Source organism: Macaca fascicularis, chromosome 3 (assembly GCF_037993035.2).
Source record: "Macaca fascicularis isolate 582-1 chromosome 3, T2T-MFA8v1.1".
Classification (NCBI taxonomy): Eukaryota; Metazoa; Chordata; class Mammalia; order Primates; family Cercopithecidae; genus Macaca; species Macaca fascicularis.
Genome location: NC_088377.1, coordinates 173,436,874 through 173,508,962, shown reverse-complemented (window position 1 = coordinate 173,508,962; position 72,089 = coordinate 173,436,874). Strand labels below are relative to the sequence as shown.

General features: G+C 44.4%; 1 long non-coding RNA gene across 1 annotated transcript; it reads right to left on the bottom strand.

Annotated features, from left to right (window-relative positions):
* Positions 1 to 21,730: 21,730 nt before the first annotated feature.
* On the bottom strand, positions 21,731 to 45,258 carry LOC123572292 (uncharacterized). Its single transcript, XR_006696720.2, has 5 exons — positions 45,102 to 45,258; positions 42,816 to 43,017; positions 41,142 to 41,249; positions 38,343 to 38,529; positions 21,731 to 21,953 (listed from the first exon to the last, which is right to left on the bottom strand). It is a non-coding gene; the product is annotated as an uncharacterized lncRNA (long non-coding RNA).
* Between the last annotated feature and the right edge of the window lie 26,831 nt (positions 45,259 to 72,089).

The window sequence follows — 72,089 nt, the reverse complement described above, 5'->3', positions numbered from 1 at the left end:
GCAAGGGGCAGCTGGTTCTAGTTTCCATTTCTTCCCATGCTCCTAGAACTCATCTCATCATGACCCTTGCAATGGTAGATTAGAGCAAGGGTGTACCAGCTCAACAGAATTTCAGGAATTTTATGAGCTAATTTTAAGCACAGTTATAATTTACAATTACATATACTTATTTTATTGTTCTGTTAGGGTTGCTGCAACAAAGTACCACAGATTGGGTGATTTAAATAGAAATGTGTTGTCTCACAGTTCTAAAGGCTAGAAGTCTAAGATCAACTCGTCGGCAGGGTTGGTTACTCCTGAGGCTGTGAGACAATCTGTTCAATGACTCTCCCCTTGCTTCCGGTTGCTTCCTGGAAATCTTTGGCATTCCTTGGCTGTAGAAGCATCACTCTGAACTATGCCTTGGGTTTCAATGACATTTTCCCTGTATGCGTTAGTGTGTCTGTCTCCAAATTTCTCCTTTTCATAAAGACACCAGTTGTATTGCAGTAGGCGCCTAATGACCACATTGTAACTTGATCACCTTTATAGTGAAGACGCTATCTCCAAATCAGCTCATATTCTGAGGTACTGGGGGTGAGGACTCTAACATACCTTTTGGGGGAACAATTTAACCCATAACACTTACAATTAAATTCTATTTTTAAAAAATTATAGAGGGGAGAACAGACAACGTTTGCTAGTGACTAGAGAAGCAGCAGGAGGGTGTGGCTGTAAAGAAGCACGAGGAAGTTCCTTTGGTGATGGGACAGGTTTCCATCTATATTGTTGTGGTTCTACAAATGTGATGTCATACAATTATACACAAAGACAAAGAAATGAGTACATGCAAAAAATGGTCAATTACAAGTCTGTAATCAAAGTACTTGGATTGTGCCAACCTATTTTCTAGTTTTGGTCATGTACAGATGCCACTACTGGGGGAAGGTGGATAATGGGTATGGGGGTACTGTTCTTGTGACTCCTAAGCCTATGATTATTTCAAAATACAAAATATTTTTTAAAACCAACAAAGATAATAAAAACTCATTACTTCCTAATTATTTTACATTTTACTATCAAATATGCTGTCAGCCCAGCTGTGCAGGTCCCTTCTGAGCTTCCACCTCTTTTCTCTGTTCCTCAGCCCTGGGAATGGCAGCTGTTTTCCTGCAGTTATATCTCCATGCCACCTCAGTGTTTCCTCTTTGCTTCTTCAGTTATCCTATACTAACTTAAATAAATCCTTGTATCTGTGAATTATGTTTGTTTTCCTGACCAGTCCCTAATACAGTCAACACAAATGTTCTCCAAATCATCTATGTGGCTTACAAGATATTTTTAAGTCTTTCTTAAAACTAGAAAAGGCCCAGACCTTCATGCCTCTTGATTATCACAGGCTTTTATTTTGGAAAATTGATATTCCCCCTAAGAAGGGATGTCAGGAAGCAAAGCTTCTGTTGACCCTGAAGTAGTACAGGCAATAGCCAGCTACACAGCCCAGATCTGTGATTGTGATTATAAAGCAATCTCAGCAATTTTTTTTTTTTTTGAGACAGGGTCTCATTATCAACCAGTACAGTAGTTTGATCAGAGCTCACTACAGCCTCGACCTCCTGGGCCCACGTGATCCTCTCACCTCAGCTTCCTTTGCAGCTGGAACTACAGGTGCACACTACCATATCCAGCTATTTTTTTTTTTAATTTTTATTTGTATTTGTAGAGATGAGGTCTCTCTCTGTTGACTAGGCTGGTCTTGAACTCCTGGGATCAAACAATCCACCTCAGCCCCCCAAAGTTCTGGGATTACAGGTATGAGCCACCAATTTTTATTTGTTTATTTTTTGAGACAGTCTCTTGCTCTGTGGCCCAGGCTGGAATGCAGTGGCGCAGTCTCAGTTCACTGTAACCTCTGTTCTCCTAGGTTCAAGCAATTCTCATGCCTCAGTCTCCCAAGAAGCTGAAACTACAGGTGTGTGTCACCACGCCCAACTAAGTTTTGTATTTTTAGTACAGATGAGGTTTTGCCATGTTGGCCAAGCTGGTCTCAAACTCCTGGCCTCAAGCCATCCACCCACTTTCAGCCTCCCAAAGTGCTGGGATTATAGGCACAAGCCATGGTGCTTGGCCCACTTTTTAAAAATGATTTCTCCGCTGATTGTAAAGGTAATCCATGCTCATATAGTATATTACAACGAGTATAAATAAATGAACACATAATCCCAGCATACAGAGAGATTTCTGTTGATACTGATGTATTTTCTCCCATAAGTCTTGTGATATAATATAAATAACTTGTATTTGTCTATACGTGTATTCTTTAAAATATGTCAAATGAAAATGGATAATGCTGCGTTAAGATATTTATCAATCACTGTTCTTCCCCCAGTTTGAATTGTTTGAATTCCCCCTGTTTGAACTATTTCAATCCACTGATAAATATAGACTTCAGATACTGATGGAAATATCAACCTTAATGCTTGCAGGAAAAGCTTTGTGAACGTGGCTGGGATTTGTGGCCAAATAAGCTTTCTCATTGTCATCCCATTCCTACTTCAGTCCTGAGAATGGGGTTCTGAAGGCAGACATTTTGCCATTCAGCTGCAAGTGAGATGATTGACTGATGTATCCTTTGATTCCCCAGAGGAGGGGCAGAGCAGAAGGCAGGTCTGGATCCACCTGTGAGCTCAGGAATGGAGGCAGGGGCACAGCACTTCCCACCTGTGTCGTAGACCTCTCTCCAACAGACAGGCCTGCTCACTGGGGACCAGCCAGTACACACTTAAACTCCCCCAAAAAGAGGGATGAGGAGCAGTAGGAGTCCAATCCCAATATCTCACCAGCCAAGAACATTATTCCTTCTCTTTTGCAGAGAAGTGGGTGAGACAAAATGAAAAGAAAAGCTGAATGGGTTTGCGTGCCAAAGTTCTCCTCTTAGAAACACAAGACCTAAGGAATAGGAAAGCCCCTCAGAGACGCTGTTTATATCTTGTTCTTTTTAAGTAATGCTGTATTGTAAGCATTTATCAGTCATCAAAATATCCTTAAAACACGATTTTGTACTTTTTTTTAACATAAAATACAGTCTTTGTAGAAATTTGGGAAAGAAGGCAAGCTACAAGAAAATGAGAAGCATAGTAATCCTGCCATCCAAAAATAACCAGTGCTACATTTTGGCATCAATCCTTCTAATGTTTGTTCTATGTATATGTACACATTTGTCCCAACTGAATTACATAGCACATATTGTTTTGTAACATGTTTTTCATTTAATGTTTCTAAAACATCTTTATATATTTTCCCACTTGTCTATTGCTGTGTAACAAACTACATCAAAACTTCATGGTTTAAGACAATAATTTCTTTTGTTTAGGATTCTGTGGATTGGAGCCCAGCCACATTCAATGAGATGGAGAAATGGATTCCAGCCCTTGAAGGCAAGCAGCAGGGTCACACTACAGAAGAGCATGTGGAATGGAAGAGATTTTCACAGCCTTCTTTGGAGAATACATTATGCTACTCATGTTATTAAAGTCTTCATGACTGCAATGGCTGAATATTCTAATTAAAAATGTATCATCATTGATTTAATGAATTTCAATTTGTGGAAATTTTAGAAACTATTACAAACACCTTTATGATCAATATTCTTCTACAAAAGACTATCTGTACCTCTGAAAATTTTTTATTAGGTTAACTATTAAAAGCAGAATTACCAGGTGATATACAGTTAAAACTACCTCATATAAATGGCCAAATTTCCAGAGAAACCCTTATTTAGATCCAGTTCACTTAAAAATGTTTTACTCTTTGAAAGAAAAATATTCCCATCAATACTCTTTAAAAATACTGTTGACAATTGTCATCTATTATTTTTACAGATAGTTTTTGAATGTGAATGAAATTTCCACTGAAATTTGTATGGGAGTTTAATTAAACCTATAAATGAACCTGGGATGAAGTGGCCTGTCTAAAGTATTTGGTCTTGTGGTCCAGATGTCTTCTACCCTAATCTTTTATACTCATTGGGAGAAATTTATAATATTCATGATTGAATGATTTTTAGCATTTTACACTTTGTAATTGCTTAAGGAGGAGCTCTTTCCCTGCTATACACTTGAACTGATTAACAATGTGTAATTGGGCAAGCAATTGTTTTATATATCTATACGTGTTCGGCCAGCTTTCTAAATTCTTATTTATTCTAATAGTTTTTAATTGATTGTTAGGTTTTCTGGGTAGACAATCATATTAACAGCAAATAGTGAGACTTCTGATCTCTTTTCCAGTAGCCCTTCTTATTTCTGTTCCCTATCTTTTTGCATTGGCTAGAATATTCAAGACAATATTAGTAGCATAGTGAGAATAGGTATTTTATCTTATTCCTGATTTTAATGAAAATATATTTAAAGGTGTTTCCCCATTAAATGATATATTGTTTAAAATATTCCTTACCATTTAAAAAAAATCCTCTAGTTTCAGTTTATTTAGAATTGGTACGTAATTTTTTCTGAAATGACTTTTAGCCCTCCACTGAGATCATGTAGATTTTTACCTTAGATTTACCAATATATTTCATAATATTAAATGATTCTTACATTCCTGAAATAATCCAATAAAATCATTAATTGGCCTTCTCATACACTTAAAACTTTTAGCATTTTATTTAGAAATTTTGTGCTTTTATACATAGTGAGAATGGTTTGTAATTTTGAATTTTATGTCCTCTTCCTTCCTCAAAGTGTTACAGAATTTTTGGAGGTTCTTACTCTACCATTTCAGAAGAAGTTTCTCCATCTTTACCCCTAATTTGTTTGATTGAGACCTATATCTTTATCTTAAAAAACTGAAGAGATAATTTGAGGCTTCTCAAAGTGCTGTCTTTTCAGAGAGTAATTTGCATTTGCTTCAGTCAGAAGGGAAAAAAACTGTCAATCCCAGATCACTATAATCCAGTAGTGGTGAGGTGATTAAAGCCAAGCTTCAAACCTTTCAAGCGACAGGCTATTCCTGGTTCACCTTTACGCCAGTGATGTGTCCATTCACAGCCTTTACCTAAATCATGGAGTTTTATCAGGGACCCCATCCCTGAGAGACTTCTGGTCCCCCTAAGTCTGCCGAAAGTCCTGCTCAGCATCTTAGCACCTCTGCTCATCTTCTGGCATTGGAAGACGCTCTTAGGAGAAAACGGGCCAAAAGATCCAAGCTCTCCCCGATGGGTTTCCCTCTTCTCACGGAGCTTGGTCCAATAATTCTTGATTGACTTCTATTACATCTGACACTTTCAAATATGCTTTTAAAATATATTATTTTGTCTCGCTTTTCTAGTCACCCTCAGCTGGAGAATGGGTTTGAACCACCAACCCAGTGACTACCGGAAAGAGCACATCAGCCATCACATCTGCAGGAAGCACGAAGCAAGAGATGGCGGGAGGGGGATGAACCTCCCAGCTGAGTCACACACATTTGCAAAACCTTCTCAGATGGTCCACACAACACTCCTGCTTGTACCTCATTGGCCAGAATGTAGTCCCAGGGCCACTCCTGGCTTCAAGGAAGGCTAAAGACTTTTAGCACAACATATTGCCTAAATAAAATCTGGGTTTTATTGGTAAGAAAAAAAGAGAAGAGCGGCTATTGAGTAAGCAGCAGAGTCTCTGCCACATTCCTCGTCTATAAAATGGAAATATTAATACCTAACTTATGGAATTGATGTGACTATTAAAGGATATAATGTAGGTAAATGTCTTAGCACAGTGCCAGGGTGGACATTTGATCAATATTAGCAACAATATTTATTGCTATATAGTAATTTTACTATAATAGACTATTATATGACTAACAGGAAAAAGAAACAATCTTTTAACTTCCTTTTTTCTAGTTTCACAGTTACCTGAAGCCCCATATAAATTCACTCAGATAAACTTAGGAATGAAATTTCTACTATCATTGTTTTGTTTCAAATGATGGAGTATTTGCTTAGTATAGAATAGCTGTTTATAAATCTAGCAAATAGGTATTAAAACCATGTAATTACACTCTGGATTTTCTTGCACTGTCCACATTTTTACACAGCTTCATTAACTTCAATCTAACAAATGTATAAATAAATGTAATTTACTTTTTATGCCTTTGTAAGATCCACATCCTATTAAACAATGCAACGCACACTTCAGCACAAATCCTTTTGTCAGATAAAGCTTCTGATTTTTAGTTGGAAATATATAGGTATTGGCATTCTTATAATAGCTTCTGTATGATATTTGGAGATGTTCTGAGAGTTCTTTGCCCTTATTTTTACCTTTTACCACAACCACACCCAGTGTTATACAGATGGGTATGCATAAATTACAAGGGGTCACAGAACTTTTCATTCAAGCAGCCACAACAAAATACACTATGGTATCCACCTTCCTCCAGGGATCAGATATGAGTGAGGTAGTAAGTGTACGTGTGTGCATGTGTGTGTGTGCATGCATGGATGTATGTTGGAACCCCAGCATGGCGATAGTGTCACTGCTGGTGATTATCAGAAGAAAAATCACCAGAGAGACACAAATTACTTACTTTATTATGCAGTGAGAATAAGAAGCTGAAAGTTGTTTCAGCAAATTCTATTTTTAAGCAAATAATTATTGGGTTTTCAATGCTCTAAATTAAGTAATTCTCCTTAAGACTTTCCTTAAGTCTCCCTCTTTGAACTCCAGTGACTGGCAAAGAATTGCAGCTGGTTTTGGGATGGGCTTTGGATTTCATTTGTAATTATTTTTTTCAACCATGCTATCCTCAAAATGAAATCTCCTCGGCAGTGTTTTTCTTCCCCCAGTAATTAGGATTGGTTGTATTAAGTCATTCACAATTTTCCCCCTTATTTTACAAAAGGTGGTATTGAGTAATATAAAGATTTAAAAAAAAAAAGGAACTTGGGGCTAGGCACAATGACTCATGCCTGTAATCTCAGAACTTTGGGAGGCTGAGGCAGAAGGACCACTTCAAGTCAGGAGTTCAAGACCAGCCTGAGCAACATAGTGAGACCCTGTCTCTACAAAAGAGAAAATAAAAATAAGCCTGGCATAGAGGTACACACCTATAGGAAGATCACTTGAGCCTCAGGCTGTCAAGGCTGCAGTGAGCTGTGATCATACCACTGCACTCTAGCCTGGGCAACAGAGCAGGCCCCTGTCAAAAATAATAATAATAATAATAACTTGGAACCAAGTCTAAGACCAGGTTATACCACCTCACTGGTTTGTGACCTTGGATATTATATTAATCTGGGTTCTCCAAAGAAATAGGATAATATATCCTATTTCTTTGGAGAACCCAGAATATATATGTAGTATAAGGAATGGACTTGGCAGTTATGGAGACTGAGAAGTCCCAAGATCTACAGTTTGCAAGCTGAGACCCAGAAGAGCTAATGGTATCGTTCCAGTCTGAATTCAAAGGCCCAAGAACCAAAAAAATCAATGGTCTTAAGTTCCAATCCAAGTCCTAGTCCAAAGACAGGGGAGGACCAATGTCCCAGCTCAAAGAAGTCAGGTAGAGAGCGAATTTTCTCTCAGCATTTTGTTCTATTGAAGCCTTCAAATAAGTATATGAGACCCACCCACATTGGGAAGGACAATCAGCTTTACTCAGTCGATAAACTTAAGTGTTACCCTCATCTAGAAACATCATGATAGACACACCCCAAGTAATGTTTAACCAAATATCTGGGCACTGTATAGCCCAGTCAAGTTGACACCTAAAATTAATCATCAAAGGTATCCCATAACCTTCACCTGTGCTGAAGAAGTGAGATAAGTATGTTAGCACCTTTGAAACTAAGAAGTACTGGATACACTTATTATGTATTGTTAAAATGGCCAAAAATGGCAACAAATAGCTAGCTACATAATAAGCATTATAATGGCTCCCTTTTTAGGACATTTTGAGGATTTATAATATGCTTGGCACTGACCTAAGGGCTTTACATACATTAATTTATTCAACCCTCACAATAACCCTTTGAGGTAAAGATTAGAGTTTCTCTAATTTACCCTTCAGCTACAGGAAAGTTAAATAACTTGGCCAAGATCACAGAACTAGCAGGTGGCAGAGCCCAGTTTCAAACCCAGATATTTTGGATCTAGAGTCCATGCTCTAACAGCCACACACCATCACCTGCCTGAGGCTAGTGGGGATGACGACCAGTCCAAACGCCTGAACACATCTGCTCACTTCTCTAGCCCTTTGCTTTTCAGCAATGGTGTCAGGCATCCCTTTAAAGCATCCTAAAGATATCCTAATGCAGAGACGGTTAGAAACATGGCCAATTTTAACGAGAGGATACTCAAGATGGAGAGAAAAGGCAGAGAGGTCTGGGCATGAATAACTCATTGGGGTGTGGGTAGAATGGTTAGAACTAGGCTAGTGAATCATTGCCCATCAATCCACCATCAACCCATGCCCCCCAAGGTGGGGATATCACTCAGGGTGATAACTTCTAATTCTTAGATTATTTTATCTGGTCACCAGCAGAATCTGAGAAGATGGAGAAATAGGGTTGGTGAAATTTCATAAGGGGAAGTAGAGAGAGGGAGGTCTGAGTAGAGGAACAGATGCTCAGTGGACCAGGCAGGAGTCCCCTGAGGGCAGGTTTACTGGTCAGTGGGCAGCATAAGAGCTCTGTGGTCTGAAGAAGGCCTATGTGAGATGAGCTCAGAGGTAGTGGTGGGCAGAGCAAGGGGACTCAGACAGCCATTGTCCACTGCAAGATCTTGTCTCTGCCACATCCAATAAGCATGATGTTCATAATTCCATTAACAAGAGTTATTAGATTTTGCAGAGACTGGCTCCTGTGCATAGTAGGGTTTGTGGGAGGCTGAGGAGGGGACAAGGACAGAGCACAGGCAGGGCCAGGGTCTGTAAATGACCTCGGCAAATCAGGTGCCTCACTGAACTACCATTGACCCATCTATAAACTAGAGAGAACAATCCCAGCCTGGTTCATCTCACATGGTAGTCGTGAGAAACAACCGAGACAATGTACTTTGTAAATAGCATCTGGGAGAGCCAACGAAGACACCCCTCCAGGTGCCTGGACTCTAGGGCATCGCATTTCTGGCTTGCCAAACTTCACCTTTGCTCACAACTTTTCAACTTGAAACCAGAATAGAGGGGCAACCAAGCAAGCAAAGCACGATGTGCATGCAAAATCACCTTGTTTGATCTCAAAGTCGTGGGGATCAAAACCACGTAATGGAGCCTCGGCAACCTCTGGAAATTTGATCTCATTCAAGGACGGTGTTCAATAGAAGAAGTGTTCCTGGGCCCCAGGCAGTTCAAAACCTTGGCTAGATTGGCAAATATTTCAGCAGGAGGTTAGCAAAATTGATGTCAACTTAAATGAGCCTCCTCTGTGGTGCTGCAGAGGTCCATGTTTACACTGCAATATTTTCCGTTACTGTGTAAAGAAGAGAGTGTCCCAGCACATCATCAGTGCAGGCTTTCATAGTAAGTGCCTGACACAGGGGTGGGCCAAACATAGAAAGCAGTGCTCAGAGGCAGTGGTAACACAGCCGAAGCTGGTGACACTGGGAGACTTGGGGAAGCATTTCCAGGCTAGAGACTGCATTTCTGCAGCCTCATGAGGACCCTCAGCCAGCAGAGCAGCAACACTGCAAAGTGCATGAGCTCAGGCAGACCTGGTTCAAATCCCACAGTGCCAGGATTTGTGTAAACTTGAGACAGTGAACTTGAGTCACCATTGCCTCACTTACACGAAATTAGTAAAATAAGCCTACTCCTAACCCTGATTCCCACTTTCCTCTGGACTGGATAACAGACAGATATCTGAATGATGTGATGATCAAGCAGATGATGGTTGTACGCAGCCTAGTCTATAGGACATGCTCAGTCATTCCTGGTGCCTTTGCCTGTCCCCACTCAGACCGCTGAATTATATTAGAAGTGATTTCTGACAAGTAACTGATGGTCTGATTTTTAACAAGGTAAAGACTGGGAGGCTTTAATGCTGGCTACCCTAGAGAGCCTCAACCACAGGGAAGAGCTGCTAAGTGCGTGTGCTGATGGCCAGTGACAGAGCCCAGGCGGTCCTGGGCATCTTACTCTGTGCCTTCGACTCTTTTCCTTGATCTGAGGAACAAAGCCTGAAGGAGAAATAGCAGAGGACCAGGAGGTGAAGGAGTCAGTGGGCTCCAGCTCCCAAGACCTGGAAACACTAGAGGTTGGTGTTAAACATCAGGTGACAGAGGTCTCAAGAGAATCTTCAGCAGAGTCTCTGCCCCCAGGGCCCACAGTGTGCAGAAAGTGCCAAGTGGTGGGAATGGACAAGCCCTGGCAGGCCAGGGACATCAATAGAAGGAATTCCACCTTGTGGCCCATCATAGACCACTCCGTGTCTCATAGGTCCTTTGCCTCCCATGGCACAGTGCTTGATGTTTACAAGTGAGCCCCATGGAAAAAAGGGTAAATCAGTGGGAGTGAGGAGATGGGGGTGCAGGTGGGGGCAGAGGACTAGAGCCTATGCACATAACAAAATAATTCGTTTAAATGGCATAGCATTGATGAAAGTCATTAGGTAGCTGTGTGTATGTGTGTTGTGTCTGTCCTCAGTTGCCGAGGTCTCTGGAGGCAGGAATCTTGCCTCGTTCCTGTCTGCAGTCCCACAGGGACTAGGACATATTAAGTATAAAAATCAATATTTTGAAAGAATATGTGAATGAACAAATTAAAGAAGCTCCTAGAGTCAATGTGTGGGCTGTGTCCAAGTGACTAGCAGAGACCCAGCTAGTCTCTGAGACCCAGCAAATGTGGAGAAAAGCAACAGAGAGACCATTCCTTTGGCCTTCTGGTTACTATACCTGACTCCAGTCTCTCTCCTCCTGGTCTTTTCTGCCCACCACTTTCCAGGACTCGTCCGTCTGCAACACTGCTTGATCCTGAATCTCCCTGCCTGGGTGCCTTCTATGGTTCCCTATTGCTCTCAGCATCAAAATCCTCTCATGACTTTTAAGCCTTTGCATTCTCCACCCACAAGCCTCTCCTTGCCCTTCACTGGCCACTCATTCCAGCCAGCTGCTCCCACTGACCACCATCACTCCTGCTCCTCCCTCCTTGTTTCCTGACCAAACCCAAACAGTGTCCAGGGATCAAGACCCATCTAACAGCTCCAGCTGTTAAGGACCTGTTTTGAAACCTCCAGGCTTCCAGTTTGGGCCATGCCATTTAGCAGGGTCAGATTGCAGGTCCTTATTCCCTGGGTTAATCCTGTCTCACCAATGAGACTATTAATTCCAAGAGGAGAGGGAAGCATGACCCTCTGACCCCACTACCCAACTTGCAACTTGCTGATAAATCAATTATTATAAATTATTGTAATTATAATTATAATGAGTATACTTGTATATTAATTGTATAATTATATATATAATTGTAATAATTATATAATTGTAATAAATTATAATTGTAATAAAGTATTGTAATAATTATAATAATACATTATTGTAAAATAATTTATTAAAGTCAATTTTAAAAGCCCTTCTGGGCTTCAGGCACAGGGATGGTGAAGACTGGGTAACATATATGAATGTGATGATTAAGCGGGATGGGTATTGCCTGTCCTGAGGAGAGAGACAGGGACCCCATCAGCCAATAGTGATGAAGAGTGGTCAGTGCTCAGTTGGAGTTGGACGTCGGGGAGACACCAAGCTCACTCCACAAAACTTGCAAAGCCTGGTCTTCCCAAGGAGGTGATGGCTGAGGGAACCCCTCCCTCCCTGACCCAGATCAAACCAAAACTCACCTTTCTCCATCCCACCGGGTTCATGATTCTCATCTCCCCTGATAGATTTGGCCAGGTTACTTACATCTCTGGGCCTCTATAACTTCATTTGTAAAATAATTTTAACAAACCTAATCCTGATCCTAATCCAGTCTCTAACTCTAACCTTAATGGGATGATGAACTGCTAGCAGGACTATGGGATGTTTAAGCTGGATAAAGCCTATCCTACATGCAGGACATAAGAAGTGTCCGTCATTATTGGTTCCTTTGCCCTTCCCTGCTCTGACCACAGACCTTAAGTTTGGGGATCCAGGCTTGTCTTGGAGCTCAGTGTTGTTAGTTGAACTTGTCCTGAGAGCAGTTAGCAGTTTCTCAGCTAAGCAGATACTTAAATATATGGAGGTCTACCTCTAATTTACCTGATGAGAAACCTCTTCAGCAGACTGTAATGCCTAAGAATCTCCAGAAAGGAGATTTCAGGCACACCTGCAGAAGTGTCTGGGACTTGATGTAAGTATTTCTAATCCTCCTAAAAGTCATGAAAGTGGTTATTGCCCCTATTTAACAGATAAGAAAACTGCAGTTTCTAGAGGTCAAGTGTCTCAAGACCTCACAACAAGTCAGTGGAAGAGCTGGGGTTTCAGTTTCTCTCCGACTGCAGGAAAACTCCAGTGGAGTCACTCTTCCAGCCAGGATCATTTAGAAGTAAGGGGAGGGCAGTGGACTGATGAGGACCTTTTAGTGACTCTTAGGTCATATTCAGGGAGGCATCAATTCTGTCATTTCGCTGTTTTCTTGTAAGACTTTAGGTAAATTACCTTTCTTCTCTGTGGACCTCAGGCTGGTTTGTTTTTTAAAGTCCTAACGTTTTATGGCTAAGATAGACCGAGATGGGAAGGAGTTTGAGGCAAGTAGGGGCAATTTCAGATAAATGATCTCCCTATCAGCACCAACCTTATAGGAGTCTCCATGGATTCCGCTAGTTTGAATACAAATCACATCTCTCACTTCCAGAACCAGTTTCCCTAAAGCCATCATCCAAGTCAAACCCTGAGCCCTACTTCCTGCCTTTGCAGTCCATGCCTTCCTGAATCACCAATGTTCCCCGAGTTCTTCTGCTCATTAGCTGGTCAGACCCCACTGCCTGCCCGCCCCAAGGACCATCATCAGCATTGAAAAGGAATCCAAAAAAGAGCAGTATGGCATGTTAGAACTGGGAGGCACTCAGAGACCACCTACAGTCCCCTCCTTTTACAGGTGAGGAGACAGGCCTGGCAGGAGCTAAGAGACTCCCCACAGCTCCACAAATACCAGCTGCGAAGCCGCCCACACACGTGCTCCTAGGCTCTTACTGTCTGACGGTGGATCACGACTCCATGGAAATTAGATGGATCAGCAGGCAGTGGCAATTGAATGTAGTGGGCTACAGGCGTGGGGGCTGTCAGGAAAAACAGTGCTCAGAGTGATCAAAAAATGTTTCCTGAAATAAATGTGTGGTGAAGCCAGCATTGAAGAATGTAAAGAACATGGAGAACTTTGCTTGAAGACTTTGAAGCAGAAATACGTCTCAGAAATTGTGGCACAGAACATTGCTTGTGGCTAGTTGTCTATGCCAATATCTGATCTCCCTTTCTTCCTCAAAAATAGATTTCCTGATTTTTCGCCACTAGGTACACGAATACCCAGAGTGAGAATGACATTTCCCAGCCTCCTTTGCAGCCAGGTATGGCTAAATGACTAAGTTTTGGCGAATGAGATTTAAGATGAAAGTGCTGTGTGCAACTCCCAGGAAGCTTCTGTAAAGAAATGAGCATGCCCTTCTCCCTTCCTTTCTTTCTTCCCACTGGAGTGCAGATGTGATGACTGGACCCTGAGCAGATATCCTGGGCCATAAGGCAGCATGTTAAGGCTGGCAGAGCTGCAACATAGCATGCTCTTGTCAAAATAACATTAGTTTTGGATGGCCTACTACCAGCTTCTTTACATTAGAGGTATGAACTTCTGACTTGTTTAAGTCACTTATAGCTGTCTTTTTCCCCCAAACTGAACCTAATTCCAGCTAATTCAGAGATAGAAAATAAATAAATTCAGAAACCCCTAGGAAAATCCAGAAACCTGAAAGAGAAGCTGGTCTTGCAGGGAGTTGAAGTGAATGGAGAAGAATCACTGACATTCTGGTGGATTTGGTGGATGTTTTAAGAGATTAGTTGTATTAGTCTGTTTTCACACTGCTGATAAAGACATACCCATGATGGGGCAATTCACAAAATAAAACAGTGTATTCGACTTACAGTTCCGCATGGCTGGGGAGGCCTCACAATTATGGCAGAAGGCAAGGAAGAACAAATCACTTCTTACGCGGATGGCAGCAGGCAAAGAAGGCTTGCGCAGAGACACTCCCGTTCTTAAACCTATCAGATCTTGTGTGATCCATTTACTATCACGAGAACAGCACTGAAAAGACCTGCCCCCATGATTCAATCATCTCCCACCAGGTACCTCCCATAACACGTGGGAGTTATAAGAGCTACAAGATGAGATTTAGGTGGGGAGACAAAACCAAACCATATCACTAGTGGTTCGCATATTTGAGTGTGCATCAGCATCACCTGGAGAGTCTTTTCAAACACAGACTGCTGGGCCCCAACCCCAGAGTCTCTGATGCCATTAGCTTGGGGTGGGCCCTGAAAATGTGCATTTGTAATGAGTTAGTAGGTTGCTGATGCTGCTGGTTCAGGGGACCAAACTTGAAGAACCATTGTTCTAGGCTCTTCAAAGACACTTACCCCAACTCAGTTTTCTTGCGTGAGCCTCAGCTTTGTGGCTCTAACAAGGAGATATGATTTTCAGCTGCTTTCAAAGACCAGGGAATGTGGGGAGGCAGGAAGGGTCTGAACAACAGCTTGGGCAAGCTGAGCATCCAGCAAAGAGAAGATTTGTGATGCAAATGATTTACTGGTGTTCAGCTGGGAGCAGAAGGGATTTCAATATGGTGAGCCAAATCGAATTCATTACCTGACAATTAGCTCTAAATTAATGCAAGACTGTGCTGTCTGAATGTGCTGTAAGGGAGAAGGTCCCTGACAGCTTGAGATGGGCAGGATCTGAGACATCAGTCTTGGCTGGATTCAGAGAGAGCTTTTTGCCAGCTTGCCTGTGTACTCTGAGCTCAGAGAATGGCCAACACCCCACTCAGACGCCCTTTCCAATTGCACTCCCTCTAGGTTTAGTCCTCATTAACCCAGCCATACCCCATCCAGGATGGACTTGGTCTCCTCTGCCCTGGCACCTCCAGGTTTGTTTCTCAAGAGACTGCCTTTTGCTTGCACACGGGCTGGCTGCTAATTCTCTTGCAGTGAGATGCTGTAGAATGAAACTCATTATGTTTTATAGGAGCAAACTGTTAGCATTGTGTGAGTATATTTGACCTCCTCAAGTGGAAGTTGTAAATCCCTGGAGGATAGAAATTATTTTCCTTCTTTCTTTAGTTAATTATCTCCCCTACTTTTTCCCTCCCCTCCCTTTCCCCTACCTTCCTCCATCACTTTCCCACAGGGCTCCTGATGTAGTGCACACAGGAGTATGACTGTAATGAATGATGACCTGCAGTTTGAGCATCCTTGGGACTTCATTTATTTATTCATTAAACATTATGTGCCAGGATACAGGTCATCATGGCCTCTGTCCACATAAAATTCATAGACTAGTCTAAGAGACAGGCAACTGAGGAGTTAAAAGTCAGACCCTAGGGTCCTAGGCCAAGTATGTGGAGTGGGGGCACAGGCACTTTGCAAAGAATCCTCTAAACATTCTAGCTGGCCATGTGGATCCTCTTTCCCCTTCCCAGGACAAGCCTCAGGGCTGCCAATTGCCTACAGCTCCCACCCTCTGCTGAGGATGCAAAGACGTCGCTGTCTGGGGTTGGCTCTGAAACATAAAGGTAAGGAAGGCAAAGAAATGATGGGGAACAGGAGGACCACAGGGGCTAGATCTGCCGCTTCTCCCTTAAACATCCTGCAGCCCAAATACCCCTCAAAGCCCCTTCCAGTGGGAATCTTTCCTTCCCCAATACCACCTTCTAGCAAGTTCAATAACCTCATATTTACATCCTTGATAAAACTCTTTTAAAGTCTGTTGACAGTTTCCCTTGGTTCGGACAAATGGCCCTCAGTTTTTTCTCTTCTTGTTTGACATTGCTGAACTGTCACGCAGACGGAAGACAGCCAAGTCCATTCCCACCCATTGGTCAGATTCTCTCTCAAAACTAATTAGATTATTTGTGGAATGAATCTGCATTTTAAAAAATTAAGAGATACCAAATAACATTTGCATAGTACTTTACCAAATGCTGTAACTTTCATATTTTATTTGGTTTCTCTGATCATTCTTGGAATTCCCCCCAATTTTACAGAAGAGCAGTAAATGTCATGGACCAAGGCCTGAGCTCTGGCCTTTGGCTCCCCAGTCCAGTGCTCTTCCCAGTAGACCCTCCCTCTTTACTAGGTGTAGCAGATAATGTCCACATGACACAGGCTCAAAAAAATGTGTGTGTGCATGTGTGTCTGCATGTCAGCCTCAACCTTCCACCCACCTTCTCCACCACTGCCATCACACCTGCCATTCCTGGGTCAGAGTTGCCAAGGAGAATTAAAACGTTATGTTCAGGGGTTTGTCTGTATCAGCCAGGGTTCCCCAGAGAAACAGAACCAGCAGAAGTGGGGTGTATGTGTGGGGGTGTGTGTGTGTGTATAAAATATTTACTTTTTATTTATTTTGAGGAATTGGTTTATGTGATTTTAGAGTTGGCAAGTATGAAATCTGCAGAGCAGGCTGGAAACTCAGGCAGGAATTCATGCTGCAGTCTTGAGGCAGAATTTCTTCTTTCCTGGAAAAACTTTAGCTTTTGCTCTTTAAAGCCTTCAACCAATTGGATCAGGCCCCACCACGTGATAGAGGGCAATCTCCATCAGTTGAAGTGAGCTGACAGTAGATGTTAACCACATCTACGAAACACCGTGGTTAGTGTCTAATATTGCAACCTTACCAAGCTGACACATACAGATGACCATCCCATCATGTCCAGTTGCTGGTGATACCAGCTAGAAGGCATGAGGCAGAAGAATTTGGGGTAAACAGAAGAATCCCTTCTAATCAGAAACCCAGAGATAGGATGCCAGGAAAGGGAGCATTCCCCACATAAGACTCAGGGAAAGGGTGACTACTTCGGTCCCATCCTGCCAGGAATTTGAGAGGTGCATTCCTGCCAGAGAGGGAGTCTGAATAAAACTCCTCTACCCAGAGCACAGGCCCTGCACCCTCCCACGGCGGCCTCTGTGGCATGGGTTCCGACCAGCTCTGCTCAAAGACTTCTGTGCTAGGAAGAAGGTGGGGTCACATCATGGCATCAGGATTCAAACACCATCAGGAGCCAGGAGTGGGATACGTGAAGGGCTGGGAGCTGTGGCCAGAGGCAAACTGGACAGGGACACTTTGTCCACAAGCACCTGACAGTCATCTTTGAAATCACAGCAGGAACAAGGTGCCTCAGAGAGCTGGGGGTCACCAGTCTGCCGCCTTACTCGGAGGTAATGAAGGCCGCAGCCTGAAAGCCACAAGTGCTGAGTCACAGAGTCCGTGGAGAGATTCTGCAGATACAAAGAAAATGGGAAAAATACCTGATACCAACTAGGCTCAAAGACCCCAACACCTGCTCCCCATCTGCAGCCCCTCTCAAATCCTGGAGCACTGATGAGCTCAGTCCTCACACTAATCCTCACCCTCCTGGAAAACAGTAACCCCAGGATTGATTTTTCCTGATTAAATTATTTCCTAAGTTTGATAAATAACACCTGCCCTATTCTATGGCTTTCCTCTGACTCTGTTTATTAAACAACGCTTGAGATTTTTCTTCTTGCATGATAGGTACTAAAGGCACAAAATTCAAACTCATCATATCGAGGGGAGGGCTCCAGCCATCCGTGGCTTTGCATCAGGCAGTGAGTGACGTTTTATTTGCCAAGGGCTGAGCAAGGCCAGGAGCTGAGGCAGCACAGCTTTAATGGAAAGAGGTTTGGTTCTGGAGTCAGACCTGGGAGTCATCCTGGTGCAACCTCAGCCCCGGTGTGACCTTTGGCAAGGACTTAACCTTCATAAGCCTCAGCATGAAAATCGTCTGAAAATAGGGTTTTCCCATCCATAAAATGAGAATTGTTGAGGCATCCATAGTATGGAAAAGAACCTTTGAAAGTGTAAAGTGCACATGAACACAGGAGTTAACCCACTCTCCAACCTGTTTATAAATCCCTCCTGAGCCTTGTCACCCACACCACCTCAGGCAGTCCCTGCTTTGGGACTAGCGTGGGTTACTGGTGCTGTGTCATACACCACCACAAATGCATCAGCATTTTTTTTCTTTTGGAGGTAGAGCCTTGCTATGTCGCCCAGGCTGGAGTACAGTGGCATAATCTTGGCTCACTGCAACCTCCACCTCCCCTGTTCAAGCAATTCTCCTGCCTTGGCCTCCCAAGTAGCTGTGATTGCAGGTGCCTACCACCTGGTTGATTTTTGTATTTTTAGTAGAGACAGGGTTTCTCCATGTTGGCCAGGTGGTCTCGAAGTCCTGACCTCAGGTGATTCGCCCTCCTCGACCTCCCGAAGTTCTGGGATTACAGGCATGAGCCACCATGCCCAGCCATGCATCAGCATTTGAAACAACCTTTTTTTTATGCTCAAGGATTCTGCTGGTCAAGAATTCGAACAAGGTGTATTAGTCTATTTTCACACTGCTATAAAGAAATATCTGAGAGGATAATCTATGAAGGAAAGAACTCTCAATTCTGCATGGCTGGGAAGGCCTCAGGAAACTTACAATCATGGCAGAAGGTGAAGGAGAAGCAAGTACTTTCTTCACAAAGTGGCAGGAAAAGGAGAGAGTGAAGGAGGAACTGCCAAACACTTAATAAAGCCATCAGATCTCAGAAGAACTCACTCACGATCATAAGAACAGCATGAGGGAAATCACCCCCATGATCCAATCACCTCCCACCAGGTCCCTCCTTTAACACGTGGGGATTACAATCAGAGATGCGATTTGAGTGGGGACACAGAGCCAAACCATATCACAGCACAAGGCAAGAATTGCTTCTCTCTGCTCCACAATGTCTGAGGGCTCAGCTGGAAAGAGTCAAAGGCTGGGGTGACTCAGTGACTACCTACTGGAATCATCCAAAGACCTATTCACTGATACACCTGGCTGTTGGCTGAGGCATCACCTGGGGCTGTTGGCTACAACACCTCCACATGGCCTCTCCATGTGATTGCTTGGGCTTCCTCATAACATGGTGGCTGGATTCCAAGAACAAGTGTCCCAACAGAGCCAAGTGGAAAATGTATTGCCATTTATTTATTTATTTACTGAGACGGAGCTTTGCTCTTGTTGCCCAGGCTGGAGTGCAATGGCATGATCTCAGCTCACAGCAACTTCCGCCTCCCGGGTTCAAGTGATTCTCCTGTCTCAGCCTCCTGAGTGGCTGGGATTACAGGCATGTGCCACCACGCCTGGCTAATTTTGTATTTTGAGTAGAGACAGGGTTTCTCCATGTTGGTCAGTCTGGTCTTGAACTCCCAACCTCAGATGATCCACCCGTCTCAGCCTCCCAAAGTGCTGGGATTACAGGCATGAGCCATCATGCCCAGCCTAATGTATTGCCTTTTATGACCTAGTCTCTGAAGTCTCATAGCATCACTTCAGCTATAACTGCACATCCACTCAGATTCATGGGGAAGAAATACAGGTCCTACCTCTAGATGGAAAGTCCCACTATAAGAATAACGTGTGGGATGGAAGATAGTGTTGCAGTCATTTTTGGAAAATTCAATCTGCCATCAAGTCTGAGTCATTAGATGAATGAACAAGCTGGCAAGTTAGAATTTTGAACCAGGAATGGAACTTGGCGGATGTTGTCTCCCCCTATTCCTGGTCATTTCTGGCTCCAGATGCCCACTGAGGTCAGCACAAGTTGTACCCATATCAGGAAATCTGACCGAGGCAAAGTTCAAACCACGAAGTCTTCTAAGGAAAGAGAAGGACAGACTGCCCTTTCCTCCCACTCCTGACCTCCCTGCCTCCTTGGAGACCTAAGCTTGTCTTGCTCTTTATGTCTCCCCGTTTTCCAGAATGATTGCTGCCTCCCATCCTATGGGCAGCGCTCCCCAGGGTCTGCAGCTCTGGGGTGTTTGTAGCACACCCTGTTACTTGGGAACTTACTGCAAATGCAGAATCTCCACCCCACCCTAGACCTACAGAACCTGCATTTGAACAAGATCCACAAGTACTTCTTATGCTTACTAAAGTCGCTGCAGCACCAGAGTAGGGGAAAGAGAACCTGGTTTGAAAGCTGTCACTGGGCTTCAATTCTAATTCTAGCTTTGCCCACTTATTAGCTGGACAAAACCATGCAAGTTATTTAACCTCTCTGGGCCTCGGTTTCCATAATATGTAAATTTGGTATGATGACAGCTGTCTCAGTGTATGTGTATGTGTGTCTGAGAGAGAGACAGAGACGGAAACAGAGAGAGACAGAGCGAGACGGAGTGGTTTTTCCTCCCAAGGCAGAGAACCAACGTGTTTCAACTCTAAAGGCCAAGCACCACTGTCAGCCCCGCCCTGCAGGGTGGAGACCTCTCCCACAGCCTCTGCCTGCTGTGGGGTCCATCAGGAGGCTGTGGTGGTCCGTGAAAATGGTGAGCAGCTAGCGCGGCAGGGAGACAGCAAGGCAGACCTTTCCTCTGGAGTGGCCAAAGCGGGAGGCTCAGGGAGTCCCCTCCCAGGAGAGAGCTGTCTCTCTGAAAGGCAAGGGAGTCTTAGGAAGCCTGCTCGCCTTTGGAGATGTTATTATTTCTAACAGAGACTGTTTATCACCCACTTACAGGAGTTTTGACTGGGGCTTTTTGTCACCCTTTAGACTCTGGAAATTAGGTCAATCCGCTTCAGAATTTACTTGAGCCGGGAAACCTGACTTGAAGTGGCAGCAAAGGGGCCCCACCAGCGGGCTTAGGGAGGATTCACAGAACCACAGTCCTTGTGCCCAGAGCAGTCACAGAGGTCACCTCAGCTCTCCCCGCCATGACAACAGCCACTGATGCCAAGGCCTGCCAGGCTCCAGGTGTGTCTGTGAGAATGGGGGAGGGCCTTAAGTAAAAATCATACATCGGTATCATCCTGGAAAGCAGGAGGAAGACAGGGAGAAATGTTAACGGGATCGTTAAATATTCAGTCCCTCTAAGCCTTTATTCAAAATGTTCTCGAGAATGATCTCATCCTTCCCTGATGCTGCAAGCTGTGAAGCAAGCTTGGGTCCCACTATATCAATACCAATAGCTGGAAGTCCTTCCTTACGTCTAACTTAAAGACTTACTGCTCTAAGTATCTGCAACTAGCTTCTCCCAGCACCTTGAACATAATGAGTTTTCTGTCAATGCATGGTGCATTGTTGCTCTGGAAGACTGTCCCCCAAGGAAGGCAGAGAAAAATCTCTTCATAGCTTTCCGGCTTTCCTGGCAGGTCTGGTTTCCTTAAGGCTAGACAGCCCGAGTGTGCTAAGGGTCTTACTAGGCCCACTGGCCTCCTCCCCACAAGAGTCCAGACAGGTGATCAATGCTGAAATTGTCCTTCACAACTGGGCACAAAGCTGTGGGGACATTTGATTTTCTTTTCCCAAAGGAAACTCACATTGAGGTGCCTCATTGAAGTAGAAATAAAAACTAGGGAAATACTGCATCACAGATATCAGGGACTCTCTAGCAGGAAATTTGTTTCAGAAAAAGATCCGGCTGCTGATCCTCAGGGTAACCAAGCCTCGGTTTGTCTTCTGTACTGTGGCCTTTCTGCGAACGTATAATATGTCTGTTTGTTTAGTTGCCCTGCAAAGTTCAGGCAAATCTAGGTAATTGTATAGATACTGTTCTCCAGTTATTTATTAACGCATTTCAAAACATTTCTGCAGAATGTGCTGGTGCTATAGCAGGCATCTCCTCAGAGCCTAGCATCTGCAGGCAGGATTGAGTGTCCTGGGACGGGTCATCTCCGAGTCCTCGGAGCAGGGACACAGAGGTCCTCACTCAGCGTCTTCTGAATCACTGTGTGGCTGCAGGCCAAGTCTCTTTCCCAGCACAGCCACACCCTGCTGGAAATGAGAGGCAGCGGAGGAAGCTGATTAAGTGAAGTTGTGGAGCTTAGGAGCAAGGAGGAGGGGCTAACAGCAGAGCAGACCTTGAAGGCAGGTGCCCCAGGGAGGGAGCGGGGAAAGAGCAGGCCTCCTCCATGCCACCTGGCTGATCCAGAGTCACCTAATCGGGGTAATACAGATGAGTTCTGATGATGAGATCCCCACATAACCAGACTGGGAGAAGCCCAGCGCCACAGCCTGGGGTTGTGACTGGCATGGCTACAAAGGCAAAAGGTTTCCCTGAAGATTTTCTCTCAGCCCGTACAGATCTGGGTCTGGCTTTGGAGTTGAAGGCAAAGATTGAGGGGTCTCTAATAGTGGGGTGGGGGTCCTCAGGCCCCTGTCTGTGTGGGAAAAACATGGAGGACTTGCTAAACTTTGATCCCAGACTGTGGACTGATTACAGGCTACCATGGGAATGGACCGGATTAACCAGCCGAAGGGGTCAGTATCTGACCTGTGGCTGACGAGGTCCCTGGATGCCTCACCAGGGAAAGCCAGCCTTCACCTTCCTGGAAATTCCCCCGTGCTTTCTAATCACAACGTAGCTGCTCAGCGTCTCAGTTCCTCCCAGGAGGATTATCTATCATTTTAGCATGCCAGCACCCTGTCAAACCCATCTATTCATACAAATGTGCTAATAGGAGAGCCTCCTTTTTCTTCCAGAAGCTTCTGTCACAGGCAGAGGAGGACAGAAAAAAAGGGACAGGACAGGAGGGGGAAATGGGAGAGGAGCAGCCTGCAGCATTAGGGACCCACATTGCAGTGATTGAGAGGAGAGAACAGAGGGAATCATGGCAGACCCATGGAGGTGGTGTTTACGACAGATGGGGTCCTGCAAGGGGACACTCTGCTCATCAATGCAGAGGCAGATAACTAACATATCTGCAAGAGGACCAGCTCCTGGGAGCCATCCTGTGAGGTACTATGAAATCCCCATATGTCATTTCACATGTCTGTATATTTGAGTCTGCATGTGGGGTGATGGAGGTGAAAAAAGTTTACACTACCCACCACAAAGAATTCCTATCCAAGATGTGCCCGTGGAAGTTACCAGAACCTCCCACCATCCCTCCTGGCCTGCCCCACCCTCTCCCTCCTGGGTGATGACCCTACTCTGCCTTCTCCCATTCCCCGATCAAAATTCCAAGATCTAGGGCCTCCAACTCCATTTCCACCCATAACTCTCCTCAGGAACTACCTTCCAGGGGGCCCTGTTAGAGCGAGCTCATGTAAACGGTAAATGGAGTCACTCAGCAGCAGCTGGCAAGTGTTTTCAATGAGTTGGAAAATCAGGTTGAAGGTATCGTGAAATATGGTGCTTACAGAGAGGCCCAGATGCATGGGCTAAGTACTTTGTGATTAGCCCTGCCTTACCCATTCCACCCTCCAGCCCCGTCTCTTCACCCTCCTTCTTTCCTTCTCCAGAGTTTTTAAAGTTAAAATGTGCCTGTGTATTTTATTAATATCTTGTAAGAGAAGCTTCTTCAAGCGAGTGGTTCTTTGCCTTAGGGGTCAATGTGATCTTTTTTGTACATGTGTATAGCAGGATATGTTGGCTTGTAAATGTGCGTGAGTTTCTGAGTGTAGGTGCTGAATAAATGTTTATTGATGATGCCTACCTATGCAGTCTGCATGGTGCTTGTATTTCTATTGCATGTGCATTTGCACATCATATACATACAGAGAGAGAGAGAAAGAGAGAGAGAGCCTTGCTTCCAGAGCCATACATGCTCTATTTTCAGTTTCTGAATGTCCTAAGAGGTTATATCCTGTCTACATGGATGGACTGAGAGCACACTTGGATTTCTATCAAGATATGTCCTCCTAATTCACCAGAACCCCCACTTCCTGCCCATCGCCTACACACAGCATCCCACACCATGCAGTGCAGGGAAGCACCTTCCTCAAAGCTCAGCTGCCCACCTCTGAGCAGGTGCAAACCCACCCATTGCATCCTCCCATCCACCCTTTTTCCCCTCTGACTCTGCTCTCCTCCTAAATGGTCTCTCTTTCCTCCCTACCTCCTCCTCCTTCATTTTCCTTCTCCAGAGAGGCAGTGGTTAGGTGTGCTTGACCGGGATTCACCAAGTGCAGACATCAAAACAGTAAAGGGATGTGGACACCATCTCTAACCTCTCGTTTCATGACGGGCTAATGGAGGCTCAGGGATGCTGAAGGATTTCTCCCGTGTACCCAAGGTAAGTCACAGAAGAGCCTGCGTCAGAGCGTGTGTTTTCCCAGCCTTTCCCACAACCTGGCCCCCGGTGGAGGAAGTGCTTCCCCTCCACCGACCCCTGCCTCCCACATCAGAGGTGCCGCACCCAATGAGTGTGGCCAACCAAGCCCACCAGGGGGTGAAATGAGTCACCTCGACTGTCTCTAGGATGGAAACTTGGTAGGGATTCTGGTTCCTGTGAGCAGGAGGAACGCGAGATGAGAGGCAGGAGGACCGACCCTGCTGCTCTCGGGCTCTCTGTGACTTCACAGAGGACAACTTTGGCCCCTCCCCGCTCAGCTCAGGCAGGTGCACGTCAGTGGACTCTGTCCAACAGGCGGAGTCCATGGAAAGGAAGGACAAGATGATGTAAGCATGAGATCCCAGATGCTGGCCCTGGAAGGGTTTTAGGGACCATGTCCTCATTCAGCGTCCTTGCATTATACAGAAACTGGGCACATAGAGGCTCCAGGACTGGCCAATTTGCCACCGGGACCGGTCCCAGGCTTTGCACTCCCAGAGTGCTGTCCCATTTACAAACCCTCGCCGTCCATTCCTTTTTGGAGTGAGTTCTGGTGGCACTCCTATAGGAACAGCGTGTGGGGAGGCCTAGGTGTGGCCTGGCCTCAGGTGAGGACACCATCCTGGTGACCCGGCCGCTGCGTCTCTGCTCTTTGTGCCACACTCCAAGTCCCTTTGCTTCCCGGAGATGGAGCAGATGACAGGGGCGCACGGAGGAAGCGGGCCTGGGGACACACGGTGTGCCGAGCTCTTTTGTCCACCTGGGTCGCCCTCCGCAAAGCCACTGTTCCCGGCTTCCCGCGCCGGTCCCCAGGCAGCCAGCAGTTGGCGAGGAAGGGGCTGCGGCCGCGCGGTTCCTTCTCCAAGGACAGGCGCGCCCTCTGCTGCTAGAACGAGGAAGCACGAGCCCGGGCCGGCACAGAGCCCGAGCTTGGAACCCGCAGCCGCGCGCACCCACCAGAGAAGCCGGCTTAGTAAAGCCTGCCGCCGCTAACGCATCCAGAGGACTTTCCCTTTCCAGGGTGCTCTGACTCAGACAGGAGGGTATAGAACCTGGGAGAAGGAAGAGGGGCCGCCTGAACTCTGTGAGGAAAGGGAGGGGATCCTTGCATTTGGGATTTAGGACAAAATCCTTGCATTTGGGATTTAGGTCAAAATAGTTACATTTGGGATTTAGGCTCCTTCCCCATCCTTTGTCCTCTCCACGAAGCTCCTCTCACCCCAACCACCAAACTGTGCCCATGAAGTGAAGGGCCCATTAAGGAGTCTGTGGGAGCCGCAGTGTCTGGAGATTTCACTCGGCCATCTCTTGAGCCCTGGGAGAAGTTTTAAAATGTTCACTTTGGCAACTTTGAGCTTGGTTCAAAGCATGGTGTCTCCGCAGGAAGAGTACAGGACTGGGAATGAGGCCTCCTGGAATCTGGTTCCATTTCAACCACTCTTTTCCCTTGTGCTAAGTCACATGTCCTCTCTGTGGCTCAGTTTCCTGACCTATTACATGGGCCTCTCATGTCCTGGAAAATTCACTGAGGTACCAGATATGCTACAGCATTAGCAAGCAGTAGTGCCACTGCCCTGCTCTGTCTGGGTTGGCTTTCCCTGGAAACTGGCAGTGGTAAGAGGAGGGTGGAGACAGAGCCTCCGGCCATCTCCCCTGCTCCTCGCCCCTGCTGGGACTCCCACTGTGCAATATTTCCCTCTCATCTCTGGACAATCCCACGGACTCCTTCCTTCAGGCAAGGCATCCCCAAGGATGTGCAAATAAAAATGCTGTTGGTGGTGGGGGCAACATATTCAGTGAGAATCCACCAGGGACACTGGCTGGGGCTGGAGCAGGAGGGGGGTGAGGGGAATACTGCTCGAGGAAAGCGGGAGGGACCGGGGAAGAGGTCCCCGGACAGCACCAGCTGGAGGGTCCTAGCATGGGGCCTTGGAGGCAGCAGGGAAAGGAAGCCTCTCTGATTTTAGAATGTTCATGGAGCCAGCCCTGAGTTGCTTTCCTTGTCAGATCACAAGCATAGGCTTTGGGAAGAACTGGTGAACAAACTGTAAGGTGGCATTCTCCTTGTGCCTAGGACAGCTACTGACCCCCTCAGCCTCACCTCATCCAGAAATTGGGGGTGTAAAACCTACCCCAATGCAAGTAACCCGCTTCACTCAGTAAGCAGCACAGAAGTGCACAAAATTATTGTTGTTGTTATCATGATCATCGTGGTCCTATCAGGCCTAACCCTCTTATTTTCTGCATGATGTTCCCTTACTTGAATTTCTGTTTCCTCATCAACAAAAGTCATTTTTGTCCCTCCTTAGTTCTGGGCGTTGTGGTGGGGAGGAGGAAAAAGGCATCCCAGGTGCATCAGCAGAGGAATGTCCCTGAGGGACCCGAAATACTATTATTGACGGCTAAATGTTCCGTGGCTAAAAGCTGCTGTAGCGATCTTTGCATCCACTTGATTTGAATGGGCACATTACTGTAATGTCCTAGTGCTGCAGTCAACACAGGGAAGGTTGAACTATTTGTAACAAGATGCATGAGCAGCATAAAGATCAAATGGTGGAATAGAACGCGTCTGGCTCACCTGAGAAAACAGGGCTAGTGGCTTTGAATATGGCTGGAATCCATCCATGGCCACCTGCCTCAGAAACACTGCCTGGGGCTTCCTGTAGGGAGGACTGAAGAGACAGGAGCAGGTGGAGAAAGAAGGCAAGTGTGAGGAGGAGAGAGACAAAGACAAGCCACTGGACACCATGAAAGAGAATCTAGTCAAAATTCCAGCTCCAAGGGCATTATGGATGCTAAGAGTCCTGTCCTCCACCTGCAGCTCTGAGAATACTGCCTGTCCTCTAGCAAGCTTTCTCCAAACCCTCATATCTGGACCGAGCTCCTCGTTCTTGGTGTCAAGCTGTTCCGGTGAGCAGCTCCAGGCTATTTCTCCCCCTGCGCTCCCATCCACAGGGACAGAGCACGCCACCACTGCAGGTCTCCAAGGCTCCATTTGGAACAGGGGTGAAGGGGCGATTGATGCCCTAGAAGGACTAGGGAGGTGGCAGGAGATGGAAACTGGACAGGCTGGACAAAAACACTTGCAGACCCTGATCAGCACGCCCTCCAGGCCAGCGCTCCCTTTTAGCTCATCTCCATTGTCCTCCATCAGCTCCTCCCCAGAACTTCATTTGAAACTAATATTGGGAAGGGTCTGGGTGGAATGCCATTTGGCTGAAATTGAATCCCCTATGGGATGGCCAAAGACTCATCCTCCTTTTTATTTTCCAAACCCTGGGAAAGTCTCTGGGTCTTGTTTTGTTATCTGCAGAGTAAGATCAGGATTTCAGGCTCTCTACGGACCTTCCTCACTTCTACCTGGTGACCTGCATAACTCACGCCCTCTCCCGACATCACATGTGGCATGGACTCACACTCACGCTCAGCGTTCAGTCCTATTTCTCAGCCTCGTCTCCACACGTGGTGTCCCTTTGCCCTCCTCAAAGCAAGTCTGGTGCCTTTCAGCACTGACATTCTGATGGCTGCCTCTGCCCTCCTCACCCTCCCACTTATCACAGGAGAACTTCCTCCCAGCTCCCCCTCACCACACTGGCTGCTTTATGCCATTCATTTTTATTATTATGGCAAAATATGCATAACTTATTTTTTATCATTTTAACCATTTGTCAGCATTCAATTTGGTGACATTAAGTGCATTCACAATATTGTGTAACCATCACCACTGTCTCATCATCCCCAGTACAAATTCTGTCCCCATCCCCAGATAACCTCTAATCTACTTTGTCTCTATGAATTTCATTATTTTAGGTTTCTCTTATAAATGGAATATGCAGTATTTGTCCTTCTGTGTCTGGTGTATTTAGCCTAGTACGATGTTTTCAGAAAGTCTATCCATGCTGTAGCATATATAAAAATTTCCTTTCTTTTGATGACTAAATAATATGTCATGGTATGGATATACCACAGTTTACTTATCCATTCATCCATCAATGCACACATGGGTTGCTTCTACCTTTTGGCTGTTGTGAATAATGCTGCTATGAACATTGATGTGCAAATATCCCTGCCTTCAATTTTTTTCAGGATCTACCTAGCAGTAGGATTGCCAGATCCTATGGTAATTTTGTGTTTATATTTTTGAAGAGCTGCCAAACTATTCACAGAGGTTGTACCATTTTGTATTCCCACCAGCATTGTATGGCGGTTCCAGTTTCTCCACGTCTTCACTAACACTTGTTATCTTGTTTCTGGATTATAGCCCCCCTAGTAAGTGTAAAATGGCTTCTTCTTAACTTCCCTCAACACCCAAGATCTTTGTACTTTTGTCTGTCAGCCCTAACCTTACAGCACACTAGGCACAAATAACCCAGTTGAAGGCTGAAGGCTCCTTAAGGCCAGGTTCTATTGTCCACAGGCCACCAGCCAGGGCCCAAGTGTGGCATGTCAGTGGAAATAGCCAGTGTCTCCATGAACCAGTTTTGGTCACAGTTGTCTGCCTTACACTGGAAGGTCCTGAACCCAGCTGTCAGTCCTCCCTGGCAGAACCTGTAATGCCCAATGACTTAATAGTGGTGTTTGAGGAATAGGGAGAAAAACAAATGAAAGAGGATGTTTTTAAAATTGGAGGACACTGAAACTAAAAAGACAGGACCCAAAGAGTGAAATGGGAGAGGAGAAAGATTGAAGGAGAGAACTAATCCCAGAATCCAATCTCCAGTGAGGCAGATTCTGCAAGCTCCTTGGCAGTGCCTGATTCTGATGCCTCATGGATCCGAGCTGGGAAATTGAAGAGATGGTGCAGCCCAGCTCCATGCCTCCTTCACTACGAATCACCTGCAGGGGGCTGAGGGGCACAGCTTCCCCTGGGGCTCTGCTGGGCTCCAAGGAGCCTGGGTGCCCCCAAGAATTTCAGTTGGGGCCTCAGCAGGCTGTCCAGCCATTGTCAAGACAGTTGTAGCTCTGGACATTGCTAAGGGAGCTTCTCATTGCCAGGCCCTGGAGGGCTGCAGGCTGCCCCAGGAGAGGCGCCCTTGGGGACTTGGCCACAGTGGAACCTGTGTGGTCCTGCTAAACAGTCAGTGGCTTTGTCCCTGCTTCTTCATGTCCAGACAGCCATGGGAAAAGCAAAAGAGATGCTTAGAAGCTCACTAACAAGGTGGAATAAGGGAGATGACTGGAGACAGCCAGAAGGTCCAGAGAGAGGACTGAGAGTGAGCACACACTAGGGCAAAGGGGGAATGGAGAACACTGATCAAAGGTAAATCCAGTGTGTAGGTCTAAACTGCAACGCTTTCCCCTCTCTGGCACCTTCTCACTCCCTCTTTTCTCATCTCTCTCCCAGTTACTATCAAAGGATAATTTATGAAGGGCTCGAGGCATTGGATATTCCCTGTATTTCAATCTAACTTTTTGCAATCTCCAGTGAACAGCTCGGCTGCCTCTGCCTGTCAGGGAATTTAAATTGCAGATGGGATGGTGAACCTGTGCCCAGAGCAGGAGCAGCCCCTCTGGTGAGCACCAGCATTGCTTAGCAACTAGGCCGGGAAGAACTTTAAGAAGCAGCAGAAAGTTCCACTCTGGAAAGTGCCCTTGAGCCAGGGCATCTCCTGGGAACAGGGAAGGAGTATCCCAGAAAGAAACAGCAGCCAGGCAAGAGATCTGCTCACCCCAGGGTCAGGGGTATGGCCAGGGGGTACAGTCAGCACCACTATGCTCGGTCACCATTGAGTGTGTCCTTTGCCAAGGGACAGAATGCCCTCCAGCCTCCATGTAGTTTTTGACATTTATTGTTTTGGAGAGAGATTTCAAATGCATGGTATCTTCCCTATGTGCCCCCTCACACCTCACACACCAACAGCAAGTAGAAATGGAAATGAATAATCCCAACACTCTAACATACACACAACATGCACACACACACTGATACGGTTTGGCTGTGTCCCCACCCGAATCTCATCTTGAATTATAACTCCCACAATTCCCATGTGTCATGAGAGGCACCCAGTAGGAGCTAACTGAATCATGGGGCTGGGTCTTTCCCGTGCTGTTCTTGTGACAGTGAATGAGTCTCACGCTATCTGATGGTTTTATAAAGGGGAGTTCCTCTGCACAGGTTCTCTTCTCTTGTCTGTCACCACGTGAGAGGTGCCTTTCGCCTTCTGCCACGATTGTGAGGCCTCCCCAACCACGTGGAACTGTGAGTCCATTAAACTTCTTTCTTTTGTAAATTTCCTGGTCTTGGGTATGTCTTTATCAGCAGCGTGAAAACAGACTAACACACAGACATAATCACAAGCTGAGATAGGTAAGCACTTATGCTACTGAAAACAAAATGCCAGCAAATACCCACAGCAGGTCAAAAGGAACAAACCATTAAATCTGCTCCTTTTCCCAGCTCAGTTCTTGGGACAGTGTTTCTTTAATTATGGCCTTCCCTCAATAAAGTATTTGCTACATTTAGCATCCTAGTCTGAAAGGCAAGAATGTCCCAACTATGCTTGAGGCCATCATTAAGGCATATGCTTTTACAGTGGAGCTTGAACAACATGGGTTTGAACCGCACAAGACCGCTTGGACGTGAATTTTCTTTCAACTCTGCCACCCTAAGACAGCAAGACCAACGCTTTCCATTCCTCAACGTGGAGATAACAAGGATGAAAATGTTATGATGACGAATAGTAAATATATTTTCTCTTCCTTAAGGTTTTCTTAATCACAATATCTTTCCTCTAGCTTACTTTGTTGTAAAAACACAGTATAAAGTACATATAACATACAAAACGTTTTATTCAACTATTTATGGCATTTGTAAGGTTTCCAGTCCACAGTAGACTTTTAGTAGTTAAGGTTTTAGGGAATCGAAAGTCATTCTTGGATATTCAACTATGTGGGGGTGTTCAGCACCCCTAAACCCCGTATTGTTCAAGGGCCAATTGTACTTAAATAATTGGCTTGAAAATAAAAATGTAAATAGTAGTTCAGTGTGAATGTTTGGCAAAGTCTGCAGATTCTGGTGTTCCATCAACTTAGAACTATGACGTACCTTACACACAGTCACAGAAAAACACCCCCAAGTCAGACACACCCAACTACTCCTGGCCTGTGTCTACAAGAAAGCTAGTATATTTTCTGGGTTCCTGTTTTGGTTTGAATCATGTCTTACCTAAAAAAGATACATTGAATTCCTGATCCCCAGTACAACAGAATGTGAATTTATTTGGAAATAGGGTCATTACAGATGTAACTAATTAAGATGCGGTCATACTGGAGTGTACTAATACAGTTCTATTAGTGCATTCTCATGCTGCTAATAAAGACATACCCAAGACTGGGTAATTTATAAAGGGAAGAGATGTAATTGGCTCACAGTTCCACATGCCTGAGGAGACCTCACAATCATGTTGGAAGGCAAGGAGGAGCGAAGTGATGTCTTACATGGCAGCAAGCAAGAGGGCATATGCAGGGAAACTCTCCTTGATAAAACCACCAGATCTCATGCGACTTATTCACTCTCACGAGAACAGCATGGGAAAACCCTGCCCCTATGATTCAATTACTTCTCACCAGGTCCCTCCCAGAACACGTGGGGATTATGGGAGCTACAATTCAAAATGAGATTTGGGTGGAGACACAGCCAAACCATATCAACTGTCATGTGAAGATTCAGGGACACAAGGAGAACTCCATGTGAAGATGAAGGCAAGACTGGAGTCATGCAGCTGCTGCAACACCAAGGATTAGCAGCAACCCAGAGTGTGGCCCTGCCAACACCATGATTTCAGACTTCTGGCCTCCAGAATTGTGAGACAACAGAATTCTGCTGTATTAGGCCACCCAGTTTCACCCTAGGAAACACACACAGTCCCTTTTTGTTATTCTGTGGGAGGGTCCAGGAAGGTCCTGTTTACAGACAGTGACAACTTGCTGTGGGATAGAAATGAGTCTGCAGAGGAGAGAGCTGGCCTTGCAGGTTGAGCTTCTGGACACAGATGCTCAGATGGAGTTTGAAGGATTGAAAATCTTTGTGACTTGGGGCAGAGAAATTGATATTGACTTTTTGGTTAAACTGTTATTTTTCATTAAAAGTTTGCTCGATAGACAGTTCATGGCCCTTGAGTGGAACGTGGGGAAGCAGTGCTTTTCAGAGGGCTCAGGCTGATGCAGGGCCCAGCACCTTTGCCCTCATCTTGCTCAGATGCTGCCTGTTGCAGCTGTTAGCTTGTCCTGCTTCTGCAGGGGAAGGAACATACTCCAGGCCTGGTACCCTCCTATCTCCCTGTCTGTATCCCATAGAGTGCTATGCACTTAATAGGTGCTCAGCAAATGTGTGGCGAATCAGATGCATGGGGCATAAAGTATAAAAATCATTATCTGCTCAAACACTCCTAGTGAAGCACCTGTTGAATTAGCACTCAAATCCATTCATTTCTGAATTATTATTACTGCTGTATTACAAATTCCCCGTTTGACGTGGGAACAATCCTGTTTTTCCTTTTGAGTCATTCAGAGTATTGTTTTGCATAAAGCTAAAGTACCTGACTTTATCTTCCTGGAAATTCCATGAGGTAGTGTGGTGGGTTTGATTACCCCACAGCTGAGAGACTGAGCTAAGTATGGGATCTGAGCTCTGACTGGCAAGGAAAGCTGCAAGGGGTGTGGGCTGAGAGTTGGAAGAAGATGGTTCTAGACTTGCTCACTGGATGTGCAAGTGACTTCACCCCATGACAGGGTATCAGAGATACCAACCTGTTAAATGAAGGCATCAACAGCTTAACCATTCTGCATAGCACTCTTTGACCTGCTATCTCCCCACTGTGGTAGACAGAAAAGTGCCACTGAGATTCCCCATTTCTGTGGTCAGTAGAGACCCTCCCCTCCCCACCTCACAACTGACAGCTCCTTCAAGGTCAGCTTCAACTGAGCCACATCAGGGATCTGAGAGAGGCACAGGCATCAGAGGCCTGATCATTTTGTCCTGATGGGCAATTCACACTCCAAAACTTCCGAGGCTTTTGGGGACCTGTGTGACAGACTCAATTCAGCTTCTGCCTTTTCTCAGTCCTACTTCGTCCCTTTCTTTTCAGAGGTATTGATCCCTAACAACATCTCATAGACCAAACTCCATCCCAGCATCTGCATCCAGAAGGCACAACTTGCGACACCAAGTGTATTAGTCCGTTCTCACACTGCTAATAAAGACATACCCGAGACTGATAATTTATTTATAAATGAAAGAGGTTTAGTGGACCCACAGTTCCAGATGGCTGGGGAGGCCTCACAATCATGGTGGAAGGCAAAGGAGAAGCAAAGGCACGTCTTACATGGAGGCAGGCAAAAGAGCATGTGCAGGGGCAGCACCCTTTATAAAACCTTCGGATCCCATGAGACTTACTCATTATCACAAGAACAGCATGGGAAAGGAAAGACCCGCCCCCATGATTCAAATACCTCCCTCCAGGTCTTTCCCACAACCTGCGGGGACTAAGGGAACTACAATTCAAGATGAGATTTGGGTGGGGACACAGCCAAACTATATCACCAAGTCTCTCCTCTGCAGACTTTTTCAAAAGTTGTGATTAAATAGATATAGCATAAAATGTACCATTGTAACCATTTTTAAGTATACAGTTCAGTGGCATTAAGTACATTCCCATTGTTCTGCAACCATCACCACCATCCATTTCCAGAACTTTTTCATCTTCCCAAATGGAAACTCCACACTCACTAAACAACAGCTCCCCATTACCCCCTCCCCCTCGTCCCTGGTAACTTCTTTTCTACTTTCTGTCTTCATTATTTTGCCCATTCTAGACATCTCATATAAGTGGAATCATACAGTGTTTGCCCTTTTGTGACTAGTTTATTTTATCTAGCTTGTCTTCAATGCTCATCCATGCTGTAGCATGCATCATGGTTTTCTTTTTTGTAAAGTCTGGATAACAATTCTGCATGTGTACTTACCACATTTTGTTTATTCATTCCCCCATCAGTGCATCACTGGACACTTGAGTTGCTTCCACTTTCTAGCTATTGTAAATAATGCTGTGCAGACTTATTTCATCTCACGCCAACTACCCCCTTATACAGATGGGCCTTCCTAGCCTCCTTCAGGATGACCAAGAGCTAAGAGGAAAGGCAGGCATATTCATAGTTTCCCAATCATGGGATCAAGAGGGGCAATTGTTCCAGCCCCTCACTGCCTCAATGTGATTAGTTGGGCAGTGTCCTGAGACCAGATGTAGGCAAACAGACAAGGCCATATTTGCTTTCCAAGGAGAAAAAAAGGTACACAAGATGCACATGTGAATGACAGAAAAGCCCCGGGCCAATCCAGGAAAGAGTCATGCTCCTGCATCCTTTCTGGGATCTCTTTCCCCACAACACTGTCTGTGGTATTCCTTGGAGGGGTAAACAGGAGGTGAGCATCGCGCTCTGGGCTTTGCCTTGTCCTGCATCCCACTCTGCACTAGCCAGGGGGAGCCCAGGAAGGTTGATATGTTACAAATAATAATCCCTGACCTGAAAAAAAAATGATTGAATGCAGTCATGCAACAGCAGCTTTTTGGATGCCTAATGTGTGCTAGGCTCAGTGCTAGGCATATGCCACCTAACCATCGAGGTCACCCTTCCAAGAGCTGAGGAACCCCCAATGTAGGTCTCCAAATATAGTGGGGCAGTCCCAACCAAGCACAAGACAAATGCCCAAGGGCGCTGTCCTCTCTGGGATGTGAACTCTGCTCCCGCTCCAAAGACCTGTGCTCCCTGAGTTTCAGGGCAGTTCCCCATCCATCCATGCATCCATCCATTCATTCCACAGTTGTCTTCTCTTCTGCCAGATGCTGTTCTGGGGAAGTAAATGCCTGTCCAAGAATGGTGAAGAATGCAACCCAAGTGGATAAAAAAATGCACACATGCACGCACACACACACACATACAGAGAATGAAAAATATTGCTCAGTGATGAAGATGTGCCCTCATCTCAAAACTATAAGATAGAGCCTCTGACCAACTCCCGTAGGAGGAGAAGCACACCTCATGCCCTGCCCGCACCGGGTCAGCAGTCAGCAGGTGTGGGAGTACTTTCTCTGGCTGCTCTCTCTGTAGGAGACCTTGGGTTGAACAGCCATGAGTCAGTCCCTACCTTCAGAGGGTCCCTCAACTGCATCCCTTAGCACCAAGTGGCCCCTAATGAAGACTCGAGGCCACCCATCCAAACATGATCTTAGTTGTCAGTTGTCACTCAGGAACGAAAAAGCCCAAACCGAAGGCACGTGTGCTCTCCTTCTGTGCCAGAGAGCTCACTGCCTGTCACAAGCCAGGTATGATGTATAGGAATAATAAGGCCCCTTGAATTACCCATTAAGTGCTGTCAGCAAATCACATGATTTCTTTTTTAATATTGCAAATATCTGGCCCCTGGAAAATGATGATGATGCTATCTCCACTCAGCTAGATGATAAACAGAGTTCCTGTGCCAGGGAGTCACCACCCCTCCTCCAGAGTTGTCTCAGAAAAGGCAAGGAAAGATGAGGAGAGGCTCCTGTGGTTTTGAGCTTCAAGTCCCATCTTCATCTGGCACAAATGCCCCTACACTGCACCTCCCTCCAGCCAATGTTCCCTGGCTTTCCTGACAGCATGGCTGAGGCATAAATGCCACTTCCTCTGAGTGGCCTTCTCTGACTGCCTTACCTAAACAGGCACCTTGCACTGTTCACCCTCCAAGCACCTGCTTTTTCATTCCCAGCATTACACCTGTTTGCTTGTTTAATGCATCACTTATTAAACAATAAGCTCTGTGAGGGCTGTCTTGTTAATTATTCAACCCACAGTGCCTAGCACATTGTAGGGCACATAGTATGACCCCAGTAACCACTTGTTAAGTAACTTAATACTCAGTAAACACTGCTTGACAGATCCACACTTCCTAGAACAGTCAGTGCTTCTCAAACCTCATCGTGCATCAGATCACCTAGAGGGTTTGTTAAGCCACAGATTACTAGACCCCACCCTCAGTGTCTGGTGCAGTAGGTCTGGGTGGGGCCTGTGGATTTGCATCTCCAACAACATCCAAGGTGATGACAATGTTTCTGGTACAGGGGACCCACTTTGAGAATCACATCCCTGAGAACTGCTCATAAATGCAGACGCTCACTTTCTGCTCTCCTGGCTTCTGGGCGTATTTATCAGAGCTGTCCATGTGACTCTAAGTGACAGATGCAAAACACGGGGTTCTTCAGATCCAGTTTGTCCAAACTGAATAAAAGTATTCTTATCCCTAATAGTGGGAAGGTAACTTGAGGCCAGTAGATGCAAAGTGAGGTGAGTTGCTCAGCAAGTCCTGGCAGATACAGCACAGAACTCTGCGTACCAGATACACAGTTTCCTGTTCCAATCACTGAGCTGCACTTTTCTGACACCAACTGTAGAAATGAGTTGGCTTCCAAGTGGCTTATTAGAGAACAAATTATTCCCTGTTTTTCTACTCTTTCCATGTGAGTTAATCTGCAAGTCTAAAGTCCAAGCAGGTGCCAGAGTTATTCCTGCAACTGGCACCAAATTGCATTCAGAAAGCACAATTAGCAGTTCATTAATGTGCCTCAGAATGGGATAATCTACATTTTACCCAAAGGCAGCCTCCATCCCCACTGCACTTTACCCTAACGTGCCAACATACAGGTTGCCTGGCTAACCGGGCCTTTGCACATCCCACCATTTGCCAGGTGACAGTCCTTACCTATTCACTGGACCAGAGGAGGAAGGACCCACCCTCCGCAGTTCAGGATCCAAGAAGCACTCTCTATTCATCTTTTCTTCTTCTTCTCCCTGTTCTTCTTCTTCTTTTCTTCTTCTTTTTCTTCTTCTTCCTTCTTCTTCTTCTTCCTTCTTCTTTTCCTCCTCCTTTCTGCTTCTTCTTCTTTTCCTCCTCCTCTTCCTCTTCCTCCTTCTTCTTTTCCTTCTTCTCCTCCTCCTTCTTCTTCCTTCTTCCTCCTCCTCCTCTTTCTTCTCCTTTCTCTTCCTCTTCCCCTTCCTTCCTTCCTTTCTTCCTTACTTCCTTCTTTCTTTCTTTCCTTCCTTCCTTCCTTCCTTCCTTCCTATTCCTTCCCTGCTTAAACTATTCAGTCTGCAAACCATTAGTGAGACCTAAAAGAGCAGGCACCTGTGCCAGAGCAGGAGGGAGATGCAGTGGCCCACAGAGGTGTTGGAGACCAACAGTATATTGAGGCTGAGGCTGTGACAGAGGAATGAGAGGGTGACCAGAGCTGAACCAAGCATGGTGTGTGGGGCTCCACGGAGATGAGGAGCTTGGGCAGCATGAGACAATGAGCATGGAGTGTGGAGACCTGAGGAATGGGGAGGGCTTCTGCCTTAGGTCAGAGGACAGCCCAGCACAGGCTAGAGACAAAATTGCATGAGGAGGGCATCTATGCCAGGAAGGAGTGATGGCAGCAATGGAAGATTGGTGACACATAGGGAGATTTATCAATTAAGGAAATATGTTCAAGATGACTACAGCCAGGATTCCTGCTGGCAGTGAGGGGAGCCACAAATATAAAAAGGAAAAAAAAAAAACTAAAGTGAATCCTGAGGTGTTAGAATTTATAGTATATATGTGAACTTGGGATTTTTAATAAATAGACAAATCAATATGTAAATATGAATGCAACTTTATGTGTACACATACCTATATGTAAACATACACGTATATATTTCTTCACTCTGTCCCCCAAGAGGGCCTAAGGAACACTCCAACACCAGTGATCACATCTAACCTCCTGGATCTGGGTTTCTAAACAGCATTCTTCTCTACAAGGAAGCAGGACTCTCCAGGCTGGTGCAGGAAAGTACAAGATGAGCCTGGAATGTCTCGTTGTGCCAGAAGTAAAGACGTGCTCAAAGTGTGAAGGGAAGATGAGAAAAGCACACAGAAGCCTGCCTGGAGGGACTCCTACTGGCCAACTCAGAGGCAAACAGAGCAAAAAAAATAAATAATGAAGATCATAGGTTGCAATCCATTGAACAAGATATAAAACCATGAGCTCATGCCAATAAAAATAGATAAGTGAACAAGGCTGATCTCCAAGTATCTCCACACATGATTACTTACAAAGAGGAAAAGAGTAGCTTAATGGTGGAAATGCCTGGCAGACACTACCGCAAGCAAGTAATCAAAGTCAGCATCCCTCATTCCAAGACAAAACAGAATCGTGTGCCGCCTGATAAGATGTGATGAGAAGTTTCTGTGAAACTCTTGCCAAAGATATATGGTCTGAAATTAATCATGAGGAAATGTCCTACAAAGCCAAAGTGAGGGGCATGCATTAAAACAGTTGGCCGGTAGTCTTCAAAAGCATCCAGATCCTAAGCATTAAGGAAAGACTGGGGAACTATTCCAGATGGAAGGACACTATAGAGACGAGACAAGTAAATACAGTGTGGGATCTTGGACTAGATCCTTTTGCTATAAAGATTATTCCTGGGGCAACTGGCACAACGTGAATGGGGGCTGAGGATTCAATCAGTTCCTTTCCTGCCTTTGATGGTTGTCCTCCGGTCACATAAGAGCATGTCTTTGTTGATAGGATATGTAAACTAAAGCATTCAAGGGTGATAGACATCACTTCAGCAACATATCTGAAATAGTTCTAGAAAAAGAACAATGTTTTGCTGTACTTACAGCTCTTCTTTATGAATGAGATTGTTTGAAAAACACCATTTAAAAAGCTATCACTGTGATGCCCAGTAAAAGCCTTCAGTCTCCTTCAGCCCACATTATCTGTCCATGCTTGCGATGAGCTCAGTCTGCTTAGAGATGCTGAGTGAGTCAGCCTCACACCATGGTGCTGAGGTCATCACAGTCATGCCCACCATCTAAAATATCCTGCATGGAAGAGGGAATTAAGGGGGAGACTGGTGGACTCCATGCTCTTCTGGAGCCCTGCATTGATTTCAGGAAGGATTCAGGCCACAAGAATTGGGAAGATAGACGTCTCTATCATGTTGGCATTGGGTGTGTGGTCATAAGAGCAATGTCCCGACTTCCAGTCTCATGTCTGGCCCCCACAGGTGCTCTGCTCTCAGGAGTATACCCTGGGAAGCTTCTGCCTCCTCCTCTTCCATGTGAGGAAGGCTGACAGAGCAGGGCTATCTATCCTGGAGCATGGGTTGAAAGAAGGGGCGTGTTCCTCTCAGGGCTTGGAGCTCCTGCCTAGGACAAGAAGCCCTTCCAAGGAAAAGAAGCCTCTTCCTATGTAGTTCTAAGTCTACATCTGTCACCATAGTGCAAACACAGCAAAAAGAGACTCATGTGCACCCAGGAAAGCGTGGTCAGGGTAGTGAAGGATCTGAAAACCATGTCATGAGAAGTGAAATCAGGTGGGATGGAGCATCTGTCTTCAAGTATGTGAGGCGGTGGCTCATGGGAGACACTAGACCTATCTTGTATAGCTCCAGATTAAGAACTAAAACCAACAGTGGGCAATGGAAAGAAGTGTAGTTCAGCCCCACATAAGGAAGGAACTTTCCAACACTGGCTGTCTCCAAAATGTCCCAGGTAGCCCACACAGCCTGAGACCCTAGAAGTGGGCAAGCAGACCCTGAAAGACCACCCGCAAGGGCTGCTGCAACGATGTTCAGACCAGACTGTCCTGATGTAGATCAACTTCAGCCTCTAGGAAAAGGAGCCAGAGATTCAGTGAGCAGAGCAAAAATGGAGAATATTGGGCTTTGCTTATGCCAACAGGCTGGCCCAACAAACCAGCACAGCCTCTTCTCTCCCCAGCAGCACACCGTCTGCCACCCAGCCCAACATTTCCAACATTCAATGTGAATAAGTGTCAAATTCCATGGTCAGGGTTTCTAACTTACATATAAGTTACTTGGATAACTTACATATAAGACTCACTGGTCCCAGATTCCTGTGCCTCACCATCAGCACCACAGAGGTTACCCCTAAGTCCAGCTTGACCACAGATCGACATGTTTATAGCAAAAGGACCCAGTCCAAAGTCCTCTGGCCTCTTGAAAAGGTGAGATGGGGCGTCTGCATGATGAATGCTTAGCCTCATCCTTCCATCATCAGCTTCCCTTACTTCTACCCTTGACCCTCCATCCCTTCCACATCATACAGGTGAGCAAGGAGCAGACCTAAGTGGAACAGAAAAGCCATTCTCTCCTTCCCACTTCACCAAGAGTTGGTGATGAAGACAAAAGGTCATCTCAGCCCCTAGAGAGAAACAGTAAGGTGCTCTGAGTCTAGTTATCATCACGATTCGCTTGGAGGCAAGGATAAAGTCAACACTGAATGTTTTAGACTTTTCCCTGAAAGTTGTAATCCACTGAAGGGTCTGTCATATACATATATAGGGTATGGTTTCAAATTTGTATTCATTGTTCCCACTGAACTTAATAAAAGGAGGAGACATGGTGATTTGAAGTCAGAGAAGGGGGCTTTCCTGTAGCACATGGAGAAGATGTTAAAGCTTATTGAGTCATCATACGGGACACATTATTCTCCAGGGGCCTAAATAAAGAATCAGAGCAGTGAGATCTTATTCAGCATTTGATGTTTCAGTTTCCCAAGAAACATTCTTCCTGTTGAATTTGCAGCTTGGATGCAATGCTAAGCAGACCCATTGGCCAACCCCTCCCATCGCCACACTCTCACTAAGAGTTTTAAGGAAAACCAGTTAAGATTTATTAAACATTTTTATTATTCAACGTATATTGCACTCAGATCCATTTGCACAAGTCACTTTTACAGAACTCATGTATTCACATTACACATTGTTAGCAACTTCATTTTAGTGTCTCAAAGTTTACCTAGTAGCAAAGTCCAAAGTTGAGAACAACTGACAACTAGATCTAGAAATACATATATATTTTTATTTCTGGAAACTCTGCTTACTTTACTTAAGTGTTGTTTCTGCTGCATTGCATGCTGCATGGTATTGCTCACTAATAACCCCTCTCTGTGGCATTATCTGCCCATGGTGGAAAAGCCAGCAAACATGCCCTGGGCAAAAGCAGGCACAAGCAGACAGTGTGCTGGACTGGCTGTCCCAAGACCTGGCATCCATGTTGTCTCTGCTGCTAACTCACTAGGTACCTTGGGAGAATCCCCTTCAATTCCTCTGCCTCGGGAATCCAATCTTTTCTATTTACTTCGCAGAGTAATGGGGAAGAAACATCAAGATAATGGATGTGAAAGTGCTCAGAAAAATAGGAAGGGTCTTCAACCTATAAAGTTAAGCCTCTGTCATTAGGATCAGGTTCAGAAAATGAGGTCTGAACACAGGGCTGTAAAGCAGACAGGTTCTGAGACACGCCTAGCTCCATTCCTCATTTTACAGGTGAGAGCACCATGGGGTACACATCACAGCTACTCACAGGACAGCGGTGGGGCCAGTCAGGTTTGGATGGGACACTAGAAGCCCCAACCCATACTCAGATGCCCACCCAGTGGCCATCTAGCTGCCGCTTAATTACCTTTGTAGACCAGGAGCTCACCTCCTCAGAGGCAGCCCCTTTCACCTTTGAAAGGCTTAGGTGCTTAGGAAACTTTACCAAAACACGAGGAAGGGGAAGAAATTATGGTAGCCTTATCAGAGAAATGCAAATCAAAACCACAATGAGATACCATCTCAAAACCAAAATGAGATACCATCTCACACCAGCTAGAATGGTGATCATTAAAAAGTCAGGAAACAACAGGTGCTGGAGAGGATGTGAAGAAATAGGAACTCTTTTACACTGTTGGTGGGACTGTAAACTAGTTCAACCATTGTGGAAGACAGTGTGGCGATTCCTCAAGGATCTAAAACTAGAAATATCATTTGACCCAGCCATCCCATTACTGGGTATATAGCCAAAGGATTATAAATGCTGCTATGAAGACACATGCACACATATGTTTATTGCAGCACTAGTCACAATAGCAAAGACTTGGAACCAACCCAAATGTCCATCAATGATAAACTGGATTAAGAAAATGTGACACATATACCATGGAATACTATTCAGCCATAAAAAGGATGAGTTCATGTCCTTTATAGGGACATGGATGCAGCTGGAAACTATCATTCTCAGAAAACTATCACAAAGACAGAAAACCAAACACCGCATGTTCTCACTCATAGGTAGGAATTGAACAATGAGAACACTTGGACACAGGAAGGGGAACATCACACACCAGGGCCTTTTGTAGAGTGGTGGGAGGGGGAAGGGATAGCATTAGGAGATATACCTAATGTAAATGACAAGTTAATGGGTACAGCACACCAACATGTCACATGTATACTTATGCAACAAACTTGCATGTTGTGCACATGTACCCTAGAACTTAAAGTATAATTTTAAAAAAAAAGAAAGAAATTATGGTGGCCTTTTCTCTTCTAATAATTGGTGTCACTGGTGCTAAAACAACCCCACAGACTGCATCTACCCCCTTTCCTATACAACGTGCATTGAGTCCACGTGTGTTCCCTACGACACTTTTCTTCTCCAGCCTGTGCATCCCTACTTTCTTGGTTCCCACCTCACTTCAGTCTCTGTCATCCTGGTTACCCTGCAATCAGCATACTTGAATTTGTCCACAACTGGCTCCCAGCTCCTCTCCTAGGTGGCCATCTTGTCTTTGGCTATTGACAACCTGTATGTTCAGGAACTCATCTGTCACCTTCCTTTTGAGCAGCTACTGTCCACAGCTCTTTAATTCCACAGTAAGCCTGGGTGTCAGGCCTGGACAAAGAGAGCTCCACCTGCTCCTCGTACATGATTGATACCTAGCAGAAGACAACGACCTTGGAACAACCCAGGAAGGTGGATCCAGAGTCTGAGGCTTGGCTGGGGCGCTGGTCAGGGGCCCCCACTCCAGCAAGGAAGCCCCCTACATGTGTAGAAGGCGTAAAGAGAGGCCTGTTGCCATGGTGACTGTCAGGCAGCCTAGCCTGCCTGAAGCCTGTGAGGAAAGGCTCTGGGAAGGATCGTAGTGAGATGCAGGAATTCACCCACAACCACTACCAACCCTCCAGGGGCATTTACTGAATCAAGCAGTGCCTGGGCTGTTTCAGTTGTGGTCCAGAGAGGAGGATTGGGCAGGGCTGGCATAATCCATTCCACAGGAGGGAAGGAGGCCTTCAAGTGTGTGTGTGTGTGTGTGTGTGTGTGTGTGTGTGTGTGTGTGTGTATGTGCATCTGTGCATGTGTGTGAGCATGATTGTGTGTGTGCAACTGTGTGTGCACCTGTGCATGTGTGTGTGCATGTTTCTGTGTGTGCTTGTGTGTGCATGTGTGTGCACCTGTGCATGTGTGTGTGCGTGTGTGTGCCTATGTGTGCTGACACATTGAACTGACCCAGCACTGTCTTCTCCTTGGGCAAAGCCTCTTTCTTCAGGCGCCACAGTTATGTGAAGCATCTTGGAGCAGCTGGGGGGATATGAGCAAGACTGAGGGAGTCATTTCTCCTCCATGCCCCCAGAGCGCTCTGCCCACGCCTCCATTAGCACTAATTACATTGTGCTCTAATTCTCTGTTTACACGTCTGGCTCTCCCACCAGAGCAGCTCCAGTGCAGGGGCTGCATCTTGTTTTTATATCCCTGATTCCTAGGACCATTCTTGATGTATAGTAGGTGTTCATTAAGGGTTGCCTGAATAAACAAATGAATCTCTGCCAAGGACAGAATCGGAGTGTTCTGACTTAAAATGGCAGCATGCGAGATTGAGGTTCAAATCTCACAACAGCTTTGTGCAGTTCCTGCCATGTGTAGGATACTGTGCTGGGCATACAGCCTCATCTTCAGGGACATCACACTCAGTGACAGGGACAAGGCAGTGGGCCATCATATTTGTAGGCTCAAATACCCAATTACCCAACATATTTGTAGGCTCATTACAAATTGTCTTTATTAACCAGTCATTCCTTCCTGGGACTGTAGAAAGCTTTTATTTGTTGACCTGTTTCCTGTCACTGTCAATACTTGAATGTAATGACATTGTATCTCTTTTAAAAGATTTCATAATTCAATTTTTTCACTAATTCAGACCAAGTTTCCACAAATTATTCTGAGTTAAAGAAGTTTGGTTGTGCTAAGTTGGCCCATACGAAATTGGTGCTATTCAACCATTTTTGACCTAGAAAAATGACAATTTTATATGGTTCAATCTAATACATTTCTTTTCTGGTACCCCTTTCCAAGGAACTAAAATCATTCTTTATTTCCATGCTTTCTTCCTATGGTATTTTAAAGATAAAAGTAGAAGAGTGGGATTGACTGCCACAGCCAGCAACCACCTGCCCCTCAGTTCACAAGTACAGAAACTGCAGACCTGTTGGGCACGAACTTAGCAGCCAGAGATGGGTGATGAGTGCCAGGCAATGACAGAACTGTGAGAGGAACCCAGAAGACTCACCACCAGGGTGCCTGCTTGGTAGGTTACCAAGGAAAGGCCTGGGCTTATTTCATGTTTATTTAGTTGTTTCTAATTTACGTACGGTCCAACTACTCTTTTTCATGCATAGGTTTATGCATTTTGACAAATGCATAGACTTGTGTAACTGCAATGAAGATAGAAAACAGTTCCATCATTGGTCAGTTTTTTGTTTGTTTGTTGTTTTAAAATAATCGCTTTTATCTTACCTGGTTCCTTTTTTATTTTATATCCACTTTAGTGGAGACATGCAACTGAAAACTGAGTGCATTTCTTGTAATAGCCTCATCAGATTTATCTGGCCTTTAGTCCTATTTGATGTTTCAAAGCAACAGGAGAAGGGAAAGGAAGCAGTAGGATGAGATTTGGCACCAAGTTACATTGAGAGAAGAGCAGTGTTTTTCTCTAGATTCCCCATCTCTGATCAGAAGGACATACCAGCCAGGGAGGGAATCCTGTGAGGATAAACTTTGCCATGCATCCCAGGTGCACTCCTGGAGAATTATGCCTAATTCCAATTCTATCAAAGAGTCTATCAATCTCTGTTTCTGCTGGTCACCAAACGTTGCCTCCTCTCCTCCCACCCATGCATTCCCTAGCATTTCAAGTAAGCAGAAAATTGATCAAATCACTTGTAAATAAACTTAAATATAATGGACAAATTATTATTATTTAGGGAACCTTTTGAAATGTTTTTATATGAATAAATATCTTTCCGAAAGAATGGTTTTAAACCATAATGGACGGAATTTGTACATTCACATCAGGGTTGCTCTTTGAAACATTCCTGTAGGATGTTGTTGGCTTATTCCAAGTTTGCTGCTATTACCCAAAACATTGGTTGAACTTTGCTTCTGAAACTGCCTCCAGAATCAGTATACAAGACATATAAGAAAACCAGCCTTCTTTTTCAGGTCACATATATTTCCATCAAGTATATTTTCCTCTTCCTGGATATTTATGAGAGCTGCTCTCCACTGATTTTCATTAACCTAATGTCCAACCTTAAGGTCAGGAATAGAGCAGTCAAACATCATTAATTTGGAATCCACTATTTTGGAATAAGAAATAGTTCAGACAAGTAAACTTCAACCATACAATTGCTTTCTTTGAAAGAAGGACCCTTTGTTAAGCAAACTAATCATATATGCAAATCAAAAGGCAACTATTTAAAGCTACTCAAAAGAATAAACTGAATTGAATAAGCGTTCTCAAGTACATATACCCTATATTAAAGCATCCTTTACCCAACATATCTGTAGGCTCATTACACATTGTCTTTATTAACCAGTCATTCCTTCATGGGACTGTAGAAAGCCTTTCTTTGTTGACCTGTTTCCTGTCACTGTCAGTACTTGAATGTAATGACATTGTATCTCTTTTAAAGGATTTCATAATTCAAACTTTTCACTAATTCAGACCAAGCTTCCACAAATTAGTCTGAATTAAAGAAGTTTGAGTTTACTAGGTTAACCTATATGAAATTGGTGCTATTCGACCATTTTTGACCTAGAGAAATGACAATTTTACATGGTTCAATCTAACACATTTCTTTTCTGGTGCCCCTTTCCAAGGAACTAAAAGCATTCTTTATTTCCATGCTTTCCTCCTATGGTATTTTAAAGATAAAAGTAGAAGAGTGGGATTGACTGCCACAGCCCCCAACCACCTGCCCCTCAGTTCACAAGTACAGAAACTGGGAGATTTAACAGAAAGAAGAAAAACATTCAAAACACAACTGCTGCTTTTTTTGCTGTACAGAGCTTTTAAATTTGATGTGGTCCTACCTGTTTATTTTTGTTTTTGTTGCCTGAGCTTTTGGTGTTATTTCCATATAATCATTGCCAAGACCTATGTCACAAAGCTTTCCTGTATGTGTTCTAGGAGTTTTAGCGTTTCAGGTTTCATATTTAAGTCTTTAATCCATTTTGAGTTGATATTTACGTATGGTGTAAGATAAGGGTCCAATTTCATTCCTTTGTGTGTGAATATCCTGTTTTCCCAATACCATTTATTCAAGAGACTATCCTTTCCCCCTTGTGTGTCCTTGGCACTGTTGCGGAAAATCAGTTGACCATATACATGTGGATTTATTTCTGGGTTCTCTGTTCTGTTCCATTGGTCTAGATGTCTGTCCTTATGCAAGTACAATACTGTTTTTATTACTGTGGCTTTGTAATATATTTTGAAATCAGGAAGTATGATGCCTTCAGGTTTGTTCTCCTTTCTCAAGATTAGTTTGGCTATCCATGGTCTTTTGTGGTTTTACATGAATTGTAGAATTTTGCCTCTACTTCTGTAAAAAAAATTATTGGAATATTTTTAGGTATTTGCATTGAATATGTAGATTGATTTGTGCAGTAGAAACACTTTAACAATATTAAATCTTTCAATCCACGAACATAGGTCTTTCTTGGTTGTGTCTTCTTTAACCTCTTTGTCACTATTTTAGAGTTTTCAGTTGACAAATCTTTCATCTTTTTAATTAAATTTATACCTAAGGCCAGGTGTGGTGGTTCATGCCTGTAATCCCAGCACTTTGGGAGGCCAAGGCAGGCAGATCACCTGAGGTCAGGAGTTTGAGACCATCCTGGCTAATATGGTGAAACCCCATCTCTACTAAAAATACAAAAAAGTAGCTGAGAGTGGTAGTATGCACCTGTAAACCCAGCTACTCGTGGTGGGGTTGAGACAGGAGAATTGCTTGAACCCAGGAGGCAGAGGTTGCGTTGAGCCAAGATCACAGCACTGCACTCCAGCCTACGTGACAGAGTGAGACTCTATCTCAAAAAAAAAAAAAAAAAAATTATACTTAAGTATTTTATTCCTTTTGGAGCTATTGTAGGTAGGATTTTTTCCTAATTTCCTTTTCAGATAGTTCGTTGTTAATGTAGAGAAATGCAAGAATCAACAGAGTAAAAAGGCAACCCATGAAATGGGAGAAAATATTTGCAAACCATATCTCTGATATAGGGTTAATCTCCAAAATATATTAGGAACTCCTACAACTCAATCACACACAAAAAAATAACTAATAATACAATTTTTAAAAGGCTAGGGACTTGGATAGACATTTCTCCAAAAAAACATACAAATGGTCAACAGATACAGGAAAATTACTAAATATTACCAATGACTGGGGAAATGCAAATCAAAACTACAATGAGACATCTATCTCCTCACATTGTCAGAATGGCTATTGTCTGAAAATAAAAATTTAAAAAACACAGTGCTAGTGAAAATGTAAGAGAACTTGAAACCCTTGCACACTATCGGTGGGAATGCAAAATGGTGCAACCACCATGAAGAACAGTATGGAGGTTCCTCACGAAATCAAAAATAAACTACCATATGGCTTAGCAATCCCACTTCTGATTATCTATCCAAAAGAATTAAAATCAAAATCTCGGCCGGGCACGGTGGCTCACATCTGTAATCCCAGCACTTTGGGAGGCCAAGGCGGGCGGATCACGAAGTCAGGAGTTCAAGACCAGCCTGACCAACATGGTGAAACCCCTTCTCTACTAAAAGTACAAAAGTTAGCCAGGCACGGTGGCACATGCCTGTAGTCCCAGCTACTTGGGAGGCTGAGGCAGAATTGCTTGATCCTGGGAGGTGGAGGTTGCAATGAGGCAAGATTGCATCATTGCACTCCAGCCTGGGCAACAGAGCGAGACTCCATCTCAAAAAAGAAAAAAAATCTCAAAGAGATACTAGCACTCTTATGCTCATTATAGCATTATTCTCAATAGTCAAGATGTGGAAACAGCCTAAATGTCCATCTATGGATAAATGGATAAAGAAACTGTGATAAATATAAGAATGAAATACTATTTAGCCTTTAAAAAGAAGGAAACTCTGCAATATGTGACTGCAGCATGCAATATGAGTGAACCTTAAGGACATTATGCTACATGAAATAAGTCAGTCACAGAAAGTACACAAATCATGTGTCCCTCCACTTACATGAAGTATCTAAAATAGTCAAATTCACAGAATCAAAGAGTGCAGTGATGGTTGCCAGGAGCTGGGGTTGGTGGCAGCTGGGGGGAAGGAAGAAATGGGGAGTTACTAATAAGAGGCATAACATTTCAATTGAGCAAAATGAATAAGCTCTAGAGATCTGCTGTATGACAATGCACCTACAGTCAACAATACCATATTGTACACTTAAAAATGTGTGAAGAAGACAGATCTCATGTTAAGTGTTCTTACCACAATGAAACAAAATTTTAAAAAGCACACACACAACTGTTGCAAACTGGGCATAAAAGAGAACTATATCCAGAATAAATAGAACTTAAAGCTGCTTCCCCATCGTCCACACTCGCACCCTCTGCTTTAGACCTGTTTGCCCTGAGAAGTCGGTTGGGCAATCTAAAACTCGCTTCAGGGACAAAATACATCCTTCCTGTCCATAAGTATAATCCACATGAGCCCAAGAGATTCTGATCGTGTGAAGTAAAATTCCAACCTAAGACTTCCTAAAGGACTGGGGATGAGAGGAGAGGAAATTAAAGTTTAACAGAATGGAACCTCGGAAAACAGACAAATGCAAATTAGAGAGAAGCAGAAATTCTTCTCATTTTTAAAAGCCTCTTCATTAACTTATTTTATAGCATTCTGAGAATTTGTTTAAGGAATGCAGGGATGTGTAGATTCGAGAGTGCAAGAATGACTCTTCTCTGCTTCTGGAAAGGAAACGGATTTGCACTGTAGCAAGAAGTATTACTGATGAGTATGAAAAACTTCCTGGATTGTGAAGCAGGGGGATAGCATCACACCGTGAACTTTCTTTGTCTGGAGGTATTACAGTAGAGGAGCCCACTTGGAGAGATCGGGATTAGTTTTGTCTTTATTCGACGTTGTCCTCCTCTGCCAGAGTCCCCTGTGGCTGGATTGTAGATTAGTCCCCATGGCCACATTGGGCCTCTTTGAAGTAGCTATGGCCACTGGGAAGAATGAAGATGAGCATCAGTCAGTAGATTCCTCTGCAGAGCTGGGGAGCTCCATCCAGCCAAGAAGACTCTTCTCCCATAAAGACCCCTTTTACGGGAGCCATGTGATGTTGCTGCTTGCAACCTCTTCTGACACATGCTTCCGGAAACAGAGAGGGAGGAAGAGCTACCTGAAAAGGTCTCCTCTGCACTGTGAGGTGGGGGAATGTAGGAGGAGTGATGTATGCTTAGTTTACTTTTAAGCAAGTGACATACAGACATGGAGAATGAAAATACAAGATAGGTTTGAAGCTGCAAGCTTTCTCGGGGGAGCTGCAAGGAAAGGGGCTCTCCGCGAGGCAGCTCCATTTCCCTATGCCCTGTGTTACAGGGGGGAGCACTCCCCACTCCTGTAAAGCCAGACAAACCTGCCACTTGAATCCCCATCTCCCGGTGACTTGGGCACACAGTGGCAGTATATGGCAATAGAATTAATGTGACTCTAAAGTAATTTGAAAATGGCAAGAGTAGCAAATTATCACATGAAAATGCAAATTGTTCCTTATCTGGACTGTTCCATAGATGCTATGATTCATCACTGAGTGTTCAGCTGTATTTCCAAGTAAGATCTCAGTGAGAGGGTAGAAAGGCAGGGCTGAGGCACGTTCTGCCTGAAGAGATTTATAGCTCCTTTTATCCAGATGTAAAGTACACGAAGTTGGGAGGGAATATTAAACCTATAAAATCTCAATCTATCATGGAGTCCTTATTTGAGGAGGGCCAAAGGACACACAAGCACACACTTAAATCCTCCAAAATTTCCTCTCCTCAGACATGCATATACCTCATAGGCAATTCACCCTTCACTTTACCTTCTTACCTGAGTCAAGGCAAATTCTTCTATCCATCCATCCACCCATCCACCCACCTACACATCCATCCATCTACCCATTCATCTATCCAGAGTTTCTTTCATATATTTACTCATTTTTACTGGGTATATTGGTGAATCCATTAAGCACTTACTGCTGGCCACAGTCACAGTTTCCGATTACGAAAAGAGATCCAAATGAGCTTTTTTTTTTTTTTTTAACTTTCTCTTTTACTAACATTTATAGCGGATGCTTGTTAAAGAGGAGATGCTAAACTTGAGAACTGCATCAGAGCCCAGTGTGTGAATGAAAAGCAATTGTCTAAAAGCTGGAACCCAAAGGAAGACATCCCTTAGCCAGGTCAGGAGGTAATATTCACATAGTGCTTTCTGGGTGCCAGTGCAGTTTTAAGTGTTTTATGAATACTAATTCATTTACTGGGATCAGAAAATGAGTGTCACCCTAAGTGAAAGTCACTGGCAGGTCACACTTCCACTTTTGGCAACTATTAATATCATGGAGAAAAATCCCTTAAGCTCAGGATATGTCCTAAGGGAGCCAAATCTAGGGTCTTTTGCAGAGTCTCTGCACATCCTACTGTTGGTCAAAGTAGGCTCCAGGAGACTGCCATAGAATGGGTGACTTCCCCAACCTCCCCATGTTCCCATGTATCCTTGTATCTCTTCCTTGCAATCTGGGAAGCCTGACCAGTAAGCGACTATCCAAAAGGCTGTTCCACTAATGACTTCCTGAGCCACAGTGCTGCTGGAACAAAGAGCTCCTGTATGGGAAAGGTGGGCAGCAACCCTGCAAAGGGAGCCTGGGGCTACTGTCAACTGGAGCCTTTACAGCAAAGTTCCCCACCCCGCAGGCTGCAGATGAAGAACCGGGCTGTACAGCAGGAGGTGAGTGGAGGGTAGGTGAGCAAGCATTACTTCCCAAGCTCCACCTCCTGTCACATCAGCAGCAGCATTAGATTCTTATAGGAAGGTGAGCTCTTTTGTGAACTCGGCTTCTCAGATTCCAAGGAAGAGATACAAGGATATCTGGGAATATGGGGAGGTCAGGGAAGCCACCCATTCTGTGGCAGTCTCCTGGAGTCTACTTTGACCCACACTAGAGGTCAAAACACTATTCCAGGCCTATCTCCTAGCTTCTGGCAGATTCTTGGCTTGTGGAAGCTGAGCTCCAATCTTCATATGGTATTCTCACCTGACTCTAGCATGACTTCATCTTAAGGAACTACACCTGCAAGGACTCTATTTCCAAATAAGGTGCCAGTCTCAAGTGCTGGGGGTTAGGACTTCAACTTATCAATGGGGACACAATGCCATCCCATAACACAAGCTACGGGATTTGGACTTTACAACAAACTGTCACAGGACTGCAGCCTCCAATTTGGCCTTTCAAAAGCGTATAAAATTTGGCCTTTCAAAAGCCCCCTACTGCCGATGTCTAAAAACAATAATGAGAAGCTATGTCAGAGACCTCCCAACCCTGCTTCCTGTGAAGATTTCAGCAGGGAAGACACCATAGCTGGTATTTCCAAAGCTCAGATGCCACTGTCAGAGTTGCTTCAAGCATCCTTGTCATACTTCCCACCTCTTGGTCCCTTTGACATGTAGTTTCAGGAGAGGCACAGAATTGCTCTCTTTCCTAAACACACTGGCTGTCCTCCCAGAAGAAGCTGCACAGAGGGATTTTGAGTGTTTGGTCATCCTTCTCATGCAGACTGACACAACCCTCCCAGACTTCTGCATGTTCCACTTCAGCCCTCTACCCCCAAGGACTGCCCTGGAGATATCAATAGTTTTCTACAACAGAAGCGGAGAGCTGGGAGCGACCATATGTAGAAGGCCACCTAAGACTTCACAGCATCTAAACCAAGCAGAGGAGGCACCTGGTTCAGATGCTGCTAAAGATAAACTATACCTTTAATGAGATGTAATTGACATACAATAAATTTCATCAAATTTTAGCATGTAACTCAGCACATTTTGACAAATATACATGGGTGTGTAACCACCACTACAGTCATGACACAGTATTTCTATTCCTTGTGCTTCTTTTCAGTCAATATTCTCCTCCTCCCTCCCTGGCAACCACTGATGTGCTTTCTGCTTTTTCAGAAAAAGTTTTGGCTTTTTCAGAAGGTCACATAAATGAAATGATTAGCTATGGAGTCTTTTGTGCCTCGCCTTCCTTCATTTAGGATCACGTTTTTGAGATTCTTCATGTTGCTTATGCCAGTAGCTCATTTCTTTTCACTGCCAAATAGTATTCCATTATGTTCATTTGCCACAGTTTTTTTATCCATTTACTTGTCATTAGACATGAGGGTTATTTCCAACTTGGGTCCAATAAGAATACAATTGCTCATACTGGCGAACACTGTGAAACCCCGTCTTTACTAGAAATACAAAAAAAACTAGCTAGGCATGGTGGTGGGCACCTGTTGTCCCAGCTACTCAGGAGGCTGAGGCAGGAGAATGGCATGAACCCGGGAGGCAGAGCTTGCAGTGAGCGGAGATCGTGCCACTGCACTCCAGCCTGGGCGACAGAGCAAGACTCCATCTCAAAAAAAAAAAAAAGAATACAATTGCTATGAGCATTTGAGTATGTCTTTGGGCTGACCTATGTTTTCATTCCTTTCAAGTAAGTACCTAGGAGTGGGCTTTCTGGGTGGAATAGCAAAACGGTATTTGACTTTTTAAAAACTGCCGCTGGGCTCAATGACTCACACCTGTTATCCCAGCACTTCCCTTCCCTTCCCTTCCCTTCCCTTCCCTTCCCTTCCCTTCCCTTCCCTTCCTTTCCCTTCCCTTCCCTTCCCTTCTTCCCTTCCCTTCCTTTCCTTTCTTTCGAGACCCAGTCTCGCTGTGTCACCCAGGCTGGAGTGTGGTGCCACGAACTCGGCTCACTGCAACCTCCGCCTCCCAGTTCAAGCGATTCTCCTGCCTCAGCCTCCCAAGTAGCTGGGATTACAGGCACATGCCTGGCTAACATAATACATATCTGTTTATTTAAGTCTTTCTTAATTTCTTTCAGCAATGTTTTATATTTTTCAATGTGAACGCCTTGCATATTATTTCTTGCACTTGAAAAGAATATGCAGTCTGCTCTTGTTGGGTAAAATGTTTTATAAATATTAATGACCTCAAGTTTGCTAATCGTGTTTATGACCTCTAGATACTTGCAGATTTTTTTGTAGAATTGCTCTATAAATTTTTTGAGAGAGGACTATCAAAGTCTCCAACTGTAACTGTGGGTTTTTCTATTTATTCTTTCAGTTCAATCAGTTTTGCTTTGTGTATTTTGAATCTTTATGTTTAGGTATATATGCATTAAGGAATTTTATGTCCTCTTGGTGAATTGACCCCTTTTATCATTATATAATGCCCTTCTTTATCTCTGGTAATTTTTCTCATCCTGAAGTCTGATTTGTCTCATATTAATAAAGCCACATAAGCTTTCTTTGTCTTAGTGTTAGCATAGCATATTTTTTCCATACTTTTACTTTTAACCTATCTTTGTCTTTATATTTGAAGTGGTTTCTTATAGGTAATATGTAGTGGATTTTGTCTTTTTATATCCAATCTGACAATTCTTTTATTTGGAATGTTTAGACCATTTACATTTAATGTAATTATTTGTATGATTAAATTTAAATCTACCATTATTATTTGTTTTGTTTTGTTTTATTTGTTTTTTGTTTTTTGTTTTTTGTTTTGAGATGGAATCTCGCTCTGTCGCCCAGGCTGGAGTGCAGTGGCACAATCTCGGCTCACTGCAAGCTCCGCCTGACGGGTTCACACCATTCTCTTGCCTTAGCCTCCCGAGTAGCTGGGACTACAGGTGCCCACCACCATGCCCGGCTAATTTTTCGTATTTTTAGTAGAGACGGGGTTTTACGGTGTTAGCCAGGATGGTCTCGATCTCCTGACCTTGTGACCCACCTGCCTTGGCCTCCCAAAGTGCTGGGATTACAGGCGTGAGCCACCGCGCCTGGCCTTATTATTTGTTTTCTATTTATCTCATATGTTCTTTTTTTCTTGTTTTTCCATTTTTTTCTTACTGTATTTTTAGGACACCATTTTATCTCCAATATTAGCTATACTCTCTTTGTTTCATTTTTTTAGTGATTATTCTGGGGTCTGTTAAGTTATCCCAGTCTGCCTTCTCACATATAGTGTAAGAATCTTACAGTAGTATATTTCTATTTCTTCCTACTATCTCTTTGTGCTGTTATCATACATTTATTTCACCCAATAAACCATAAGTTACATTGCTATTATTTTTATGTAAAACAATTAATTACTAAGTCATGCATTTAAAAATGAGAAAGAATTTGTTTTATATCCACCCATATATTTAGTACTTGGAGAACTCTTCATTCCTCTGCATAGATCTAAATTTTCATCTGTTCTCATATTTCTTCTACCTAAAGAACTTACTTTTTTTTTTCCAGTTCTGGTGTGCTGTGATATATTCTCTCACCTTTTGTTTGTCTGAAAATGTTTTCATTTCACCTTCATTTTAAAAGATATTTTTAACACCAATGAAAATGAGACTCTGTTTCAAAAGAAAAAAAAAGGAACTAATGAGCAATATTAAGTCTTTTGCTCTTATCTGATGTATCTGGGGAAAACAAACACATAAATAAATAAAATATATTTTTGCTAGGGATAGAATTCTAGGTGGAGAATTGCTTTTTTTTTTTTTTTTTTTCCATCGTACCTTGAAATGTTGCTCCATTATCTTCTGGTTTGCTTAGTTTATGACAAGAAGTCTGCTATAATTTTGTCTTTGCCCCTTTGTACAAAGCATGTTTTTGGCTACTTTTACAATTTCCTGATTATCTCTGGCTTTTAGCAATTTGATTATAATGTGCCTTGATGTAATTTTCTTTATGCTTTTTCAACTTTGGTTTTATTGATATTGTTGGATCTATAGGTTCAAATTTTTCATCAAATTTAGAAAATTTTTGGCAGTTATTTCTGGAAATATTTTTCTGTCCTACCCTTTTCTCCTCTCCTTCTGTAATTACAATTACATGCAATAGGCCACTTAATATTATACCACAGGTCATGCACAATTCTGTTTCTTTTTTTAAGTTTTTTTCTCCTGTGCCTAATTTTGAATTATTTCTATGCTATTTATTTATTTATTTATTTGAGATGGAGTCTTGCTCTGTCGCCCAGGCTGGAGTTCAGTGGCGCGATCTTGGCTTACTGCAACCTCTGCCTCCCAGGTTCCAGCGATTCTCCTGCTTCACCCTCCTGGGTAGCTGGGATTACAGGCGCACCTCACCATGCCTGGCTAACTTTTGTATTTTTGGTAGAGACAGGGTTTCACCATGTCGGTCAAGCTGGTCTCCAATTCCTGACCTCAGGTGATCCACCCACCTTAGCCTCCCAAAGTTTTGGGATTACAGGCATGAGCCACCGTGCCCAGCCTATGCTATTACTTTAAGTTCAGTGATATTTACTTCTGTAGCATCTTATCCACTGTCAATTCCACCCAGTGTATTTTTTCATTTCAGTTGTTGTGTTTTTCATCTCTAAAAGTTTCACTTGGCCTTTTTTTATATCTTCTATTTCTCTCCTTCTCTTACTCATATGTTCTTTCTTGGATATACAGATCATTTTTATAATTCTTTTAATATCTTCATCTGCTAATTCCATATCTTTATAATGTCAGAGTCTTTTTCTACAAACTGATTTTTCCCCCACTTGTTCATCTTATTTTTTTGCTTCTTCTAATGGCTTGTAATTATATGTGTGTTGCATGTTGCTCTCATACACAGTTAAGTTACCCAAAGTCAGTAGAATATTTTTGAGGCTTGCTCTTAAACTTTGTTGGGGCAGGTCCAGAACAACCATCGGTCTAGGGTTGTTCTGGCTCGACTACTGAGGAATGCTCTTCTGAGGATTCCACCCCATGCCTTATTTATTAGGAGATCTTTCCACTATAGCTGGTGGGAATATGAATTATTCCCACCCTTCTGTGAGCTCTAGCGATTGTTTAGTCTACTGCTTTCTACTGGGTTTTCCCCCACCGTGGTGAGTTTCCTTTCGTGCATGTGCTAATCAGTACTTAGCCCAAGCTTCAAGAAGACATCGCTACAGATCGTTAGAGATTGCTCTCTGGGCAAGTCCATTCCATCCTCTGTGCTACTCTGCCCTGCAAATTCAAGTTACCTTTTTCTCCCCAAATTCTGATACCTGTCTTCTCAAGTGAACAAGATTACCAAGCCGCATTTTTCTCCCCACACCGTCACCTCACACCGTGGCTTAGAAACTGTCTCCAGGATTAGGCTGGTACAATCCCGGTACTCGCCTCCTTCATTTTCTTTTTCTTAGAGCTCACACTCCTGCACTACCTGCTGTCTGATGTCTATAAACTATTGTTTCATGCATTTTGTTTTGATTGTTTAGTTGTTTAAAGTGAGAGCATAAATCCGATCCCAGTTACTCTTTTGTGGCTGTTTGGTGGAAGTCAGTATCTATATGGAATTTTAAAGGATAGATTTCCACATTTCCCTCACTGATCTATCCTGTTATCCTATTTAACCTCACTATTATTCCTTCCGAACCGCCGTATTTTGGATCTACTGGAAGGGGCTCGGCACAGATACAGTGTTCAGGATACTGCTAGAGCTTTACCAGCCTCAAGCATGCACTCTCCAGGCAGCAGAAGAATGGAAACTCAGCTGGCCTTAATACAATGGTCCCTCAATTTCTTATCACAGAGAAATGTGTATTTGGCCAAATGACCTGAGCCTAATCAGTGGGAATGCCAAACAGAGCCCTGTACTGGAAGGAACCTAGTCGTCAAGGGAGGAAGAGATGGAGCGGGGAAGGAGTGATGCCCGTGGCATCTGGGGAGGGGGAACTAGAACTGAATTCTAGTTCCATTCTGCTGCTTAGTGGCAGTGTTCATTTGCGCACGTCACTGAGTTCAGTTTTCTCATCTGGATGACTTTGAAGTTTCCTTCTAATTTTAACAGTTTATGCTCCTAGAACTCGATCATAGTCTCTTTCCATCAACTTTTCCACATAGGTAAGTTATGCACGCATTCTTCTCTGTTCCCTGATCCTGAACACTGCCACCCATCAGTTCTCATCATGGCTGCAGAGGGTCTTCTGGGTTGAGGGGGCCCCCATATGACCTCAATGCTGGGCCATTATCTTCCTGGGCTCACCTCTTCCTTTATTTCTTCAAAAGGACATATATGTGTCATCTCATTTGCCAGATTCTTCTTTTCCATTTGCCATCACATAGAAATGCATGTTCCAAATCCCTGGTAACTCCAACCCTGACAACTGCAGTCTTCCCTTCCCCCCCCAAATGCAACAGGCATCACTGCTTCCCCACTCCATCTGTTCCTACCTTGACAACTACCTGCTGGATGCTGTGATAGTCACTGCACAACAGCTCTGGGCCTGGCATCAGGAGAAGAGGAATAGAGTAGGGTCCAACAAGGGCTGGTAAGATTCCTGTAAAATAACAATCCCTATATCAAATGTTTTCATGCTCCAGCAATCAAGCCCAGAGAACTCATTCCATTCCCAGTGGAAATTTAGTGAAAAAACCCTTAGGATACAGACATTCATCTCTGACTCTGACCACTCCATCCCTGGGTGACCTTCCTTCTGTGGACCTTGTTTCTCTCCTATCTAAAATAGGGTGCACCATTGCTGGGCCCTCCATGACTCAGCGTTGTTGATAGGGCCAATAAGATCATAATGGCAAGGACAGAGTTTGCTGGATGCAAGGAGGCAGCATCAGTGCTGAGATAATTAGCTTTTCTGTACTGATGAGCTGCAAATGCACACACAGGAACTTTCTTTTCAGGCTTTCAGGCTGTTAAAAGATACTGTGATTTCCCAGTTCACCCCTAGAGTTTCTTTGTGTTGTCCTGAAGAAAAAGAGAGGGAAAGGAGGGGGCAGGTTTACTCCACAGTTGCTATTTTAGTATCCAGAAGAGTCAGCCTTGTTGATTGCAGAGAGATAGTTATCTCTTTCAGGGCTCAGTGAAGGTCACCTTCAAATCTTTTTTATAAGCCAGAGGCTCCTTTTTCCCTTGTGCTCAGTCAATGCAAACCCTGGGACAGTGGAGTCAAAAGGGGGTGGAAGGGGCACTGTGCAGCAGAAGCCCTGAGAGCTAAGAGAAGAACTCTGTTCTCTTGGTAGGAGAGAGGGAGGAAAAGGAACAGGTGAGAGGGATGTCTAATGCCACTCCCCGCAGTACAATATAATAGATGTCTGGTAGGAATGTAACTGAGAAGTCATTTTTAATAATGCAGATAAGGACATAATTAATGCCCTTATCTGCACCGGATCTCCCCCAGGAAGACAACAGGATAACTGGGAGGGAAGGGTTATAGATTCGGAGTCGTAGCTCTTCTATGGGTGCCTGTGATTAGGACACAGCCACTGCCTAGGGGGCCAGGGCTAAGGAGGGGAAGGGAGCCGTCAGAAGGATTCTCAGAGATGTGACACCGGTTGCAGGAGTTACATCTATTAAAGGAGTTAATAGATGTAATTCACTTAGCATAGAGTCTAGCACATTCTCAACACTGCAGGAGTAGAAGCAAAGGGGGTTTTCAAACACTCATTCAGCCCCTCATAGCTGTGGCAGAAGGGGCAGAGAATGTATCGCACAAGAGATACACAGAGATGCCTCCACAGAGGAAAAGCTTCCTGTGACAAAAGTCATCATCAGCCACCCTAGAATCCAGACCCTCATTCCAACACCTGTGTGAAACAAGAGACCAGAGTGATGCTATCTCCAAGGGCAATCTAAGCCAGGCTGCTCGTTGTAATCTGGTCTCATTCCTGCCCTTTGCCCCCTCTCCACATGTCTCTCTGTTCTTCCTTTCCCAGGTTTCCTGGATGTCACCCACATCCACCCCTGCACCAAAACAAATCATACAGGGCCAGGCTCTCCTGAGAAGGCCTTTGCAGACTGCTGCTGGCCTCCCAGCAAGTGCTGCATCTCTGCGAGCCACTGAGCATGCAGGGACCCTCTGAAGAGACAGCTTTGAAATGGGATCATTTTCTTCCTGGAAGCAAATGGGTGTTTCCTCAAGACCCTATTTCTACATTAAAGTATGAGAAATTCCATCTTTGAAGCTCCCAGTGAGGCCAGACATCGGGTTGGGGTGGGGACAGGATGTTGATAAGAGTCAAATCTAGAACACTGCGTTCTTACGCCCTCATTTCACCCGGTGTCTCTGGGCCTGGCCTCTGGGAGCTATTTGTGATGTGTGGGATGAGTGCATGCGCCAGAAAGTATTCGTGTATGAGTTCAAATTTATGTGCTCACCTTGCCCCTTGGGGTATTACTGGCCTTCAAGTTTGACGCCTTTGGAAGCTGAGTCCTCTCCCATCCTTTCAATCAAATTCAACCTTGCTGCAGTAATCTGTCTTTAACAACTCCCACTGCAAGTCAATAAAATGTCAATTTAGTTCTCCTTTTGTTAAATCTTAAATCTGTGTAACGCCTCTCCTTTCCTTTGCTTGTTAAGTGCAGCTCATGTTTACCTCCCCCAGCATCTCCCAGCCTCCTCAGTAGGGGCACCTGCCCTTGAGCACAGGAGTAGACATGCTCACTCAGATGGGAGTCAGCAGAGGGGCCCTGGAGATAGGGAGACCTGAAAAATGGAACCACCAGCTATCTCTAGTTTTCTTCTATTCTTGGAAACCCTGAGCAAACCAGCCTTCTTTAGGACCACTAAGGTCCTTGATTTTCCCAAGCTTGCTTTTCAAGTGGGCAGTAGTGAAGTGGACAGTACTGCATAGGCATTAGGAATGAGACTTTGACTCAAAACCCAGCACCGCCACTTACTAGCTCTATGGCCTGGGATAATTATTTAACTTTTCTGGATCTCAGTTTCCTTATCTGTCTAACGGGATAACAATATCCTCATTGCCTACATAGGCTGATTAAAGGAGTTAATAGATATAATGCACTTAGCGCAGAGTCTAGCACATACTCAACACTGTATACCTGTTTGCCATGATTTATTATTTTCTGGTTTCTTATCCTCTATCTTCTCTCCAGTAATTCAGTTTCCTCCATTGGAACTATGTCTTCTCCATTGGGTACAGCCTGAGGGATAAATAACTAGAACCTCTCCCTTTTCCAGACAATGAAAGGGTGTCTAATGCAAGCAATGCGTAGGATGCCCTTTCTGGAATTTGAATCTTGAGCATAGGCACAGACTGAAAACAATTGGCTGCAGCTGCATCTTGACCAGGCTCATCCTAATTGGCCACCACTATGTGGTAGCTGCTTCTGGGCCCCTGGATGCAGCCTTTGTTCTTGCCTGTCCCCAATCCCATTTCTCCCTTCCATGCTGGGAGCTCCCTTTAGGAGAATTAACCAGTTTGTTTCCTCTGTTTGCAATCAAAGAATCTTCATCCATATGGAAGGAGTTCAGAGTTCATGTGTCTTCATGAACAGGGCTCCTATCCTACCATCTCCTGCCTCCTTCCCTGTGCCCATTCACTCCACCTGCTTTCTGACCCCTTCTCTTATGTTTTGCAAGGCAAAGAGAAGCTAAAGGAGAAGAAGAGAGAGTCCCAAAAAGTCTAGGCAAAGAGGAAGAAACATGAAGAACATCAAGCAGTGATTCTTTCCTTGGGTTTGGTGTGCCAGCCCTCCACCCGGCTCCACACCTCCCTGGCTCCATTTCCCCTTCAGCAGCCTCCCTCCTCTCAGTGAAGAACTCCTTTGTGTTAATGGCCACAAATGTGGCAGAAAGAGAAGCAGGAAAAGGACAAGACAGCTCTGGCATCAGCCACAAACTGCAGGCCTCAGCATCCAGCAACATCATGCTGAAAGCAAGCTGCTCCCTGCTTCTGCCCTTCATGCCGCCTGAGCTGAGCATCTCACTAAACCTGCATTTCAATCAGCCCAGTCCACCTAGAGGATTCCTCTGGGAGGCAGGCTCACTTGCCAAAAGTAACTTGGCCAAGGTTTGATTGATTGGAAGCCAAATCATCATTTGGCAAGATGAAATTGATGAATGTACTTTCTGCAAATTGAGTTTTGGTGAATTTTCCCAGAGCCCCTGTGCCCAGAACCACATTCAGAGAATCACCACTTAAAAAAAAATTCAGGGTGTCCCAAGAGTCTATTCCAAGGGAAAGTCTAGAGAGGTAGATAGGGAGGTCACCTGACATTTGGGAATCACCTACTCTGTTCCAGGGGCCTTATGGACACGATCTCATTTCATTCTCCACACCCAGCCCATGAACTAGGAACAATTCACTTTATATGTGGGAAACCTAAGGCTTGAGAAGTAAGTGACTTGCCCACAGTCTCTGCCTTCAGAGGTACAGACCTTTCTTTATGTCCTTCAGTCTCCTTCTCAGCCATCTCTTTCCCCACCTCAGGCCAGGCCAGGGAAGAGTGGTCCAGCCAGAAATAAATCACTCTAGAAACCCACAGAGTCATGCAGAGGCCAGCATTTAGGCTGTAATCCTGCAACTCACCCATATTCAGTCCAGGCCCCAATCTCTTCCATTTGGCAACCAAAGAGTGAAGAAGAAAACTGATGTTCTGGGAGGGTCTGCTGTGTGACATTGTCACACACACTTGTTTACATAGTCTCCTCTGTTTGAGGCCAGGGCTCCCAGCAGTGCATATAGCTCACCTAGGGTCACATAACTCCCAAGCGGTGGTGACAAGCCGCCCCAGCAGTAATATCACTTGCTTTCCTGCCAGTAGCATTTGTGCCCATATGTTAAGACTTGTTTAGGTCTGCACCTCAATGTTACAGGTAAGTAAATGAAGGCTCAAAGAGGGGCAGCCCATTGTTGGCTTGGTGTTCCAACAAAGCAAGCCTTTGAGTTCCCTGATGGAGCATGGGACATTTGAGCCTTTGGTCTTCCTGGCCTAAGTTGTGGTCTTTATCGCTGAATTTCTAAGAACTGTGGGCTTTGCCTATTGCCAAATTACCCTCTAGGACCATGGCTCCTCCAAGCCCACTACAGAATCCAGCTGAAGCTTTAAATTATGTCAGCCTGTGGAAGTATCTAAGGTGAGTGATTGATGGGCTGCTCTCCGAGAAAGCAGAATGGACCAAGCTCAAAGATCCGATAGGCAGCTGTACCACACTTTCCTGAAATGCAAACCCCACCCCCATGACACCAGCCTCCAGATTTCAGCAGCATTACTACCCATCAAGGACTGCTTAATTTGCCTTCAACATCCAAAGGCTGTCAGCAGGGAGGGCACTGCCAATTAGTCCATCAGTGAGTGAGATCAGATGTAAGGTTGTAATTGCCCCGGGACCCATATAAAAGTATCAACATTCTGTAGGAGGGTGAGAGACCCAAGAGTTTGGAGCAAAAAGAGATTCTGACTCTAAGAGAAATGGCAGTCGCAAGCTGAGAAGAGCAAATACATAATTATTTTAGCTCCTGGATGTCCTAGTATTAAGGAAACTGGGTCCTATAAATTCCTTCTCTTCAATACCTCCCAAATTCCTTATCTCCTTCCCTTTCCCATGGCCACCCCTTAGCTCTTGTTTACTCTGATGGTAATGCAGAGCAGGTAAGCCCCTAATGGGGCTTAGAAAGGGAGGTTTCTTAGTTTTGCCCAGGAAAGAATTAAAGGGCAAGCCGCAGTAGAAGAAAACAGCTTTACTGAAGCAGTGTTACAATTGTGGTGGTTTTATAGTTCCATGACTGCTCCTGCACAGCAGGGTGACCCCATAGGCAGAGAGTAGCATCTCAGGGCAGTTTTGTAGTCATATTTATACCTATTTAATTACATGTAGATTAAGTGGCAGTTTATGCAGAAATTTCTAGGGAAGGGGTAGTAACATTTGGGTCATTGTGTCATTGCCATGGAAAGGGGCAATAACTCCAAGTGTTGCCATGGCAATGGTAAACCTACATGGCACACTGGGGTGTGTCTTATGGAAAGCTGCTTCTGCCTCAGCCCTGTTTTAGCTAATCCTCAGTTTGGTCTGCTGTCTGAGGCCTGCTTCCAGAGTTGAGTCCCACTTCCTACCTCAGCAAGAGTATATCAATAGCCTCCTAAAGCCTCTTTCTGTCTTGACTACTGCTCCTTCCAGTTCATCTTTCACATGCCAACAGGGTGATTTGTCTAAAATGAAGTCCACCTAAAATGTCATTCACTTAGGGCACAGGTCTCTAAATTGGCATGCATATACTCAAGAATACACAAGATGCATTGGGGTGTAGGAGGAAAATAAGACAACATATATTTTCATTCATTTTTCTAAAAACTAATTATAAAGAAATTGAGTCTTCCTAATATGTAATACACGTAATATGCGTCTTGACATTGGCAACCCTGTTTAGCCCAGGAGGTGTCATGAGGGGAAAATGGGGGCCCTACAACAAGGGGATTAACAGCAGTGTCCTCATTCAATCTTTCAGGGTCAGATTGTTCCTCTCAGTGTACCTCAGTGGCACTGAGTCAGGTTATTCAGAATTCTTGATGCATAAAGGCTTCTCATGGGTCATTTATTCATTTATGTATGTATCTACTTTTCACTATCTGATAAGCACTTGTAATTCAACCATCCATCTTGAAGACTAGGACCTTGGCAAAAACTTTCATCTCGCTACATGCCCATTCTCCTGCCCAGCCTCTTGTTTCCACCACCCAAAGCAGCCACCATCCTGAACCACAAGTCTATTGTTCCTTTACTTCCTTTGAATATAGTGTTGACTCATCTATATGTATTCCTTAAAAGTATACATTTTTATTTTAGTTGTTTTTACCATTATAAAAAGGGCTTATGCTGCATGCAATATTCTGAGTCTTTTCTTCCCCCACTTAATAAAACTTTGCTAAGATTCATTCACATTGCTACATTGCATAGTTTCATTCATTTTTACTGCTATGTAATATCCCTTTGTGTGACTTTACCACAATTTATTCATCCACTCTCCTCTTCATAAGAACTTGGGTGGTTTTTATTAATAGATAAAAATAAAAAATTATTTTAAAATTTAAATGGAAATGCAAAGATCCAAAAATAGCCAAGACAATCTTAAAATATATGTATATTCTCCAAAAAGACTCATATACATAATTTAAAAGGAACATCAAAATTCAATAAGGATAAGACAAATAATCCAATAGAAAATAAGAAAGACTCAAACTTCATGAAAAAAATCTAAGTGGCCAATAAATACACAAAAAATGCTCAACCTCAAATCTTCAAAGAAACATAAAATAATACCATAGTAAGATATGACCTCACACCTAACACAATGGTAAAAAAGTAGAATGACTGATAATACTAAGTGTTGGTGAGGATGTGGAAAAACTGGAACTCTCAAGACTTGCTGGTGAGAGAATAAATTGGTAGGACCACTTTGGAAAACCGGCATTATCTACAAAGTTGAACGTATGCATTGTAGTCCCTGCTTACCCAAGGGTTTGGCTTTCCACAGTTTCACTTTCCACCATTTTAGTTACCCATGGTCAGCCAAGGTCTGAAATAGGTGAGTATGGCACAATAAAATAATATATTTTGAGGAAGAAAGACTACATTCAGATAACTTTTATTGAAGTATAGTGTTATAATTGTTCTTTTTTCATTAGTTGTAGTTAATCTCTTACTATGACTAATTTATAAATTAAACTATATCATAGGTATGTAGGTATAGGAAAAAATATAGTATATATAGGGCTAGCTCTATCCATCGTTTCAGGCATCCACTGGAGGTCTTGGAACATACCCTCCACAGATAAGGAGGGACTACTACTGTATACTCTATGATCCAGCAATTTTACTACTAGATATATAGCCAAAGGAAATGTATACATACATAAACTAAAAGACATGTGTAGGAATTTTTATAGAAGCACTATTTATCATAGTTCAGTGCCAATTATAAATTTAGCTCCAAGGACATACATACTATATGTATATATACACATACACATTCTTCAGCATACCTACATCAGGATATAAGAGAGACTGGAATTCACCTCTCCTCAGCAAGGTGTATGGCAAAAGTATTTCTAAGTACAGTGGGCTACAGAGAGGCATTTCTATCCCCCATAGGAAAAAACTGATTGTGTTTCTAGAACTTCTACCTGGGGATCCAGTGCTAAATATTCACTCATCACCAGAATTTTCTTTAAATGAAAAAATTTGTATTTTGGATTTTAGATATTCAGCATGGGATTAATCATGATCCTAGTTATGACTCAATGCCAACATTGTTTCACATATACCCCACATTTTTACACACTCATTCATTCAATTATTCATGCATTCATTCATTTTTTTTTCACTATCTGTTTTAGTCCATTTGTGTTGCTATAAAGGAATATTTGAAACTGGATAATTTACAAAGAGAAGAGGTTTCTCTGTCTTGCAGTTCTGCAGGCTGTACAAGAAGCATGGAGCCAGCATCTGCTTCTGATGAGGGCCTCAGGCTACTTCCACTCATAGTGGAAGGGGAAGGGGAAGGGGAGCTGGCTTGTGTAGGGATTGCATGGCAAGGGAGGAAGCAAAAGAGAGAGAGAGAGAGAGAGAGGGCAGGTGCCAGGTTCTTTTTAACAACCAGCTCTCATGTAAACTAATAGAGCAAGAGCTCACTCACCCCATCCCCAGGAGATTAATCTACTCATGAGGGATCCACCCCCATGACACAAACACCTCCCATTAGGCCCCACCTCCAACACTGGGATCAAATTTCAATATGAAGTTTGTTGGAACGAACATCCAGTCTATAGCACCAACCAACTCAAAATCTAGAACAATACGAACAGCATGTCTGCATGTTCCTCTGCTATTCTGGCCCTCTGCCTTGGCTCTCACCACCTCTGCCAGGGGTAATAATTACACTAAACCTTTTGCTTTTCTTTCCTTTGCTTTATTTTTCAGTTGTATCACCAAGATATGCATGCCTATGTCACCTATTTTTTAGTTGCAATTTTGAAGTTTGATGTGTGTAGACTTCTAGAACTTGCATTTTCCCACTCACTATATTCTAAGATTCACCCATATTGCTACATGTAGTTTACTCCTTTCCATTTCCCATGCTGTAAAATATTCCATTTGGTGAAGATGTCATTATTTATTTATTCTTCTCTCCATGGACTTTTGGGTTGTGCTACGGACAGTCTTGTTCAAGTCCTAACCCCTCTCCCTTCTCACTCTGGTTGTTATGGCTACATTAGGTTTGGGGCATGGATTTTTGGAAAGGTGGTAAAAAAAACTCATCATCATCATCATCATCATGTGATGGTGATAGCTGATATTTGTCTGAAGTGTTACCTGTTACAAAGAACTTTTATCAACATTATCTAATTGGACAGACTCCAAGAACAGGCAGGCCTATCACAGGGTTAGGAAACAACCAAATCCGCATCCTTTAGATCTTGTTTCATGTGTTACTCTGACCCATTCTGGAGCCTTGGGCTTGACTGGCATTTCTCTCACTGTAAAGCCTAGTTTCATTGCAATACATCATTAAAACTGGATGGGACGTCTGAGAAAACTGAGACATTGAAAAAGGCTATCAGAGAGCATCCAGGCCTAGTATCACCCAAAGTTTTTTTCCTAGTCTCCAGCCAAAAGCCAGAGCCTCCGTGACCGTGGGAGGCCAGGGGCTGCCCAGGAGATAGAATTTTCCCCACTACCATCCACCACTGGTCCTCCTAGGATGAGAGTCAGTCATCTTTGACTCTTCCAGGCTGTCTGCCTCTCCCAGTTCCATGTTACCCCTGGTGAAGCCAGGCTCACTTGGTGGCACAATGCCAGCATTCTCCACTCCCCATCCCTATCACTGAATAATGAATACCAGCTAAGTGTTGAGCAAGTGCCAGTGAACTTCGAGCAAATATTCCCCCTGGAGCTTGGATCAATAACACTTAGCTGCTCCTTTTCAGCCGGGAAAGGGGGCAGCAGGAAACCCATCCTGAGCCTTTCCCTCAGGGACAGGCTGTCTGACATCCCCAAGCCCACCCTCAAGGGCTCTTGACTTTCCAGTGCAGGAGTGAAGACTTGTGTCCACAGGAGACTAATTACCCTCCTTCCTCAGCCCCTGTTCCCCAAACATTCCCTTGGAATGTGATTGTTAAGCTCCATCTCCAAGAAAGGGCTCTTTCCCTGGGAGCTCTGCTTGGGTAGCCTATGAGAGCTAAGGGGACACTGTGTTCTGGATTCAGGGGTGGTCACCAGCCATCTCATAACCTTGAGCTGCATAGTTTGGGATTAGAGAGGAAGAGAAGAAAAGAGAAGGTGTTTTACACATGTACATCAATTCAGTGGCCTTGGCCATGCTCCATGTCTAATCTAGGCACTGTCAACTCCAGCCTGGTTCTGAGAATCACATCTTCTTTGTTCTTAGAAATCTTGCAGAGTTGAGAGAGTAATGACAACCAGTAGTCACAAATGCCTCTTTTGTTCCAGGCTCTGTTCCAAGCCCTTGGCTCTAACTCATTGTATCCCATAGTAACTCATGAGGTACAGGCTATCATCTCCACTTTAGAGACAAGGATGTTGAGACGTGAAGAGGTGAAGTGACTTGTCCAGAGTTACAAAGCAAGGAAGCATGAAGCCAGGGCCTTGTCCCAGGCCACCTAGATCTAGAATACATTGTCTGGACCATTCCACCAAGCCACTTCCATGACACCTCACCCCTGGGCTAGAACAGGAGCTCTGGAGGCAGATGTTCCTGGCTCTGAATCCAGCTGTTATTTACAAATGATGTGGTAGGTACATTTCTCAACCTTTCTACTTTTCTGAGTCTCCCTTTCCTAATGTAAAAAACTGAGATAATACTCAGCTCAAAGTGCTGTTGTAAAAATAAAAATTCAATAAACTACAGAGCTGATGTTCAACAGGTATTTATTTCTTCATTGAGGGGCTGAAGCGCCTTACTCTTCTCTGCAGAGGCAGGCCTACTGGCCTGGTCTGGAAAGCCTTGGCCCACATTTGAGGTTCTGGCATCACCTCCCTGGCCTGGTATCAGGTTGCTTTTCCCAGGTTCCTCTTCTTGACACTTTCCCAATATCCCAGCCCCCTTCAACAGTGGAGAGTTAAACCACTTCCTTCCCCTGGCCCTGCTGGCCTCTATTACTCCCGCCAATCTCCCAGGCCACAGCTGATGCCTGCCAAGGTAGACTTTTAAAGCCATTCCCCAAATACTGGCAGGGGCTATGTCCTCCTCAAGGAAGGCTTGACCACACCATCTGGAAACACTGCTTTGCTGATGGCACAGCTTAGACCTGTGGCCATATAAGCTTTTCAAAATGGCATTACCCCCTCCACCTGAGTTAAATGTCTCACTTGGTCACAGTAGACCTGGCACATTGGTTATAACAAACCACCCCAAGCCTAATGACATCACACAACAGTAATCATGTATCATCTCATGGTTTAGGTGAGTCAGGAATTCAGATGGGCAGGGGAGGATGTCTTGCCTCTGCTCTGTGATGTCTGGGGCCTCAACTGGAGCACATGAGGGCTGGGGGGCTGGAGTCATCTGAAGGTTTGACCAGGGCTGGAGGATATGCTCTCAAGGTGGTTCACTCATATGGCTGATGAGTTAGTGCTGGCAATTTTGTTCCTCTCCACGTGGGCCTCTGCACAGGGCTACTGGAGTGGTGTATGAGTTTGCTAGAGCTGCCATAACAAAGCACCACAGACCAGGTGGCTTAAACAATGGAAATTTATTTTCTCACAGTACTGGAAGCTAGAAGTCTAAGCTCAAGGTATCATCAGGGTTGTTTCTTCTGAGGCCTCCCTCCTTGGCTTGAGGAGGACCACCTATTCCCTGTGTCTTCTCACAGTCTTCCCTCTATGCATGTCTGTATCCTAATCTTCTCTTCTTATACAAATACCAGTCATCTTGGACTAGGGCAAATGCTTAAAGACCTCATTTTATCTTAATCACCTCTCTAAAGTTCCTATCTCCAAATATAGTCACATTCTGAAAAACTCGGGATTAGGATTTCAACATATGAATTTGGGGAGATACAGTTTACCCCATAACAAGTATCCTTATGAAATGGTGGCTGGCTTCCCCCAGAATGAACATTCCGGGAATATTGGGTAGCTGCTGTCATGTCTTCTATGAGTAGATTCAGAAGCCACACAACACCAATTCTGTGCTATCCTACTGGCTTCATAGATCAACCCTATTCAATATGGCAGGATGCCACAAGATGACATGTGTTCTGGGAAGTGAGGATCCAGGAGGGCAGCCTGGAAATGAGCTACCACCACACCCAGGCAAACAAATGCCTCCCACATTCACCACACACCAGAAGAGAAGCCCACCCTGAAAGACAAAGTCCAGAAGGCACAAAGCCTCTTCTTGTGCTCAGCAGCAAGGCAGGAGGCTCCAGAGGCATACGGAGAAAGAAGGTGGCCACGTTCTTCTCAAACTACCATCTCTGGGGAGGAGAAGTTTTACTCCCTCCATGGAAACCTGGGGCTAGCATCCCAGATGTAAAGAGAGGTTCCAGTCTGGTCCTGGGTTTGCTCCACCTGCCCTGTTGTATAACTGCACAGTGCCCCTACAATGGACACCACCGAGAGGACACAGATGGAAAAGATGAGTAAGATAACTGTCGTGCACAAGGAGCTTACAGCGTACATGGCACAGAACAAGTGCACAAAATAATAACTCACAAGTTAGACTGTGATTGTTAATTCCTAGAGCACATAGCTCTATATGTGTAGCAGAGGAGGGAAAGGTTTCACTCCTTTGTTCCAAGTATATGTGACTTAAAAGCAGAACCCTGGTATTCCTTCTCCCTTATCTGATTAATCTGCAGAAACAGAGAATCATGGTAAAGCCAGCATCTGATACTGGTGATCATAAGGTCAAAGGTCTGTGTCTGGGACCCTAGATGATTTGCAGTCCATTTATTGAGTCCTCGCTGGGAGTGTGTCCATGAAGACATGGGTCAGCTGAAGACCATGTGCCTCGTGACTGCTGGCCTTCTCCAAGCAGATGTGGCCTTCTGATTGGCCTAGTGCTGAAGTCCTAAAATACTGGGTCCTGCCTTCGAGTCCTGGGCAGGGCTGCCTCTCCTCCCCTTTTCATGTACCCCTCAGGCTACACACCAGAATAGCCAGTTCTCCTCAGTCAGTTTTCCCATCACCTTCCTCCTAAGCGAAAACTCACCTGGCTCAAGTTTTGGGGACAAAAGGGGAGAAGAGCTCACCCTGCAATGTTGCTTTCTCTTCCTCAGAATCTTTGGGACGGCCTAAAAGTTCCTGCATCCCCGCCCTACTAGAGAGTGGGGGGATTCCTCCAGTCCCAGCTGGGCCCACCTCCCAGTCACCTCATCCATCATCCTGACAGGTGGGCCCTGGAGAGAAGCTATAAGCAGGTCAGGGGTAATTAGGATCCATTAAAGAGATGAGGCTGAGCTGCAGGGGGGACCATTCATTCCACAGCACCCTCTTCTAAATGGGGCTGTCAGCCATGTAGAGCTTGCTCCCGCGAGTTCCTGGGGAGGCTGTGGCAACCGGGTAAAGAGCATCTTGAAGACATGGAGGCCTGGAGATGAGGCAGGGGCCATCAGCCAGCATTCCTGCAGAGAAGGCAGGGGGCAGAGAAGGGGATAACAGAACCCACCCCCAACCCCCACCAGCAGGGTCTCACGTAGGGGCTTGTTTGTGAGCCAAGTCCTCAGCTTATGACTCCACACTCTGCAGTCCAGGCTGCTTTCCATGGCCTCCCTACGCATCCCAGCCCAAGGCAAGACTACATCTCAAAATAAAATAAAATTAAATTAAAATTAAAATAAAAAACAAGCATTGGACCTAAGATGGGAGCACTCTTCCTCTTGCTCTCTTGCTTTTGGGAAGGCCATGCCCTGCCTATGGAGTAGCCATTCCTTTGTTTCTTTACTTCTCAAATAAACTCGTTTTCACTTTATTCTGTGGACTCACCCCAAAATCTTTCTTGCATGAGATCCAAGAATCATCTCTTGGGACCTCGATTGGGACTGCTTTCCAGTAACATTTTGAATATAATTTAGTGTACTTAATGTAGGCACAAATGTGATCTGAAATACGTTGGTTGGGTCTTTAGTAGGATTTTCTTTTTTTTTTTTTTTTTTTTTTAGGACTGGGGATACCCAGTTCCCTTACGTCTGACCAGTCCATTTCTGAAAGGACTAGAAAACATCGTGGTTCACAATCCCACAAACAGTAGCCCAGGACCCCTGGGGAAGGCACCTCTCTGCCTCCTCTTTTCCGAGACCCCCGCAGAGCAGAACGAGTGAAGCTCGAATCTTGGGGGCCTTCAGTCTGGCCGGCCTACTGCAAGGTCTGTGCTTGCTTTGCCTTCGTTGCTATTGTTTTCAGTCACGGCAGCAGTTAAGCCCACATTAAGAACAAATGAGAGAGGCCAATTACTAATGTGCTGAGGGGGAAAAAAAAAACCCATAAATAATTGTACTGAGGTTTGATGTTAAATATAAGGAGGACTAATAATTCAGACAGGCAGAAACTCCTGAATCTACCACAAAACTCCCCAAGGCAGAATGGCAGCGAATGGCCACACATTTGCATAATAGCTTTCTTGTTGTTCTCTTTGTTCTTTTTGTTGCTTCAACTAATTGCATTTAAGCACCCTGTTATTTC